This window comes from Acanthochromis polyacanthus, chromosome 17, assembly GCF_021347895.1.
Source record: "Acanthochromis polyacanthus isolate Apoly-LR-REF ecotype Palm Island chromosome 17, KAUST_Apoly_ChrSc, whole genome shotgun sequence".
NCBI lineage: Eukaryota > Metazoa > Chordata > Actinopteri > Pomacentridae > Acanthochromis > Acanthochromis polyacanthus.
Genome location: NC_067129.1, coordinates 34,455,850 through 34,526,731, shown reverse-complemented (window position 1 = coordinate 34,526,731; position 70,882 = coordinate 34,455,850). Strand labels below are relative to the sequence as shown.

Genomic DNA, 70,882 nt, shown 5'->3' with positions numbered 1-70,882 from the left:
GTGTGTGTGTGTGTGTGTGTGTGTGTGTGTGTGTGTGTGTGTGTGTGTGTGTGTGTGTGTGTGTGTGTGTGTGTGTGTGTGTGTGTGTGTGTGTGTGTGTGTGTGTGTGTGTGTGTGTGTGTGTGTGTGTGTGTGTGATTGTCCTGGTGATCATGTGACTCGTGTCCAGGTTGAATCCAGACGGTCTGCTTTTACATTCCTCCGTTTATTTATTGATTATTGTCATTTTGGACAATTTGATTCATTCTAAACTGTTTTGTCATTTTAGACATTTTTTTCAGAATATTTATTATTATTTATTTATTGTCATTGTCACAAGGACAACGAAATTATGCTCGGAGCATCCATACAGCAGAGTTAAGTGCAAAAAAAAAAAGACCTTACAGTAATAAATATCATAAATAGCCCAGTACAAAAAAACCCACAATAATAAATACTAAATACCGTAAATTTTTATCATCTTTTCGACAAATTTTGACAAATTTTGAATAAGTTTCAAGTTAGGTCCGACAGAAATGACTTGAATTGCCTCCATGACAGAGCTGCAACTATTATTGTTGATCATTGTTGATGCAACTGTTGATTATTCTTTTAATCAATTTCCTGATTAATAATTTGCTTGTTTGGTCCCTAAATTGTTAGAAAATTGTGAAAAATTTTCAATCAGTGTGTTTCCCAAAAGAAAACATGGCCTTGTGCTGTCCACAACCTTAAGATTGTCACTTTGCTTTTATAATGGAGTTAATATACCAGTTGCAATCATTGAATTTAGACCAAAAAAATGAGTCTAATCGATTATCAGAATGGTTTAAAATCAACTGTAGCTTCAGAATCCGTGGCTGAAGAAAATGATTAACGACACCATCTTTGGATGTAAGACTCTGTGATGTGAATTGTGACCATCCTGTGACATTCAAAACCCAAAATAATAAGTGATTAAAATAACTGCATTTAATACATTTAATTGTATTTAATCTTGAGGTTTTTCTAAAATCGCATATTTACTTTCTAGAATCCACAAAACAGACACACCTGGGAATTATTATTTATGATTGAAAGGGGAAAATTGTTGATCCAAAAATGTCCTGTTTTGTTCTCAACCCAAACATGTTCAGTTTATTGTCGTAGACGAGAAAAGAAACCAGAAAAAAACATTCACATTTAAGAAGCTGAAATCAGCAAATTTATACTTGGTTCTCTTAAAAATTGAAGTGATTATTTGATTATCATAATAGTTGAAGATTAATTTAACAGTTGATAATTAAATGACAGTTCTGTTAGTAAAAACTGTTGAAGACTAGCAGCTCTGAATGAAATCCATCCAGTAAATCTTACTGAATCACTTTGTTTTTGAGATTTATTTCACATTAAATATTGCTACTTTTAGAAAATGTTAAAGCTAGTTGTTTAAGTCAACATCTTGCAGCTCCAGTATTTATCTTCATGTGTTCTTTCATTTTCACATGAGCAAAAAAATATGATGAAATTTTAAAACATTTTTATTAAATGTAATTACATTCGTTTTGGCTGCTTTTACACTCGGTCTGGATTCAGTCGTGGAAAGTCACCAGGGTTGATCTCGCACTGGTTGTTTTGTATATTTAGTTTACTATGATTTTCACTTGAAACCCACCAAAAAAAAGAACAAAAAGAGAACCATAAAGGTCTCACTAAGTGTCCATGCTGCTTCTTTGTTTTTGTTTTTTATTTTTTTTAAACTGAGAATCACATTCCTGTTGATCACTTCAAATCCTCTGTCAGATTTCAGACTGAAGATGATCCATCACGGTCCGTGTTTGGCAGCTTTTATTTTTTATTCGCTGTTGTTTTATTGTCGTGTGAGGATGCATCTGAAATCATACATCATGCGCCATCGTTCCAGTGGGTGCCAAGATTGCATCTTGGGTAAAAACTCAAACCCAGAAGACAATCAACATGTTTGAAAAGGGAGTTGTTCCCAAATGCAGCAGAAAGGGATTTGCTATAAAAATATACCAGAAAGTAGAAGTTTCTGAGCGCTGCCTGATGGATTATCGTCGTCTGAACTTTACTGTTAAATTAAACAAAAAGCAGTGAATTGACTCCATAAAGAAAGAAGGTGGTTTTATGTTGTTGAGCTCTGCTGCCCCACAGAGGCCAAACGCACTAACTGAGACTTGAATCTGACTTTTTGACGTTTTAACTCGCCTTAGAAACATCACTTTTACATCCAGTTGTGATAAAACTCAAGCAACAGTTGCTGCTCTCGGCTAATACATTTCAACTTCTTCTCTAACATTTTTGTGATTAGTTGCTGCATTTAAATTCAATCTGAGACACAAACGACACTAAAAAAGAAATAGAAATAGCAGCGCTAAATTCCAAACAGCCAGAGTAGTAGTGACTGCTGTCTTTGATTAAGCAACATCACATTATGCATTTCAATTCATTAGTTTAAATGAGCAAAATGTCAGTGGCACTGATTTATACTCGGCCTTAAAGAGCATAAAAGCAAAGTTAAATATCTAAAATATGTTTCACAGTTTGTGTAGTTACTGCAGTCTGCCTCTGTGGGGCACTGTTGTGTTTGTGAGGATAAAATGCAGCATTTTCCTTTTGTGTAATTGTTTTTCCCCCCTGTTCTGTCACATTGTGAAGAACATTCAGATTTAGCTCCCTTAAAGGAGTAGTTCAACAATTTGAGAAATGCAAATATTGAAGTTGGAGTCCAGATGTGGTTAGCTTAGCAATAAACTAGTAAACCACGAGGGCCAGACAGATCTGAGGTGTTCTGTGACATTCACATCACATTTAAACTCCGACTTGGAATTTTAAATCGATGCTATTGTCGATTTGTTAGACATTTTACAGCGTTATTGTACTTTATTTTGATTATTTAAAGGAGAGAAAAATTGAAACATGAGAATAAAGTCAGAAATTTCAAATGGGGAAAGTTGTAATGTGAGAAATAGTCACAATTTTCTTAGTAAACGTAATAAGAGAAAAGGTCACCGTTTTTCAAGGATAAAGAAATACCACAATAAAGTTGTGCCTTGAAAATAAATTCACAACTTTCCAAGGAAAAAAATTTATTATGAAAGTCCAAATTTTCCATTAAAAAAAAGTCATAACATGAGAATAAAGTCACAAGAAATAAGTCTTAGCGTGACAAAAAATTAAAAAATCATCCAGGGAAAGAGTGGTAACACAATAAAGTGACAGTTTTATCTGGAAAATATAACATGAGATTAAAGTTACACCATGACAATGAATTCACATTATTTTTTAGTGAATAGCATCACTAAATCTCCTACTTGGTGAAAATGTTCTCACAGTGGTGTCTCCAAACTATCAGCTCACGGTTCCATCCAAATACAATAAAATATCAGCACTAAAACAAGCTCTTCAGCTCATTTTATAGGCGTTGCTGTTTATTTGGATCTGGTTTCACTCAATAACGACAAAAGATGGCAACGTTTACCTGGTGTGACTACAGAATTAGCATCAGAGCTAACGGCTAAAGCGACTTTTTGTCAAATTGCTGAAGTACTCCTCGAAGGTAAAGTTTGCTATGGGTTAGCATCAGTGCTAACGGCTAAAGCGGCTATTTGTCAGATTGCTGAAGTAGTCCTTTAAAGTCAAGTTTGCAATGAGATTGCTAGTTAGGAAGTCTGACTTTCACCCAAACTTATCAAGTGATTGAACATGAAGAATCTCTTAACAAAAGAGTATTTTATCCAAAAACGGCACACACACACACACACACTGTTCTTCTGAACTACATAATCACATCGTGTCCCCATTAACACACTCGGCCCTCCTGATTTGTTGGTTTGTTTCCGTTGACTGGTCCATAACGCCCAGCATAAGCCTTAACTGAACATATTCTATTATTCTGTAAATCAAGATGTTAAAAAGAAAAAAAAAAAGGAAAAGAAAACACTAACGGAGAAGAAAAGGAAATGTGTACTGTAGCTGTTAAATTTTTAGTCCTTCTGTTCATCATTTTCTGCTGTTTTTTCTTAATATTTCTAATCTGATGTCTGAGCGCGGCGAGGTGTCGTGATGAACGCATCGTGTTTGAGAAAATTTTAAAAAATGCTTGAGGAACGGCGGAGGAGCAGTCATGTACAGAGTTAGCGGAGAGTCTTGGACATCTCTTGTCTTTTAGAAATGTTTTTTATTGTATGTGATTTAAAAAAAAACTGACCACATGGCAATTTGAAAAGCAGTTTGTGAATAAATTAAGTTTACTGAGAATTATTTTACAAAGAAAGGGGAAACTGGTGTCTTGTGTTTATTGTTGCTGCTGCATTTGTGTATTATAGTTTGAAGAATTATAGGTTTTTCTAAGTTATTTTTGCAAATATTTCTAAGTAAAGAAAACATTTGACTATTTTTTAAAATGTATTTACCTTTATTTAATCAGGAAGTCCCGTTGAGATTAGAAATCTCTTTTACAAGGGAGACCTGGGCGAGGTAGCGGCCATACAAGATTAAAAAGTTATATAAAACGGGTACACCCACTGTCAAAAGTTTTAAGACACTTTCTCATTCAAATAAATTAGAAATTGTCCTAAACCTTTTGACAGGGGAGGTATACAATAAACAGTAAAACAACAAAACAGATTGACTGCTATTCAAGGACATCTCAAGAAAAACATTGATGTTCCTCCTTCACTGTATTCTTTATGATACTCTTTAGCTCATTAATGGATGTGAATCTTTACAGTTTTCTGAAGATTATTCCATGACCACAGTGCATGATGGGAGAATGCTGCTTTCTCAAAGTCTTTTAGAACCCAGAGAACATTCAAAAGCAACCACTTAGAGGTGCGCAGATGATAACTGCTAAACCTGAAAGTGAGAAGGGTGCTGAAATATTCTGGGAGTTTGCCTAGCAGAGCTTTATAAATGAACATGTACCAGTTTTGTTGTCTACGAATGCTTAGTGATGTCCAGCCAACCAAATCATAAATAATAGTGGTGAGTGAGAGATTTTGCATCTGAAATGAAATGGAGCGACACGTTACACTGAATCAAGTTTCTCTAAGGTGAAGGAGGCTGCATGTCTGTACAGTAGATCACCATAATAAATCACACATAGAAAGGCAGTTTTCACAAGTTTTTTCTTTGCAGAGAATATGGCATGCTTTATTTTTAAAATGAAGTCCAATCTTCAATTTGAGTTTCTCAACTAAATTAGAGATATGTACATTTATCAATCCATATTCCCAAATACTTATAGGAGGACACCCTGTCAGTCAGTTTACAATCAGATGTAAAAATGGTTAGATTGTGAAAGTTTTGTAAATGATCCTTTGATAAAATCATAAGCTTTGTTTTCTGGGTGTTTAAAATAAATTTTAGATCCTCTAAAGCTCTTTATAATAACTGGAATGCAGTCTGAAGTTCTTTTATCACCTGGGCAGCAGAAGGAGCAGATGTATAGATGATTGTGTCATCTGCATACAGATGCACATTGGCTTGAATGTCTTTACCAAAATGGAACCTTGGGACACACCTTTTGTTAACTCAGGAAGGCCTGATTTGTGGCTCTGATTGGACACACTGAGTTCTACCTGTTAACTCATTTTTTTAACCATTTGTGAGCCTTGGAACCAAAACCAGCATATCTGAGTTTGTCTAGAAGTAGTTCATGATCCACTGAATCAAACACTGTTGAAAAATCAACCAATAAGGCAGCACAATGCTGTTTCCTGTCCAAGGTGCCAATGAGATCATTTGTCTCAGCTTGGCAGCAGCTTCTAAAACCAGACTGGAAATATGTTATCTTGTTGCTGTTTAAAAGTGAGAAAAGTTGGCATAAGAATTTTTTTAAAAAGCATAGTAACATAAAAATTAAAATTTTCATGAGGGAAAAACAGTAACATGAGATTAGGTTGAAAAATTTGTGAGGGAGAAAAAGTCACACCATAAAAATAATGCAGCAGTTTCATAAAGAAACAAAGTCATAACATCAAGAATAATGTAAAACAAAAGGTATGAGAAAAATGTTTAACTCATAAAGGAAACAAGTTGTGACGTGAAAATAATATAACAAATTTCTGAGCAAATAAGTCATAAGGTAAGAGTAATATAACAAAATTATGTGAGAAAAAGTCCTACCTGAAAATAATGTTAATTAGGTAAAAGAAAAAATCACAACCGGACAATAAGTAACATTTTTATTTGAATAAATGTTGTACATGTGAATTAATTTGCATCGCCAACTAACAACTTACTCTTAAATGTTAGTGAAGATATGCAGAACAGTAAGAAAGATGTCAGGTTAGTAGTAAAACAAGTATTAACATAAACATGAACAGTTTCTGAAGTGGGTCATTAAATATACTTGTTATTATTAACAGTTAGTTGTAATTTATTCATGAACCTAAGACAAAGAAATCCAAAAGGTATAAAATAATTTTAAATCCAACATGATGTTAGGAATTGCTGTGATGCTTCCCTCTGTGCTTTTGCGATTTTAAGAAACTATTTCAGAAGTTCAATAATAATAAAAATAATAACTTTATTTCTATAGGACCCTTAAGAACAGCATTCACAAAGCACTTTGACAGTCAAAACATGCAACACAGACAACCAAGCAAGAGATCAGTCAATTAAAATAAATAGTAAAAATGATAATAAATTAAATGAATAATTAGCTAGATTAGCACTCATATCAAACAACGGAACTAGGCAAATTAAAAGTTAAAGAATAAAATTGAAGGTTAAAATTAAAAATCAGAAAACTTAGAGAATTAAAGAATTAGAGAGATGACATCACACCAAAGAAACAGGCAGCTTAAAGTAAAATAAAACGAGAGAACATCTAAAATAAACAGGACATAATACAGAATTAAACACTAAAACTAAATAAAGCAGAACCTCACATAAAAGCAAGTCTATTAAAGTGTGTTATTAGAGGAGATTTAAAAGGGAAAACATTTAGAAATTCTCAGACACTTGAAACATAATGTGAAGAGTTTATTAGAAACAGTTAAAAATCAAAGTGCAGGCTGAGAACATCTCCATCCGTCACGTCCAGTAAAACCACACAACAAAGATCAGTCTGTTTTCAGTTTTTGTCAGCAGGGCTGCTCTCTGAGGGGGAGGTGCAGGTGCCCTCCGGCCCCCCGCTGGAGGAGGAGGTGGTGGTGGTGATGGCCGGGGTGGAGGTGACGCTGATGGGGACGATCCTCTCCTTTCCGTCATTAGCGGGTCTCTCCCTGGGCGCCTGGATCTGCAGCCGGCCACCCACCAGCGAACAGGTGACAGTTTCGGGGTCAACGCCGTCTGGCAGGTCGAACTCCTGCCTGAACTCCTGACACCTGTAGGAGTAGGAGCCCTTCCCGTCGTCCTGCTTCTTCTCCGTCTTGCCGCTCACCCTCAGTTTCCGGCCCACTTGTTTGACCGACAGCTCCTCTGGGGAGAACTCCTTGGTGTCCAGGCTGAGGGCGAAGCTGCTGCCGTCCCTCCCCAGCTCCTGGAAGGTGATGGGCTTGAAGACCGCCGTGGAGGAGGAGGAGGAGGTGTGGTCGATCTCATCGAAGATCTTCTGGTGCAGCCTCTCCATGTACTCCATGTTCTGCCTCATCTCCTGCATGTGGCGGATCATCTCCTGTTCTATCTGGTAGAAGAGCGGCCGGGTCTCGGGCCACAGGCTGCGGACGGGCCAGTGCAGGTCCAGGAAAGGCCTCATGGTGACGGGGGATGACTGGAAGACGCTGGGACACAACATCCTGGTGAAGGAGGTTTCAGAGCAGATCAGTTGCTTCAGTTTGGAGGTTGTCTGTCTGGATGCCTGATGTCCTGTGTCCCGGCTGTTTATATGCTCCGACCACAACCACGCCCACCGCCGCCGCCTCTGCCGGAAAGTTCCAGCAGCATTCCTCTCTGTCTCTGTGTGTGTGTGTCCTCACCTGCTTTATAAAGACCATGACTGAGTCCTGCAGCAGAAATAGAACAAAGCTGAGACGTGTTGGCATGTGGCAGCAGCTGGACACACACACACACTCTTGTATGCCTGTCTTTGTGAGGACTGTACTTACATAATGCACTCAAAGGCCCCAAACCCCTACGGTACAAACCTGGTTTATCAGAACCTCACCCTAAATCTGGAGATCTATCTTATGAAGAGAATGGGTTCTCACAACATCAAAGGAAACACACATTACTGTCTTCATCACTACTCAGGACATCACACTGACATACTCTAGAATCTGATCATCTAACTTATGAGGAAAAAGGGTCCTCATAATAACAATAAGTATACACATAGTCATGCTTCTGCCACTTCTGAGGACATTACATGGACATACCCTAAAATCTGTATGTATCAGGATCCCTATAAAAATAACTGCGATAAAAGCACAGACATGTTTCTGTCACTTCCAACGACATTAAAATCTGGTGATCTAACTTATGAGGAAACAGGGTTCCCTCAATGATAATAATAATAGTAAGCATATAGACAGTCATGCTTCTGTCACTTACACTGACATACCCTAAACTCTGGTGATCTAACGTATAAGGAGGTCAGGATCCATGTTACTATAACTGATATAGATACATAAATAAATATAAATTCTCTTCTAAGGACATTAAAATCTGGTGATCTCACTAATGAGGAAACAGGGTGCCCTCAATGATAATAATATGTATATACACAGAGTCATGCTTCAGTTATTTATGTTGATTCATATTACCTGGAGACTTGAACTGAATCTTTCTTACTAAATATTTACAGTCATGAGGACTTGTTTTCATCCCCAAACGGAAGTCATGGAGTCGTAGCTAGTTGTAGTCTAAGACGATGCTGTTAGAAAACCAAATAGAAATCAGTCGGTTTCATAGAGTTCTTCTCCATTCTTCCCACGGCTCATTGGTACACCCAATAACAAGATGCTACCTCATTTATTTCAATAAAAAATTGCGAATACTTAAAAATTCACTGGACCTGAGCGGGACTCGAACCCTGGCCTCTGTATGACCGTCAAATAAAGGCAAACGCAATTATTAAAACGTGATTAAAAATAATTTTAAATCCCGTTTTGCATCGCTTTTATGAGAGAAACAAACAAAATTGGGCTTTTGACTCCTCGTTGCATTTATTTATTATTCTTAATCGTAGCTGCGAGACTTAAAGAAAAATATCAGACTCAGTAAAACTTGGAGGTAATGTTTACACTGATAGTAAATGATATCAGTTGGATTTTTTAGGAGACACCGGAGCTCCGAGTTTAACCTCTGAGCAGATCGCTGTGAGCTGTTTCAGAAAAACAACTCATCAACGTTTCTATTTTTGCCTCCATTTTTATTTAAAGCAACAACGACTCACTGCTTCGCGGGGGCCAGTCGTGTATAGTTGGAAATCAGTGACAGCCAATAAAGTTGCAGCTTTCCTGACACTGTCCTCAGTACTGGGTCTCATCAGGATTGTGTGATTGGAAAAATGAATGAAATCACAGGGGGAGGATTAAATCAGTTCAAACCTCTTTCTATTCTTTTTTTTGTGTGCATGAACTACAGAGAGATTCTCTGGTATATTCATTATTGTATTTTTCCATTTTTGGTCTTTTTTATTTTTGTTCGTACTACTTACATGTCAGAAATGAAGAACTAAATTGAAAACAAATCAAAGAGAAGGGAATGTTTCTTTAAGTGACTAACTTGGTAATCTTCCTCAAAGTTTCAATGACAATATTCTACTGATTACTGTACATTATACACACATATAAATGAGACCTGCAGATGTAACTGAATGAAATGTGTTCTTTATTCACACAGAACAACAGTTCAACTGTTTCACAAACATGCCAAATCAAATTGAATAAAGAGCAAAAATTTTATATATATACGTATGCACATGATAAGCCAACAGCCCACCCTCTCACTCATTTTCCTTTTTCAGCCTCCCATCTCTGCTTTTCCACTTCAAAGAATGGAGACTCCTGTAACTCTGTGCAGGTCATCTCCTTGTCCATACCCTTATCTTTGTAGAAAGAAAAGGCTTTTGCTGGGCAGTAGATGTGCCTGCTACTCCAGGGAAGCAAGCGTGTATGTGTGGACTGTCCGGGCCCTGCCTTAGCTCCAGTCTGCAGAACCAGCATTTGCGTGTCCCTGTAGGCTGGGAGTCAGTCCTTTTTCTTTTTTGCTGTCCTCTCTCCTCCACCCTGTGTTTTGTTGCCTCCGGTTCACGCTGAAAGAATTCTGTCTGTGCAAAGTCTTTGAAGTCCATTTTTGCATCCGCCAGACATTCAGCACCATATGTTTTAAAAACCGTAGTTGAACAGTAGAAGTACCTGACCGGGCCCTGTTGGTAGAAGAAATGGACGGAAGAACCGTCATATTCATATTCATCAACCAAAATGAAATATATTTCATTTTGGTTGATGGCTATGACTGGTATTTATATTGTAAGTGACAATTTTGTGGTATTTTCTAAGATTCACAAGCGTCATGGTACTTGTGTCTAAACTTATGGCCATAGCTGTACTCTGTGGCCATGCCATACCATGTGCTGTCTTTGTTGTGAACCCAATATTTCTAATAAACAAGTTCACTGAAGTATAATAGGGAGCATCAACGTCACACTACGCATTACCATAGTGCTGTTTTTCGCAATAAACATGTCACACTAACAACAACAGGATACAGTTAATGTCTAAGACAGGCATGTCCAAAGTCCGGCCCAGGGGCCAATCACGGCCCACGGTAGGATTTCATACGGCCCGCAACTTCGGTCTTATAATGTATTATTTATGGCCCGCTAGCACTGTCTAACAGAATAAATAAATTACAAAACTTTAAAATGTTATTCCTCCTTTCACCACATGGTGGCAGCACCACTTTAATGCTATCTGGCTCTGCATCCTTGGTGAACCCCTCTGCTCATTGCTGCAATGCCGACTGCAAAGAAAAGGAGGAAAGTTGATAGCGAGGGCCGCTGCTTTCAGGAAAGATGGGAATTACCAGCCCGATCTCACGAGGATTCGTGAAACTCTCACGTAAAGTTTTGTTTCGGTTTCGTGCGTACCAACACGATTTCGTCAAGCAGGTGGATAAACTGACATGTAAGTCAAATCTAACGATCTGGCGACGTGTTGCTGGAGAGCCGGAGTCTTTATGGTCGGTGTGTAATTGGGAGAATAATTGTCAGCTGCTCAGACTCTGCCGGAGGTGACTGATTACCAGACCAGATTCAGCTGCTCCTCGTCAGCTCTGCTGACAGGAGAGGGAGCAAAAAGCATGAAGAGAGTTAGAATCATTTAACGTAGCAGTGTATGAGGGAAGGATCCTGACAAGAATCCAAAGGCTGCAAACGCGATTCTAAGAATGTCCAAAGGCTGCAAACGCGATTACACAAACAGTATACGCTGATGGACAGCTTAGATTGTCATGAATCCGCCGGTATAAACCACTTTCAGATGTGATTACCACAGCGGGTTTCGTTGTGAGCAACACGAAAAACATTTCGTTGTGAGCGGCACGAAAAACATGACGAAATTGTGTTGGTGCGCACGAAACCGAAACAAAAATTTACGTGACAGTTTCACAAATCCTCGTGAGACCGGGTTGGAATTACAGTACTTCTTCACTGAAGATTGAGGCAATTGCGTTTGTCTTATTTGTCAAGAGACTGTTGCCTTGTTTAAAGACTTTAACATAAAGAGACACTATCAAACTAAACATGCTAACACGTACGACAAGCTAACAGGGAGTGACTGCGCTGAAAAAGTAAAGCAACTCCAAGCTGCTCTGGCATCACAATAGCGATTCTTCATACGGGTCTGTGAGTCAAAGGAAAGTATCACCAAAGCAAGCTACGAAGTGGCCATGTTAATAGCTAAACATGGCAAACCTTTTACTGAAGGTGCATTTATCAAAGACTGTGTCATGAAAATGGTGGAGAACGTTTGCCCCGAGAAGAAGCAAGAATTTATGAATGTTTGTCTGGCACGTAACACTGTGGCACGGAGAGTCGAGGACATATCATCAGCTATTCAGAGACAACTAGGGGAAAGAGGATTGGCTTTTGATTATTTCTCATTAGCCTGCGATGAAAGCACCGATGCATCTGACACTGCACAGCTCTTGATTTTTTTAAGAGGAGTTGATGACAACATGAACGTAACAGAGGAGCTGCTTGATCTCCAAAGCCTTAAAGGCCAAACCAGAGGAACGGATTTTTTCGTTTCTGTTTGTGAAGCTGCTGATGATCTGAAACTGCCATGGAGTAAAGTTTCTGGGATCATTACCGATGGTGCGCCTGCCATGGATGGTGAGCAAAGTGGATTGTCCACACTGATCTGCAATAAAGTCAGCAAAGAAGGAGGTAACGCTATTAAACTTCACTGTATAATTCACCAGCAGGCTCTCTGCGCCAAACACCTCAAATTTGATCATGTTATGGAACCAGTGGTAAAGGCAATCAATTCTATTCGCTCTAAAGCTCTACACCACCGACAGTTTCAGCAGTTCTTGCTTGACATTCAGGCTGAATACGGAGACGTAATATATCACAACAATGTAAGGTGGCTCAGTCGGGGGTTCGCAATGCAGCGATTTTTCTCTCTCAAGGAGGAAATTGGACGTTTTTTGGGTGAAAAGGGGCAACCGATGGAAGAACTGTCCGATCCTGTATGGCCGGCAGATTTGGCTTTTTTGGTTGACATGATGAAGCATCTGAATGCGCTGAATGTTAATCTGCAAGGACAAAATGCAGTGGTGAGCCAGCTGTACGCTCACATCAAGGCCTTTGGAACCAAGCTGCAACTTTTCCAGAGACACTTGTCCGAAACGGAGCCCTGCACCGCGCACTTCCCAGCTTTGAAAGAGGTCATCGACAGTTTCCCACAGGACAAAATTGGTGCGCAAATGTTGAGTTATGCAACAGCTATCGCATCTCTTTCTATGGAATTTAACAAACGCTTTCGGGATTTTGCAGTTATTGAAAAGGACATGTTGCTTTTCTCTTCTCCCTTCTCCGTGGACCCTGATGATGCTCCTCCACAGCTGCAGCTGGAGCTCATTGAGCTGCAGTGTGATGATGAGCGGCGCGGTAAGCACCAGCAGCTTTCTCTTGTTGACTTTTATGGGCAGCTGGATAAAGGCAGGTTTCCAGAAATGCGAACATTTGCCAAGAAAATGCTGAGCTTATTCGGCTCCACATATTTGTGTGAGCAGACATTCTCTGTCATGAACTTAAACAAGAACAGACTGAGGTCAAGACTAAGTGACTCCCACTTACCTGACATTTTACGCATCTCAACCACTTCCCTCAAACCAGACCTGGCCTCTTTACTGAAATCCAAATCGCAGTACCACCCTTCTCATTAGTGTCAGCAAGTTATTGGTTTCTTGAACAATCTGAAATTGAATGTTTTGAACAGTAACATCTGTCACTATTAACAGTGAAAAGCCAAAAGCATACTTATGCACTTGGACTAATGGCACTTTTTTTTAATTTTATTATTACACATCTTGAATAAGATTTGGTTATAACTGTTTATGTTGTGTACCTGTAGATGTGACACAAACTATTACTCTCTGAAAGATCTTGTAAAAGACAAGAGAAAAATTCACTTGTTTTAAACTTTAATAACAGACAATTTTGCATTACATATAACTCCTGTTTAAAATGTTCATGAGGCAAAGATATTTATCAAACTCCTGGAAATTTAAGGTATTCATACAGTTCAATGTTCAATGTTCTCTGACTCTCCAGATATGAATTAAAGGCAGAATTGTGTTTTTAGAGTTGTTTACGTCTGCCTGAGTGGCTTATATTTGGTTACACTGCCATTTGAAAAATAAAGAGAATTGTGACAATGAAAATTGTTTTATAATAGTGTACATTTGCATGTAACTTTTGTGCTTAAAAAAACCATCAGAAGGAACTACTGGCCCCCGGGCATCTTCACTTTATCAAATCTGGCCCTCTTTGCAAAAAGTTTGGACACCCCTGGTCTAAGACACATTTAGCTGTTGAAAAAGAGAATATGTTTAAACTTACCGCTTGCTAAAAGATAGTTCTGACAGCTGTGGATGACTGTTTATCATTTTCCTCCGAGAGTTTAAAAAGGATCCGGAAGATGGAACGTGATTGGTCAAAAGTAAGCCCACAGGCTCGGGACGTGATTGGCCCAACGGAACATGAGGTCGTGCGCTGATTGGCTGGCTTGGGCTTACTTTGCTCTAACAGCAGAGGTAGCGGGATTGATGCCCGCATCTTCCAAGCTTTTTAACTTAATTTCTTTGTCTGTTTTCTGTAAAAACACGCTTTTAAAATACAAACAATGAAGAAACGATTACAGTAAGAAAGCCTTAAAAAGATCATTTCTATTTAAAACCAGCAAATATACATGCAGGGATAATTAAGAATTCTGATCAATTAAAAACTAAGAAATAACTGAATACATGCAGGAATAAGGACATGAATAAACTATTCAATTCTGAAATAAATAGAGAGATACAAATAAATATGTTCATGTTCATACACATAATTGAAATAAATTTAGCTTGTCTATATTTTTTAATCTTGTGAGTTAAATGACATTTTTATGTGCATCAATAAAAAAATGTTAGCCGCAATATTTTTACTTTCGAAATGAATTAATAGAAACATCATGTTCAGGATAAAGCAGCTTTACTGTAACAAATAAACTGTTATAGTTTTTAATTATATTGAGGCTCTGATTACAACAGATACGAGAATTTAACATAAAACTTTATCAAGGTAATTTTTGCATTATTATTTTATTGCTATGGTTCGGCATGAAATTATTTTCAGGAACATGTTTAGAGTGGCACTCAGGAGTTGAAGGAAGGTGTGAGTGTTTACAGCCAAACACAATTTATTGTTAAATATCTGCTAATGAATAAGCAAACCCAACACATGAAATCTAATGTCTGCTTCTAAAGAACCTTTTTACTGCTTGTATCCCAAAATAAAATAAAACAAAAGATTTCCTTTTATTTTTTCTAATTTTTAAAATAATGTTTCTGCTGTTTCAAAGTGACAAAACAAACTGTTTTTTTATTTTTATGGATCGACTATTGGCTCCAACAGAAGTGGCTGTCAGTGCTGCCACAAGGGGGCGCTGCTCACCTGCAAATGCATCATTCCAAAAATAAAGGTGAAAATACTCCACAAGAAAAACATGTGAAGACTCCAAACTTTAATCAACATTTTTTCAAATCCAAAGTTAACGACAAAAACATTACATTTCTCTGTATATGTCTGTTTGGAGGTTTGTTGTTTACTTCACAAACTGCAGGAACTTCAGTCACAACATTCACAGATTTACTTGTTGCACTGTTGGCTTCAGTCTACATTCAGTGAGTTTAAATAGGACAGTCGGACACAAACTGAAGCACTCATGAATAACGGTGTGGTGTTACAGGGAGTGTCTGACGACGTGGACGGCCTCAATGACGGTGTGGCGTCTGCCAGTGGTCGACGGGACGGTCGTGGTCGGGGCCTGGGACACGGCCAGCAGAGCGTGGCGTCCGTCGATGGCATCGTCCTGCTGAAACAGCAGTGCCTCCAGCTGCTCGTTCTCTCGGCGCAAATCGTCTCCGTGTTTCCTCAGGATTTCTCTCTGCAGCACGGCGGCGTTGAGTCGCTGTATCAGCTGCTGCAGATCCAGGAACTCACCGACCTCCTGCAGAACGTCAGACGGACACACAGACGACAACCACCACCGCTTTGAAGTAACTAATCTAAATCGCAAGCTGTGTGCAGAAGATGGACGTTGCCTATGAGGACTGAAAAGTGACGTTTTACACCTGCAGTTTTCCCAACAGCCAGCAGGGGGCGACTCCTTTGGCTGTCTGCTTGTATAAAGGTTTATGAGAAAATGAGTCGACTTCTAACTTGATCTGTTCCCTCAGTAAACTTCTTCCTAGTGAGTTCATGGTCTTAACTGCTCGTTTCACATTTCCTTCAGTACATTATGATGTTTATTTAGTAAATTATCGTCACATTTTGAGGTAAACAAACGATAAAATGGGGCTTTTGTGTTTGGACAATGTGTGACTAAATACATAAAATGGTTTCTTTCATGTGGCAGACTTAAAGCTAAACAGCTACTGTGATTTTGGTTGAAAAGGTACTTTTCTTCTTCACTGGTTCAGTCAGAAACTATTCATTGTTATGTTTTTAGCAGTATATACCTAGAAACTTAGCTGCTAACCTGTCGCGTTGCCATTAAAAGGCTTTTATTGGTCGTTAAGTAGTGTTTAAACACAAACTGTCCCTCCTTTTAAACAACTAAACTCCACCAGCTAAACTCAGCTCATTTAACTTTAAGCAAAATTGAAAATAACCAGAATAATTAGATCCGTCGCTTGGTTTGACGTCCGCTACGTTGACTTTGAAAACTGTTTGCTTAGTTTAAAAGTCCTGACAAAAGATTTGACCGATCATGTTCTGTTTCTCTAAAATAAAAAAATGCCCACAAACTGAACTAACCAATTATTAGCATCTTTTTACTGCATAACCTGACTAAGCTAACAGACTTGTAACTTTGTCAGGCAATCATCTTTTCGTCCAATGGGAGATCAGCACTGTGAAAACACTAGAAGTTTGTCAAAGTGGGACACAAATACACCAGAAAAACGGTTTTATTTGTCCAAAAAACACTAAATTCAGTGATAACTCCTAAAATCTTCCTCAGAATTTTAAAAACACTGTTCTTACAGCTCAGTTCAGCATTTAGTGACATTTTTAAGTGGATGAACAGGATTTGTCTTCATTATTTGGTAACTTTGGAGAGTTTTTTCAGGAGCTCTGTGGTGAAATGCTGGACATGCTTTATAATAGTAAAAATAATAATTTTAGTTGTATAGCACCTTTCAGAAGAACATTCACAAAGTGCTTTGACAGGCATAACAGAGTGATAAAAGAGAAATAAAAGAGAACTTTACTGGAAGGGGAGTCTATAAAAGTGGGTTTTAAGAAGTGATTTTTACTGCACTTCCTGAAATATCTCATACTTCTCTCTAACAACATAAAGTTTGGCAGAGATACTGCAGACAAAATAAGAGTGAAAGCCTGTGAATCTCAGCCTGACACCCCACATTATGACTGATTAACTGCAACTGAAATGCAAGGACTCTTAAAAAGGTGAAGAGCTAATCTAAAATGCGTTGAAATTCCTCCAGCATTCACTCCATGATTTGGATGCAAACACCCTCAAATTAAAGCTGAAAGTCTGAACTTAACCCTTGTGTCGTCCTGCAGGTCAAAGTTGACCCTTCTTAAGGTTTGAAAATGTGGAAAAAATATTTTTTCACAGTGAAACTTCTGATTTTCAACATTTTTGGGAAATCTTTGAACATTTTTTGGTGGAAAAAAGAAACATCAAAAATGTTTCTGAAGAACATTCACATAAAAATCTACCAAAATTCGCTGGATTTTGGTTGATTTTTATGTGAATGTTCTTAAAAATGAGAAGTTTTACTGATGTATAAGTAATCACTTCAGATATTTTTAGGATTTTTTTGGAAAGATTTTAATCATTTTTTGAAAATATTTACAAGAATTTTCTTGCCAAATTTGGGGGATTTTTTAAAATAACACTTTTAAGGAATTATTGGAATTTTCTTCTCGAAGGTTTTGGAAATTTGGGGAATTTTTTTTGGCTGAATTTTTGATTTTTTTCAGGCAAGGAAACAATATTTTTAGTGCCCATAAATGAGGACAACAGGAGGGTTAAAAAGATGGAGAGTTCATCTAAAATGCGTTGTAATTCCTCCGCTGTTCATCTGATTTGGATGCAAATACTCTCAAATTAAAGCTTAAAGTCTGAACTTAAAGTGCATCTTGATTGTTTTACTTCAAACCCATTGTGGTGGAGTACAGCAGCCAAACACTGAAAATGATGTCCATGTCCAAATATTTATGGAGCTGACAGTGAATGGAGGGAGTTAAACTGATCCACCAGAATCACATCCTACCTCTGCTGCTGTGTTTCTCTGCTCCTCCGTTGGACGTGATGAAGGCGAAGACAAAGAGATACTTTCCTGCTTGCAGCACATCTCAGCCACAAGCAGAAGCTTCTCAGCCTGAAACATGGCAGCAGAATGAGAATCAGAACCAGCTGACAGTCGCAGGTCTGCCGGTGGACAGACAGGCGTTTGGTGAAAGGAACAACTCAAAATCCTACCAAGTCTATTTTTCTTATTTTCAGTCAAAATGTCTCATCCCACTTGATTTAAGATAAATTCACTTAACAAGAGACATTTCAGCAAGATGGAGGGACTTGTTTTAGGACAACGCATCTTAAATATCTTGTTAAGTCGAACAATCTTGAAATTATCTTGTTTTGAGTTGAATTTTACAAGAAAACTCAAAATAAGCTTAACCCTCGTGTCGTCCTGCAGGTCAAAATTGGCCTATTTTACAGTTAGAAAATGTGGAGAAAAAAAAAGATTTTCACATTGAAAACTTCCACATTTTCAACATTTTTTGTGAAATTTTTGAACATTTCTTGATCGAAAAAAAAAACAAATGTTAAAAAAGTGTTTCTTTAAAAACATTCAGAAAAAAAAAAAAATCAACCAAAATCCAGTGAATTTCGCTGGATTTTGGTTGATTTTTTATGTGAATGTTCTTACTGAAAACATTAGAAGTTTTACTGATATATATGAAACCATTTCAGATATTTTCAGGATTTTTTTGGAAGATTTTTATGAATTTTTTGAAAATATTTACAATTTTTATTTATATTTTTTATCTTTTTAATTTTTATTTCTTGCCAAGTTTCGGGATTTTTTTTTAAAAAAAAAATCAAACTTTTAAGAGAAACTTTTAAGAAATTTTCTTCCTGAAGGTTTTGCAAATTTTCAGGAAATTTGGGGAATTTCTTTTGCTGATATTTGGATTTGTTTCAGACAACAAAACAATATTTTTTGGTGCCTGTAAATGAGGACAACAGGATGGTTAAGACACCTAAGCTGGACAATCGTAATAAAATACAGCTTAAAATAAGTTTCCCAGCTAATTTTAAGATCTCAGTATTCTAAATTTCAGGAAATCTTACCAAGACATTTTTCACTTGTTCTATTGGCAGATTTTATGCCTGTGCACCAATGAAGAGAGGGCTAAGTGTAAACCATGGCTCCTCTTCATCAGTTTTTGGCCAATAAGATGACAGCACATTTCATCAAACACTGTATGCTGTGACCTTCATCCATTCCTGGGAAAACGCCTACAGATGAACACTTTGTTGACTGTAATCCTTTGGTCAGTATTGGTCCTGGAATTCAAGCTTAATTTCACATCACAGAATAAACAACTTTACCTGAGAGAAGCTGCTTGTCTTCTATCTCAAAAAAACGCTCAACAGTTTCACCTTGGAGAAGGCGGCCTGCAGCTTGCCGGCGGTGTTTCCGTCGTGGATGCTGAACTCGGTGAGCTGCTTCCTGGCTGCCGTGCGAGCTCGGATCAGCGTGTTCCTGAGGTTGGAAAGTTTGTGGTTCACCTCGTTCTTGGCGGCCGCCAGGTCACTCTCCATCAAGCTGCCTTCTGCTTTACCGAGCTTCACCTGCTCCCTCAGGAGGAGAACGTCCTCCTGGTGCAGGAAGAGAACCGAGAGGGAACGTATCAAAGACTGCAACTGAGAACTGTTCTCTGGATTAAATGATCAGTTGTTTTTTTCTATGAAACGCCTGTGGACGATGATAAATTATTATTTTTGTCAACAACCCAAAGTATAACAGGAAATATTCTCACTGAAAATGCTGCAATCAAATAATTTCAAGACTTTTTCTTTAAAAGTTAATCAAAACAAAACATTTATTTTTAAAATGTTGGCGATTGATTTAACCCTTGTGTCGTCTTGCATGTCAAAATTGACCCGTTTTAAAGTTTGAAAATGTGGGGAAAAAAAATATTTTCACAGTGAAACTTCTGATGTCCACATTTTCAACATTTTTGGGAAATCTCTGAACATTTTTTGGTGGAAAAAAAGAAATGTTAGAAATGTTTCTTTAAGAACATTCACCAAAAAAATCAACCAAAATCCAGCAAAATTCGCTGGATTTTGGTTGATTTTTGTGTGAATGTTCTTAAAGAAAATATTAGAAGTTTTACTGATATACAGTGGGTACAGAAAGTATTCAGACCCCTTGAAATTTTTCACTCTCTGTGTCATTGCAGCCATTTGCCAAAATCTAAAAAGTTCATTTTATTTCTCATTAATGTACACTCAGCACCCCATCTTGACAGAAAAAAAGAAATGTAGAAATTTTTGCAAATGTATTAAAAAAAGAAAAACTGAAATATCACATGGTCAGAAGTATTCAGACCCTGTGCTCAGTATTGAGTAGAAGCACTCTTTTCAGCTAGTACAGCCATGAGTCTTCTTGGGAATGACGCAACAAGTTTTTCACACCTGGATTTGGGGATCCTCTGCCATTCTTCCTTGCAGATCCTCTCCAGTTCTGTCAGGTTGGATGGTGAACGTTGGTGGACAGACATTTTGAGGTCTCTCCAGAGATGCTCAATTGGGTTTAGGTCAGGGCTCTGGCTGAGTCAGTCAAGAACGGTCACAGAGTTGTTCTGAAGCCACTCCTTTGTTATTTTAGCTGTGTGCTTAGGGTCATTGTCCTGTTGAAAGGTGAACCTTGGGCCCAGTCTGAGGTCCTGAGCACTCTGGAAGAGGTTTTCCTCCAGGATATCTCTGTACTTGGCCGCATTCATCCTTCCTTCAATTGCAACCAGTCGTCCTGTCCCTGCAGCTGAAAAACACCCCCACAACATGATGCTCCCACCCCCATGTTTCACTGTAGGGATTGTATTGGACAGGTGATGAGCAGTGCCTGGTTTTCTCCACACATACCGCTTAGAATTAACACCAAAAAGTTCAATCTTGGTCTCATCAGACCAGAGAATCTTATTTCTCATAGTCTGGGAGTCCTTCATGTGTTTTTTGCCAAACTCTATGCGGGCTTTCATGTGTCTTGCACTGAGGAGAGGCTTCCGTCGGGCCACTCTGCCATAAAGCCTCGACTGGTGGAGGGCTACAGTGATAGTTGACTTTGTGGAACTTTCTCCTATCTCCTGACTGCATCTCTGGAGCTCAGCCACAGTGATCTTTGGGTTCTTCTTTACCCCTCTCACCAAGGCTCTTCTCCCACCATTGCTCAGTTTGGCTGGACGGCCAGGTCTAGGAAGAGTTGTGGTCGTCCCAAACTTCTTCCATTTGAGGATTATGGAGGCCATTGTGCTCTGAGGAACCTTGAGTGCTGCAGAAATTCTTTTGTAACCTTGGCCAGATCTGTGCCTTGCCACAAATCTGTCTCTGAGCTCCTTGGTCAGTTCCTTCAACCTCATGATTCTCATTTGCTCTGACATGCACTGTGAGCTGTAAGGTCTTATATAGACAGGTGTGTGCCTTTCCTAATCAAGTCCAATCAGTTTAATTAAACACAGCTGGACTCCAATAAAGAAGCAGAACCATCTGGAGGAGGATCAGAAGAAATGGACAGCATGTGAGTTAAATATGAATGTCGCTGCAAAGGGACTGAATACTTATGACCATGTGATATTTCAGTTTTTCTTTAATAAATTTTCAAAAATTTCTACATTTCTGTTTTTTTCTGTCAAGATGGGGTGCTGAGTGTCCATTAATGAGAAATAAAATGAACTTTTTAGATTTTGGCAAATGGCTGCAATGACACAGAGAGTGAAACATTTCAAGGGTCTGAATACTTTCCGTACCCACTGCATATGGAATCACTTTAGATATTTTTAGGTATTTTTGGGAAGATTTTTACTCTTTTTTGATTATATTTACAGGAATTTTCTTGCCAAATTTGTGGGATTATTTTTAAAATAATACTTTTAATTCAAAACTTTAAATTTTTAAGGAATTATTGGAATTTTCTTCCTGAAGGTTTTGCAAATTTTCAGAAATTTGGGGATTTTTTCAGACAAGGAAACAATTTTTATTGGCACCCGTAAAAGAGGACAACAGGAGGGTTAAAATAGTTCCAACAGTTAGATGAACAGTTGCAGCTCCGGCACCGGACGCCTCTGACCATCGCTGCACTGACCTCCAGCTTCTTCTGTATCTCCTCATTGCTCTCGATGTCGTGCTGGTTGTTTGTGAGCATCTGGTCCAGCTTGCTCAACTCCAAGGCCCTCCCCTGCAGAGCTTCGCTGTAGTGCAGGTAGACCTCCTTCAGCTTCTGGTGTTCGTCTGGAGCCGCCGTCTGTCCAACAGAGGAACACACCCAGCTCAAACCAGAGCCACCTTTGGGGCTTCTGTCACGGCGTTAGAGGGTTCGACCTGGGAGCTACCTTCTCATGGTCGGCGCCCACGTAGCGCGACAGGCTTCCTTTGTAGAGCGTGTGGATCTCCTTCATCCAGTCACTGTGCTGCTGATCTGCAGACAGCTTCAGGTCCTGCAGTTTGAGTCGCTGCTGCTCACACTGGCTCAGCATCTGCTTCCTGAAAACACAACATTAGAGATGCTTTAATATCAGGAAGAGTTAATTAGCTCTCGGCTGTTGATCTGAGTTAATTTGAGTGTTTGTTTGTTTTTTATTAAAAGAAGTTCAAATTCTCTGATTACTGCTTTTTGAATGTGAATATTTTCTACTTTCTTCCTTCTATGACCTCAAACTGAATATATATGTGTTGAGGACAAAACAAGACATTTGTCATCTTTGACTGTTAAACACTGATTGATATTTTATTGGCCAAACTGTCAATGAAGCAACAACAACAACGGCAATAATTGTCCGAGAATAAACCGTTATCAAACCAAACTTTACTCTAAAAAGTTCTCATTTAAAGCCAGACAGAGAGCGTATTTAATTCATCCTGATTTTTAGCTCTGATTGGTCGCATTTTCCATCATTTTCTGACATTTTATAGACAAAACTGTCAATCAAACAACAGCAGCAGCATTAATTGCTGCCCTTGAATAAACCCTCATCAAACTAAACTTCATTCTAAAAAGTTCTAATTTAATTCAAACTGATTTTTAGCTCTGATTTGGTCACCTCCAGCAAATTTTAGAATCAGGATGACTTTCTGTCAGATTTGTTATCATGTGACAATTAATCAATTAGTCGTCAGCTATTACAACTATCGACAACTATTTTGATGAGTTTGTGTTTTTTTTAGGTGTGAAACTGTTTAAATTCTTTGATTACAGCTTTTTAAATGTCAATATTTTCTACTTTCTTCCCTCTATGACTGCAAATTGAATATATTTGTGTTGTGGATGAAACAAGACATTTGTCATCTTGGACTTTTCATCATTTTCTGACATTTTATGGCGCAAACTATCAATTAAACAACACCAAGAACAACCCTGGAATGGACCTTCATCAAACCAAACTTCATTCTAAATCCCGTTTTATTTTCTTAACTTATTTGTCTTGTGTGTTTAAAAGGGAGAAAGTCATCTGGAGTTTCACTGTACGCTGTGCATAATGACAACAAAGCTTTCCTATTTTATCCTATGAAGCCTCGGTGGATGCTGGGTGAGGCTGGACTGACCTCTCGGCGCTCAGCGTGGCCTTCAGGTCCTGCATGCAGTCCTCCCACTGCTCCTGCAGGCGCTGCAGCCGTCGGTCCTGCTGCGCCAACAGCTGCTCCACCTGCTGCAGGTGAGAGCGCTGAGCATGCGCCGCCTGACACGCCGCCTCCTGCAGGTCATTCTCCACTCTCTGCAGCAAAAACACAGGCAGCATCATTCCGCCGTGAGGGGAAAACACTTTCTTTAAGGTGATTACACTCGCTGTGGGCGATGCTGAGAACAGGATCCAGCTCTGGTGTTGGGAGGAACTTGTTCCTGCTTGGAAAATGAAGCTTTTTCAATAACCAGTGGACAAATTCAATTTAGTTCAGTTTTACTTCTATAGCACCCATTCACGGCATACACTACAGGCCAAACATTTGGAAGCAGCTTCAAGTTTCTGTTCTCAGTGTCTTTGTTAAAAACCAGTATGAATTTGATGGATTATGGGATGTATTTACTGCATGAGCAGACTTTGCTTTCATTGATGTGGACCATTTTCCTCAGTTTACCTTCAGTTATCCATTGACGTTACCAGGCTATTATTGAATAAATGTTAACAAGAGAAAGGGACTTTTAGAGTTGAGAAGATTTACAAGAGTCACAACTACGGTGCAAAAGTAAAAAAACAAATCCCAGTTTGCATTATTCACTTTAGATCCTTGACTTTTAGAAGTTTGCACACAAAAATCCCAATAAATCTCAGCCGTGTCCAGGATGTCCCTAAAGTCTGGACACAAGAAATCTCATTAACTATAATTGTTTTGCCTCCACAGATTAAATATGGCTTTGTTGAAAGAAGCAAGAGTTCAAGTGGAACTTCTGAGTGGACGTGAAGGATGGACGTATCGAAAGATAGCAGATGACGACAAAGCTATATTTAATCTGTCGGGGCAAAAAAATTCTAGTGAATGAGATTTCCTGTGTGCAGACTTTAGGGACGCCCTGTAAAAGTACCACTGAAGAAACAGATGAGTTAAGTAGCAAAAGCACAGATACAAATACCTGATAATCATAGTAAAACTCTATTCTGAAGTGTGACCCTCTATATAAAAATGCTGTTTATTTCTTTGCAAAGTAAGCCAATGACACTACGATCTTTTTTGTACAAATTTGATCTTGCTTCCAAACTTTTGGCCTGTAGCATCGCTACGACAACACGGTTCCTGTTGTTCTATCTACAGACGGAATACTTAAATTAGCTTAAACTAGCTAAACACTGCAACTAGCCGAGCTGTGTGTTAGCAGCAGAACTCCGAGTTTCACTTCTTTTAAAAAAATGAAGTTTTTACTGTCAGATATTAAATTATAATTGAACATTTTTGAGGTTTAAGAAGTGCAGAAACTGGTCCACTGTCTGAGGCTATCAGAAGATCATCCCTGTGAGACAGAAAATGTGGAAAAAGTTCTCTTTCTTGCAACCATTTACTAAAAGAAACAAGCAGTTCTGCCTTATTAGAATGTGAGTGTGACTGTTTGTCTCTATATGTAGCCCTGTGACAGACTGGTGACCTGTCCAGGTGTCCACTGTCTTCACCCTAAGTCAGCTGGGATAGGCCCCCGTGACCCTAATGAGGATAAAGCGCTGTATAGATAATGGATGGATGGATGGATGTTGTTTAACACACAGCAGGTAGAAATGCTTCTGGACTTCCAGCTGCATCACCTGCTTCCGACCAGCAGAGCGTGGAAGAGGTGAAGCTCTCACCTGGATGACGACGTTCAGCTCGTCCAGCTGCCTCTCCAGCGTCTGCTGCAGCACCGCGGTGTCTTCATGGAGCTCGACGGCTCGAGTCTGACGGAGGATCGTCCTCCAGCTTTCGTTCAGCTTCAGCTGGTTCACCGCCGTGTTCCTCTCCTCCTTCTGCAGCTTGTCCTGATTCAGGCAGAGAAACATCAGGAGAAGATGAAGGAGCTGCTCAGCAAACACGACCAGGAAGTGTTCCTCCCGGTTTCTATTTACTGCTGGCAGATTTGAAAGGATTTTAGTTGTTTTTTTTTAAATCGCCAAAACTACACCAGTTATCAGCCAGAAACTGTAAAGACTGAAAATAAGCTCAGATTGTCAACATTCCCACGGTCCCTGATTGTGTCATATGTGAGCTCTGTCAGGAAAACGAACAAATTCTAAGCTTAAACTCATGATGCTTCATCAAAATCGCTTTTCTTCATGTTGTGTTTGCACAAGATCCTGTAAAAACAGCAACAATGTGAGCTCAAGAAAACGTTATTGACTCGTGAAAAGTTCCGTGTTTCCAGGTTGAACCGCAGGCAGTGTTCCCACAAAACAAACGGGATCATGAAAATGAATGCAGCATGGTTTAAAACCAGCAAACAGAGGAGCAGGCTGGTGGAGGATACATCCAGAATGGTGAAACATCTTTCTAGAGGCGATGTGCAGAGTGGTGAAGGTTTGTAAAGGTTGTATAAAGTGTAGAAATTAGAGACGACATGAAGTGCTGTTTTTCAGTGAAAGTAACTGCTAATTTAAATTTGTCCACTGTACTTCCACAGCTTTTATGTGTTTTGTATGTATAAATTTTATACATTTACAAGGCAGGGAGACAAATGAACCTTCTTACTTTATAGGCCCACTTTATTTTGTGGCATGGTGGTCAGGATTACTACACAGATGTGGAAATGAATGTACATTTTTAAAAAGTTCTACATCTTGACAAGTTATAAAACACTAAATCATTAAGTTCCAGATACCTGCGACTTAATGTTTTGCATCTTAGACAAACCGTGATCTATAGGTTATAATGTGTAAATGATAAACTGAGGCACGATGATGTTAAAATTTCACTTATTTTTCTTGAGAAATTTCAGGTTGTTCATAGTGTTTTGGAAAAAGATAATTCATTAAATGTGAACTTTTTTAGAATGTACTTTTTTGCACTAAAACAAAGAAAAAATGTGGAGTTATTTATGAGTTATTATGCTGTAATTTTACTGGTCCGGCCCATTTGAGATCAAATTGGGCTGAATGTGGCCCCAAACTATGACAAGTTTGACCCCAATGCCTTAGAGGGCCAGGATTTTATATTCTAGTGAAAAATGAGCCACAGTGAGGAAAAATGTGATGAGAACAAATAACCTCCAGGAACTGCTGGTGCTTCAGAGGATTTAAGACTTCCTTTAAAGCTTCTCTAGAAGGTTTAACTGCTCATCATCCTCCTGCTTCTTACTAGAACAGACCAGAAGCTTTAACCATTAACCCCCACAGCGTGACTCAACAAAACTGCTCCTACAGACGACAGAGAAACCACAGTCCTGTCGTGTCCACACTTATCACACAGTGAGGAGCTGCTGCTGTGTGGATCAGGAGGGTTTGAGCTTTATAGAGACTGCAGGTGTAACAAACAACGCAGGATGTCTGATTGTGGTTCTTCATGCTGATGTTTAAAGACCTTCAGAAACAGTGTGAGCGTCTCCTCCTTCTTCTTGGCCATCTCCTCCTCGGCCTGAGCTCTCTGCTGCTGCTGTACCAGCCTCTCCTCCTCCGTCTTACCGCCACCTTTCTTGGTTTTCTTCGGCATGATTCCTCCTCTTCTTTCTCCCACTCTGGTTCACACTGCTGGTGGTTTGACTGACTGCAAAACACATCAGACAGGAATTCAGAGTCAGAGGTTTATGGTTGTGTTTCAGGCTAGAAAATGAAAGTTCATACACCATTGTTTGTTTTAGTAAAAATATCAGATTACAGGAAAATTCAGATTCTGTTGCTGATGGATGCATGAAAACGGCACGAATCCACTCGAGGAGAAGGACAAGAAACTTTGCTTAACCCTCCTGTTGTCCTCAACAAAAATATTGTTTCCTTATCTGAAAAAAAAAATTCAACAAAAAAATTCCCCAAATTTCTGAAAATGTGCAATACCTTCAGGAAGAAAATTCCAGTAATTCCTTAAAAGTTTCCCTTAAAAGTATATATTTTTTTAAAAAATCCCCCATATTTGGCAAGAAAATTCTTGTAAATATTTTCAAAAATGAGTAAAAATCTTCCAAAAAAAATCCTAAAAATATCTAAAGTGATTACATATATATGAGTAAAACTTTCAATATTTTGTTTAAGAACATTCACTAAAAAAAATCAACCAAAATCCAGCGAAATTCACTGGATTTTGGTCGATTTTTGTGAATTTTCTTAAAGAAACATTTTTTTAAAAATTATTTCCACCAAAAAATGTTCAAAGATTTCCCAAAAATGTTAAAAATCTGAACATCAGAAGTTTCACTGTGAATTTTTATTTATTTTTTTCCGCATTTTCAAACTTTAAAACGGGTCAATTTTGACCTGCAGGAAGACACGAGGGTTAAGTTACGACATTAAAACCAAACTTCATCACAACCTATACCAGGTAAAATGAGGCAAGTTTAGTTAGGAAAAGATCCAAAAGCAACAGCAGAATCAGCAGATTGATGGTAGTATTATATCAGCATGAGATTTCCTCAGTATTATCAAGTGAATGCAGATGATAATTATCTGTAAGGGGTCTCCAGTGACATTAAATGTTTAACTTCAGCTTGCTACAAAGTAATTTTACTTCAGCATGATTTTTCATTCAGGACTTTTGCTTGTACTGGTACTTCTGCTTTCCGCATACAACAGAAGTGATTACACCCCTGTGCTACAACAATTAAATGTCAAATTATTCTAGGTTGTCTTAACTCTCAAGCTCTGCATTATTTCTAAGTTGACCAGTACTTCCACTTGTGAACAATCAAACAAACAAATACTATCAAAAGACTATACTGAAAACACAGGCGCCAAAGTAGAATCCTAACACAAAAAAAGTGAGCACAACTGTGATCACCTGTGACTTTCAGTCAGCCTAACTGCATGAACACGGCTACAAAATAAGCTGTTAACCATCTCATTTTAAGACATACGGGTTGTGTCGATCTGCATGTCTGCATCATGGCTCCATATGGTAAAGAAATGCCAGAGGAACCACAAAACGTGATTGCGAGACGACGCAAACATGGAAAAGGATACAAGGAGATCAGTGAAACACAGTCACAGCAGTAATCAGGATCTCACAGAAGGAGCTATAGGACTACTAATCATGGCTGCAGTGGTCGTCCTGCTAAAATGACTCCAGGGACAGTGAACTGTTTTCACAGTCTAGCTGGCACAAGAAACAGCAGCTGCTTCAGATTTGACAAAGAGGTTATCAGTGGAAATCAGACTTTCTGAGAAGTTCAGACACTTCAGAACATCAACCTCTAAGGACGGCATTCATGAAAACAACTTTGCCCTTTAGTACAAAATGGAAAGCTTAACTTTGCTACATGAAAAAGAAAAGAAGCCTGATGGATGCTGGCAGAACGTTCTTTGGTCAGATAATGAATTCGTTCAGCTCAGATGGAGTCCAAGCATGTTTGGTGTGAACCTGATCAGGACTACCACAGTGAATGCATCATCCTGGCAGTGAAGAACAGAGGTGGTAATGCGATGATAATGTGAGGATACGAGGCTGTATGAGTGTAAAAGGCGCTGGGGAGACGACACGAATGTCTGCAGATAAACAACATAAGATTACGTCTGGTCTGCAGATGCCCAAAGGAGATGAATATTCAAATTTGATAACTTTTAAAAGCACAAAATCACCCGAAAAATAAGCAAATATGCGCCCTGACTTTAATCTAATAGAACGTTTTACAGGAATAATTTCTAAAGAATGACAGAACATCTATCCAGAAATGTTTTATCTTCCATGTCGAGGAGATTTGAGATATTATCAAAAATAAAAGTGGACATGTATTGAAAAAATGAAATGAATATAATGAAAGGTGCTCTGACTTTTGTTGCAGTGAGTTCCTACTGTAGGCTTGAATTTTTAATCGGTAGTTTTCTTCCTTTTAAATTTTACAGCACAGCAGATGCTCCAGTGTTCAGCGTAGAAGTAATCAGATTACTTTACAGTGATTCCTTTAATAATAATTTGACATTTAAGTGATATTACACAGGGCTGCACTTACTTCTGTTGTTTCTGTCACTGTCTGGGGTCAATAAATGTTGACTGTGAAAACTTTATTCCACTAATTAAAACACAAACAGCTGCTATTTTCACGTTGAGCCCAAATGTTTCACACATCTTAAACTGGGATGTCCAGCAGCCTTCAAGACACTAAGTGGAGCTAAAAGCTAAAAATAAACAAAAAACAACAACAACAAAAAACGTTGTCATTGATTTTCAGGTTTAATCGTGGATCAGAAGTGAGCCTCACATCATGTCCTGTGTGCAAATAAATCATAATTAATACAGAATAACTACATTTAGCTTCGACAGAAAGGCTCCTGATTTTCTGCGGAATGCTTAAATTAGCTTAAGCTTGCTAAACATACGAGCTAGCTTAACTAGCCTAGCTGTGTGTTAGCAGCACAACCCAGTTTCGCCTCTTTAATAAACAAATAAAGTTTTTACCGTCAGACATTGAATTATAGTAGAACATTATTGAGGTTTAAGTAGAATCCATGTGAAATTGTTGATCTTACCGGACAGAAAACGAGCCAAAATCTGTCAGAAAGCTGTTGCCAAGTGTTTGTGGTAGGTCACCATGGCAACGGTGTCACCGTCATAAAGTGATCGTTGCGCATTTTTATTTTATTTTTGTTATATTTTATCTTATGTTATATATTTCTTTAAAGGAAGCCTCGTGAGGGAAAAAAATAAAGCGATATTACAACACTACCTGAAAAAATTATTTATTTCCTTTAGTCTTCTGCTTGTTGGATTTCCATCGGAGTATTTCGGGAAAATCTAAGCCGGCCGAATTAACCATCAGCAGCTCCTGAGTGCTGTTCAGTTTTAAATTCAGTTAAAGATGTCGCTGAATGGCCATAAGGCTGAAATCAACGTAAAATTGTGATTTTTTCCAGGCAGGTTCTGATTTCCGGCGAGGACACTGATCTCTAATCCCTTTAAACCGTGTTTTCTGTGTGTGTGTGTTTTATGTTATTTATTCTGTTTCTTTGATCTGGACTCTAACTCTGTGATAAAGTTTGATTAACTGATTGATTTTCAAATTTAGGGATCAGTTTTTACACTAATGTTCTTCTAACCAGAGAGACACTCTGTCAAACGTTGTTCCTCAATTGAAATACAGATTTTTTTTTTTTAGCATTATATATTAATTTTAATTAATTTCCTAACACAAATCGATCTTTACATGGCTTAATCCTGTTCTGTCCTTTTAAAAAATATATTTTATATTTATTTTTATTTCATTCTGTTCCTATTTTCTGTCTTGTTTTGTTGCACCTATTATACCAGTTCAGCACTTTGGTCAGCTCTTGTTGGTTTAAAACCTGCATTACAAATAAAGTAATTAAATTTTGGTTTGATTTTTGATTGATTTTACGAAATGTTTTCTCAATAAATGCAGAGAAATAGACACATATATATTTTGTATTACCGTACTTGTTTTTTTGCATTGCATATAGATCTAATTTCAGCCTTGTTTATATTAAATATGGATTATTCTGCTGAACACTTCATCTTTTGCATTTTGTGAAATCATACACCAGTTTATTCCTTTCCTGCACCAAATTATGCTGGAAATATTATCACCTGTGTTGTTACTGACCAAAAAGTCAGTCTACTTCTGTACTTTTACTTAAATGTGATTGGAGCTTTTACTTAAAACTGAATATTTCTACTATTGTACTGCAAATTTCTCAGAGGTTGAATATCTGAGCAGCATCTGCAGAATCACTTTCTTTGGAACACCTGCTCAGTGCAATGCAATTCAAAACAATCAACGGTGCCATTTCTATTCCATGTTTTTTGTGTTGTTTGCAAACCCTACTCTAATCACAGTAACAGAGTTACTAATCCATGCTAATGTGATCATTTTCTCAGCAGTAGAAGCTAGATATTTAGCTAGCTGTTACTGCTGACCAAGAGGACAAACTGACTGATGAAAAACAGTCAGGAATATGAGGTAAATGGACTTGCTCTTATATAGCGCTTTTCTACTCATCAGAGTACTCAAAGCACTTTTACAACAATTGCTCCCATTCACACACACTAATGTGCAGGTTGCTAATCAACCTGCAACATCAGTCAGTATACATTCATACACTATTGGAACAGTCACTGGTGGGCAATTTGGGGTTCAGAATCTTGCCCATGGACATTTCGGCACGACTAGGCAAGAGCAGGAATCAAACCGCCAACCCTTCGATCATTGGACGACCCGCTCTACCACTTGAGCCACAGCCGCCCCTGAGGTAGAACGAGACATTCAATCAAGGCTGACGATGTGATGAAAATATGAAAAATAGAAGAGAGGACATAGCTTGGTCTTTAGAAAACTGTTTGATGATGTTAATTCCAGCGTTTCATGATGATTCACTGTTTTCTTCTTCTTCTACCAGCTAAAAAGGTTATGCTATCAGGGTAGCATGCATAATAATTACTATTTAAATATTATGCTGATTAAAAATGTTCCCACAATTACAAGAGACATCAATGGAAATAATAATACCCAAATAAGGAGATTCAAATTTCATTTTAACTGTTTTATTTGAGATTCAATTTGGTCATCAGGGCAGTGGAACAAGAGAAAAATGTCATTTCAGGGGGAAACATTCTTTTCTCCTAGATTTTTATTTTTATTTTTTATTTTTAGATTTAGTCTCAGGACAAACAAATTTAAATGGTTGTATTTATATAGCACTTTTATCCAAAGTGCTTTACATGATATGTCACATTCACCCATTCACACACTGACAGCAGAAGCTGCCATGCAAGGTGCTAACCACAACCCACCAGGAGCAATTAGGGGTTAGGTGTCTTGCTCAGGGACACCTCGACATGAGCACAATGGGCCAAAGATCAAACCAGCAACCTTCCAGTTACAAGACAGCCACTCTACCCACTGAGCCATGCCACCCCTCAATTTACACAACAACTTCATGCTTTAGTATTTTGTACATGGATTATTTGAAATTTGATGGGTGGGACATAAAATGTTCTCCAAATGTGCATTGGCAGATGTTTTCATATTTTATACACCATTTTTTTGCTGTCCATTAGTGATTAAAAAGACATTTGCTACCAGTTTTAAGACTGATCCATCAGTGGTATGCCACTTTTTATTAACTGTTTGATGGTAAAATATTAATTTAATTCAAGTAAATGCAGCTTGTGCACAGGTGTATGCATCCCTAATGTATGTTAATGTGTGGACAAAATATTAAAACATCTGCCAATACAATGCAACCCACCACCACACCAACAAACAAAAAGCAGCTTTAGCACTTTTGTGGAAAAACAAAAGAAAATTTATTACATAGGAGCAGCATTTCCCAATAAAATGCTCAGTGATTCTGTCGTGATGCTCAGATATTCAGCCTCTGAGAAAGATACACGACAACAGCAGAAATAATCACTGTAATCCAACTTTCTGATCATATCTGTGGATCAAATCCCCTCCAAATGAAAACACTTGTGCTGTTCTGTGGGTCAAAATTGACCCATTTTAAAGTTTGAAAATGTGAAAAAAAAAACTTTCACAGTGAAACTTCTGATGTCCACATTTTCAACATTTTTGGGAAATCTTTGAAAATTTTTTAGTGGAAAAAAAATAAATGTTAGAAATGTTTCTTTAAGAAGATTCAGAAAAAATGTAAACATTTTTTGTTAATGTTCTTATAGAAAATATTAGAAGTTTTACTGATATATATGTAATCACTTTAGATATTTTTAGGATTTTTTTGGAAAATTTTTATTCATTTTTTAAAAAAATATTTCCTAGAATTTTCTTGCCAAATTTGGGGGATTATTTTAAAATAAAACTTTAAAGGGAAACTTTTAAGCCTCCTGTTGTCTTCATTTACAAGTCAAAAAATATTGTTTCATTGTCAGAAAAAAAATCCAAAAATTCAGCAAAAAAATCTCCAAATTTCTGAAAATTTGCAAAACCTTCAGGAAGAATATTACAATAATTCCTTAAAAAAATTCCCTTAAAAGTTTTATTTAACCCCCTCCAAAAAAAAAAATTAGCTAGAAAATTCTTGTAAATATTTCTTAAAAGATGAATAAAAATCTTCCAAAAAAATCCTAAAAATATCTAAAGTGATTGCATATATACACTATATATGTACAACTTCTGGTATTTTCTTTCAGAACATTTATATAAAAATCAGCAAAATTCGCTGGATTTTGGTTGATTTTTTGTGAATGTTCTTAAGAAACATTTTTACCATTTCTTTTTTCCATCAAAACTGTTGAAAATGTGGACAGCAGAAGTTTCACTGTGAAATCCCCCCCCCCACACACACACACACATTTTCAAACTTTAAACCAGGTCAGTTTTGGCCCACAGGAAAACACAAGGATTAAGGAATTATTAGAATTTTCTTCCTGAAGGTTTTGCAAATTTTCAGAAATTTGGGGAATTTTTTTGCTGCGTTTCGGGATTTTTTTCAGACAAGGATTCCATATTTTTTTGGTGCCTGTAAATGAGGACAACAGGAAGGTTAAGTAAGCATGTTGTGGTTTTGACAAATCTTGAATGTTGTGTTTTCCTTTGTTTAAATAAAGACATTTTCACCATCAGCTGCTGCAGAGAAGGTACAATTCTGTGCATCAAAACTGCATTCTGTAGAGATCTATCTCTGAGTGGGCATATTTCTGCTGCACCACATTAACTTGAATTGAAACAAGATTTTTCGTTCAAACTGTCAGTGAAAGGCAGATTAGAGTAGATCGGAGAAGCTCATCAGGCTTCATGTCTTCCTGGTTTCTGATCTGCAGGCCGGGACTCGCTGTGAGGCCAGTCCGACAGGAAAACACCCAAATAAGGCCCGAGGAAGTGATGACGCCGCTGGAAGCTCTCCATGTGACGTAGAGCCAGAGAAAAACGAGCCTGGCTGTGACGTGTCTCCAGGGTTTCCGGCCATGGTGGCTGGATTTGCTCCGTGTCCTCCGTGTGCCGCCTGCAGCCCGACCGGGACACCGGGCACCGAGCCGGGCTGCGGTTCGGACCGAACCGGACTTTTCACGCTCCAAAAATCGCCACACAAAGAGCTCCGTGACGCCCCCCTGCCCGGTACACACGCTCCCCGCTCTGACCAAATATGGGCTTCCTGCCGGCTATATTTGGGAATGTACGTCACGCAGGAGTCTTTATAAAGGCGGGAATCCTCATTGAGGTCCCGTCAGAACTCAAGTTCAAGGTGCGAGTGGCAGCACGTGCACACACCGGCCAGGCAACACACAAACAGCTGTTGTTGTTGTTTACTTTCCGTGATGACACAGCAGCCTCGTTTCAGAAACAAACACCCGCAAACAGCAAACGTTTAACCTCAGAGCCGGGACTCTCAAGCCTCCACAGCATTGGCTTCCTCCGAGCATCACCGGCCCCAGCAGCAGACTCAGCCCGGCCACAGCGCCTCTCCGCGGGCTTCAGGAGCGGACACCGGCTCGGTCCCCGTGCAGGGAGAAGAGCTCCAGGAGCCGCAGAGCTCCACACCCGCCGCCTCCGACTCCTCTTCCCCCGCAGAGATGGCAGCGACCAAAGCGGAGCTGCTCCTCTCCGCCCTGCAGATCTCTGACCCGCTGTCAGGGATCCCGCCGCCGCTCTCCCCGCTGGACGGATACGCCAAGCTGGAGGAGCTTCAGATGCTGCTGCAGAACGCCGCGGCAGGAGGCTCGCTGCTGGCCGCGTCTGCAGTGGAGGGAGGCGGTCTGCTGAGCGGAGAGCCCGGGGAGTATGGAGGTGAGCAGCTGGGTGGTGGAGTGCAGGGGCAACGGTTCATGTGTGAAGTGAGACACAACTTTAATGAGTAGTATAGTGTGGTGTAGTTTAATGTAGTATACTGTAGTTTAATATAGTTTAATGTAGTGGACTGCAGTTTAATATACTGTGCTGTAGTTTAATATAGTATATTGTAGGGACGTTTAAACCATAGACTGAAGTCACAGTCAGACAGTTTCATGAGTTTTTTGCTCAAAAAGGAAACAGCAAAACAAAGAAAAACGTTCAGTAAAGTGAAATCATTTAAAGGACCTGTAGGTGTTTTCATACATAATGATGTTTAAGTTCTGTCTGAAACTGCTTTAAGGGAAGCTTTACTGTTAATTACTCCACACCAAGCTAATTAAACTTACAACCCAAATTCAAGGCAGTAAATCGCAACCAACAATCGTCCCTGCATCTTTTACTGCACACAATAATAATAATATAATAAAAAATAATAATGCCAAACAGCTGAACCTGCTCTTAAGGGTTTTCTGTGAGATTTTGATGAGTCACTGTGTCCTGTTTTCACATGTTCACTGATTTAATTCCTGAACAAATGAGTCTGACTGAGAACAGAGGTGGTGAATATGGAGGCCTCAGAATGACTGAAACAACAGATTCACAAATATTAAATTAAATGCAGCAACAAAAACTTAACTAACTAAAGGCAGAAACATGAAAAGTGGATAAACTTTAAATAAAGCTGTAAATAATTAGGCAGACTGCTTGTTGATGATCTATGGAGTCTAAGCCAATCAGATGAGGGCAAACTTCAGGTGTGTTGTGATTGGTCTCTAACTTTCTTCTTCTTCTTCTCCTCTCAGACTCGCTGTCAGACCTCCCGGACCTTCAGAACCTCCCCCCTCTCACCCTCGTCTCACCCCTCTGGCCTACAGCGGGCGCTTCACCTTCGAGCCTTCAGCGGTTTCGGCCTCCAACTGCAGCAATGGAGGTCTGTGGGCGGAGCCTCTGCTCAGCCTGTTCACCGGGTTGGTCAGCATGGCGGCTCCGCCACCTTCAGGCTGCAACCTCTCTTCCTCTTCATCATCTGTGACATCATCAGTGACATCATTGTCACCTTCCCAGCCGACCCTCAGCTCTGTCCAGATCAGCTGCGGCTCTGCGGACGTTGCCTCCATCTTCTCTGCCACGCCGACCTACACCTGCGCCACCGGCTCCGACGCCCTCCTCCCACCTGCCGACTCCCAGCCGACCCCCCAGGCCTTCCAGCCACAGGGCCCTCCTCCTGCCTACCCTAGCTCCGCCCCCAGACTCGGCCTCCAGCCGTCCTCCCTGGTGGTGCCGATGCTCCCGGACTACCTGCTGCCTCAGCAGGTGCCGGACGGTGAGCTTGGTCTGAACCAGGACCAGAAGCCCCCCCAGCCTCCGCTCACACCGCTGTCCACCATCAAGGCCTTCTCTACACAGATCCAGCCCCATGGCCCCTCCTACCAACTCACCAAGCCCAGCCGGCCCAGGAAGTCCCCTGCAGGCCGGCAGTGCAAGACGCCGCCCCACGAGCGGCCTTACGCCTGTCCAGCCGACGGCTGTGACCGCCGCTTCTCTCGGTCTGATGAACTGACGCGTCACGTGCGCGTGCACACGGGCCAGAAGCCATTCCAGTGCCGCATCTGCATGCGGAGCTTCAGCCGCAGCGACCATCTGACGACGCACATCCGCACGCACACCGGAGAGAAGCCGTTCGCCTGCAGCGAGTGCGGACGCAAGTTTGCTCGCAGCGATGAGCGAAAGAGACACACTAAGATCCACCAGCGACAACGAGACCGGAAGACGGACCGGAGTTCTTCCTCCGCCGCTGTCACCACGCCTCCCACCTCCTCTCCCTGCTCCTCCTACTCCTCCCCTGCCCACAGCTCCTCCTCCCCCGCCTCACTCTTCTCCTCCACCCTCAGTGTGCAGAGCGCCTCACCCTGCTTCACCTCCTCGCTGCCCCAGGCCTACGCCTCCTCGCCGTCCCCCCACCTCCTCTCCTCCTCCTGCTCCTCCCCGATGGGGAGTCCTCAGACGGAGCTGCCCTCCCCTCACAGCTCCAACATCTGCTGACGGACACGAGGTCCACCTGACCCGACCTGTGACCTCAGACTGACATCAAACTGCAGAGTTTTATTTTTGTGTTTTTTTGTGTGAAGAGGTCAGAGGTTGGCGACAAACTGAACTTGAGTCGGCTGTCAGAACAGAATCAGGAGAAAACTGCTGAATCAGAGACTCACTGACTGAGCTCCATGTTAATGTGATGCTGGTGTGAGTGGACGTCTGTACAGAATGTTTACATGTAGAATATGTACATACAAAGAGTTTTACCTACTGAGTAGGTTCTGGGACGTTTACATGCAGGTCAGTGTTTGATTTTATACTGAAACTGTTTCCTCTTAAAACAAAGAGCTTCCAGAATAAAATGTCTAAATCCTGGCGGTGCCTTTATTTCAAACTGAATAACAGAATGAGTCTTTCATTGAACTATTAGCTGATGATATATCAAATGTTGCTTCTCTTCTTACATTATAATCAATCTCAAACCAAATGAAGATTTTCCAGTTTTAACTCTTGAAGCGATTATCAGGAAATCTGAAGCCTGTAGGTTAAATCTGAAGCTGATGAAAACCTGCCAAACATGCAGCTTTATTGCTTTTTACATTATATTTAGAGTAAAAATATGGGAAAACATGGAAAATAATAACATGCAGCAAAAATAGTTTTGTGTGAAAATTAAAGGTCAGAGTTTAAAGGGTTTGCAGATTACAGAGTGACAGTTTTAGTGAACACACTCTGTCTGTACTCTGACATTTATGTCAGCACTAAACCCTCCTACAAGTGTGTGTGTGTCTGCGTCAGACAGCCAATGGGATCAGACTTTGTCACTGCCAGCTCTCTGCAGGAAAAACAACACCCTTCAGTCCAAATATGGTGTTTCCTGTCGCTGCAGCGGACGTCCTGGCGGCCTTATAAGGAGCTGCCTTCCGCCTAGATGCTGTGTGTGTGTGTGTGTGTGTGTGTGTGTGTGTGTGTGTGTGTGTGTGTGTGTGTGTGTGTGTGTTGTGTGTGATGTAACAACTAGACGGACTGGGACGGCAGGTCAGACTGGAGAGTCTGAGTTTGTGTGTCAAAGTATTTGAGGTACAGAATTGAAAAATGTCCTGCATTTAGGAGTATCAGGAGTATTTCTTGAAGTATCAGGAGCATTTGCACGATTATCTATAGGGATATCTGGAGAATTCAGTTGTGCAAGAATCCGGTCCCCCGCTTTGTATGACGATGATGATTATTATTATTATTACTGCTCTATTTTAACATTTATTGTAAAATATAAGTATGATTTTGCACCTTATTTCTTCTTCCAACACATTATTATTCTTAATTTTCAGTAGTGAGCAACTGGATGCCTTAAATTTCCCCAAGGAGATGAATATAGTCTCTGTGCTAAAGTATCAGGAGTACAGAAGCATCAGGAATATCTGCAGCAGTATTAGTAGTATCTGCAGAAGTGCCTGCACGAGTATCATGTGTACCTGTAAGAGTATCTGAAGGAGTATCAGATTTATCTGTAGGAGTATCTGTAGGCGCATCAGGAGTATCTGCAGGAGTATTAGGAGTATCTGTAGGAGTATTAGGAGTATCTGTAGAAGTATTAGTAGTATCTGCAGGAGTATTACATGCATCTGTAGGAGTATCTGTAGTAGTATCATAAGTATTTATAGGAGTGTAATTTGCAAGAGTATTTGGAGTACCTGCCGAAGTATCAGGAGTATCTGTAGGAGCATTAGTATTATCTGCAGGAGTATCAGAAGTATTCATAGGAGCCTCAGGAGTGTTTGCAAGAGTATTCGGAGTACCTGTAGGAGTATCAGGAGTACCTGTAGGAGTATCAGAAGTATTCATAGGCGTATCAGGAGTACCTGTAGAAGTGTTAGTTTCCATCATCAGATTCATGTGGTTGGTGTAAAGTACTCAGACTTGTATTAATACTTGAGTACTTCAGTATACAGGAGTTGTTGCTGAATCTAAAGTATAAAATGGGTCATACGACCAACCAGTCAGTCACTGATCAATCTATCCATCTCCCTGAACTGTTTAACGTTTATCAGGTGACAGTTCTCACCAATAGGAGAGCAGCTCACCTGTGCGGACTGATACAAAGCCGCAGCACTGAGGGGAGAGGCAGATCCCTCCGCAGTTGCCGCTTCTTCTGACCGGGCACCAGTGGAGGAGGTGAGGGCAGAGCTCCATGCACACACCTGGTGGCTCCACAGGTGAGCGTTCACACACGTGCGAGACATTTTAGTCAATTTTCTGTGTAAAAGACATCAAAAGGTTGCAGGTACGCGCACAGACATAGACACCAATTTGAACACGAGCACGAGTGAGCTACTGTGTCGGTTTCTGTGGTGTAGCGGTTATCACATTCGCCTCACACGCGAACGGTCCCCGGGTGGAAACATGTTATCTTTTTTTCACCCCCCAACCCCTGTTAAATGTCTTTTCAAAAAATATCAATGTACCAAAATCACTGTAAACTGGAATCATCCGACATGCATCTTTATTATTACTGACAGCAAATTATTAAAATGGCTCAGAAATATCTCACTGAACCGGCTGTGACCTCATCCAGTTAGTGGCCAAAAATACACTGCTCAAAAAAGTTAAAGGAACACTTTTTAATCTAAGTACTGCATCAAGTCAGTCAAACATGTGGAATACTGATCTGGTCAAGTAAGTAACAGAGGAGGTTTTTAGTCAGTTTCAGCTGCTTTGGTGTTCATGAAATTAACAACAGGTGCACTAGTATGGAGGTATTTCAGGTGCAAAATGTTTGAGCACCTGTAACATCGAATTTGTAGTTGTGTACATTGAATTTGTATGTGTACATTGAATTTGTATGTGTATCAGCAAATCTGATTTCCCACACTCTGAGTTGTGTACTTGTAAAATAATTTTTTGTATGTGTCAATTTTTTTTTCTTCCCACAAATACAACACAAAAATACACATTCACAAATCGTAATTACGGGTGCACAAATCATATTTACAGGTGCACAAATCATATTTACAGGTGTACAAATCCTTCTCTACAAGTCACATATTTCAACACTGACACGCTCACAATAGGTGCAAATGTGAGCGTGTCAGTGTTGAAATATGTGACTTGTAGAGAAGGATTTGTACACCTGTAAATATGATTTGTGCACCTGTAAATGTGATTTGTGCACCTGTAATTACGATTTGTGAATGTGTATTTTTGTGTTGTATTTGTGGGAAGAAAAAAAAAATCGACACATACAAAAATTATTTTACAAGTACACAACTCATAGAGTGTGGGAAACCAGATTTGCTGATACACATACAAATTCAATGTACACAACTACAAATTCGATGTTACAGGTGCTCAAACATTTTGCACCTGAAATACCTCCATACACTAGAGGGGTAACAATGAGACAACCCCCAAAACAGGAATGAGTTTACAGGTGAAGGCCACTTGTGGCGCCGAAGAATGGGAGTCTGAGGCAGAGTATCAAACACAGGTGCTAACCGCTTTACTGACATTCAAAGAATGACTACAGCACTCACAGTACATGTGGAACCGAACCATAAACAGGAAGAGTAACAGCCCCCAACAGTCCGTTTGCAAATCACAACCACACAACACTCAACGTTCCGTGGGTGAATTATGTAAACCTACTACACACTGACATTTTTTCCTTCCTAATGTTTTCTGACTGTTTTTCACTAGTTTTGCATTTGGCTAGGGTCAGAGTTACTTCTGGTAGCATGAGGCGATACCTGGACCCTACAGAGGTCCCACAGACAGTCCAACTCCTCCAGGATGGCACATCAATGCGTGCCATTGCCAGAAGGTTTGCTGTGTCTGCCAGCACATTCTCAACAGCATGGAGGAGATTCCAGGAGACAGGCAGTTAGTCTAAGAGAGCTGGATAGGACAGTAGAAGGTCCTCAACCGATCAGCAGGACAGGTATCTGCTCCTTTGTGCAAGGAGGACCAGGATGAGCACTGCAATAGCTCTACAAAATGACCTCCAGCAGACCACTGATGTGAATGTCTCTGATCAAACAATCAGAAAGAGATGTAATGAGAGTGGTCTGAGGGCCCAGCGTCCTCGAGTGGGCCCTGTGCTTGCTGATCGGCACCGTGGACCTCGGTTGACATTTGCCATAGAACACAGAAATTGGCAAGTCCACCACTGGTGCCCTGTGCTTTTCACAGATGAGAGCAGGTTCACCCTGAGCACATGTGACAGACATGAAAGGGTCTGGAGAAGCCGTGGAGAATGTTCTGCTGCCTGCAACATCCTCCAGCATGACCGGTTTGGCAGTGGGTCAGTAATGGTGTGGGGTGGCATTTCTTTGGAGGGCCGCACAGCCCTCCATGTGCTCGCCAGAGGTAGCCTGACTGCCTCGGTGTCATTAGGTACCGAGATGAGACCCTCAGACCCCTAGTGAGACCATATGCTGTGCGGTTGGCCCTGGGTTCCTCCTAATGCAAGACAATGCTAGACCTCATGTGGCTGGAGTGTGTCAGCAGTTCCTGCAACACGAAGGCATTGATGTTATGGACTGTTCCCCAGACCTGAATCCAACTGAGCAAATCTGGGACATCATGTCTCGCTCCATCCACCAATGCCAAGTTGCACCACAGACTGTCCAGGAGTTGACAGATGCTTTAGTCCAGGTCTGGGAGGAGATCCCTCAGGAGAACATCCACCGCCTCATCAGGATCATGCCCAGGCGTTGTAGGGAGGTCATACAGGCACGCAGAGGCCACACACACTATACTGAGCCCCATTTTGACTTGTTTAAAGGACATTACATCAAAGTTGGATCAGCCTGTAGTGTGTTTTTCCACTTTAATTTTGAGTATAACTCCAAATCCAGACCTCCATGGGTTGATACATTTGATTTTCATTGATCATTTTTGTGTGAGTTTGTTGTCAGCACATTCAACTATGGAAAGAACAAAGTATTTAATGAAATATTTCATTCATTCAGATCTACAATGTGTTACTTTAGTGTTCCCTTTATTTTTTGAGCAGTGTATATTACACCCACAGACCATAGAGAATAAATGGAGAAAGATGAGGAGGTTCAGAAACTGTAAATGTGGATTCTTAGAAAAAAAAAAATAAAACAAAAAAAAAAGGGGTGGGGTGGGGGGGGGGTTGGCACTTCTTCTGCAACTTGATGGCAACACCTTTGACCAATCGCACTTGAAGCACTTTTTGCACTTACTACAGGTTTTTCCTTATGTCTGAATTCTTGCTCGTGTTGTACGTCGCTTTGGACAAAAGCATCTGCTAAATGAAATTGTAGAACCGCGACCCGAGTGAGGGTAAAGCGGTGTATAGAGAAAGGATGGATGGATGGACATCTTCTCCAAACTGACCAGCAGAGGTCCCCATGTGTTACCAAATCATCATTCAGCATTTCTCAATGACTTTGAAGCAATATTTTTTTTTTTTTAGATTTTTCATCTTTTTATAAGAAAAATAAAAGTTAAAGTCAATAATGTCCAATAATAAGTTTGTATATTTGTTTGTGTGACCAACAGAAATAAAAAATGTAACACATTCTATCTCTTTAAGTGGATAAATGTGATTTACATGATTAAGAACTTGATAGTTGTGACTTTAAGGCTTTACATCAGGGCTTTCAAATATACAGACGACTTTGTAAAGTGTAAAAATTACAGAGAATACATTAACTAAAAATTGTAAATTTGTGAAACTACAAATTTAAAATAATTTCTAGATCCTGACAAGTTGTTTTGATCATAAAGTAAAATACTATATTGCTCATTGTTCTTTTGTAATTTTGTGTCTTATTTTTCAATATGTTGTCCTGTTTTTGTTGTTTTTTGTCTTTTTTTGTCTGACTTGTTTGTCTCATGTTTTTGTCGCTTTGTTTCTCTTTTTGTTTTGTTTTTCCTTTTTGTCCTCTTCTTGTCTTTTTTTTTTAATTGTCTTGTCTGTGTACATTTTTTGTTGCTTTTTAGCTTTTTGTTTAAGTTTTTGTCCTTTTTGTTTTGTTTCGTGTCGTTTGTCTAATTTTTGTTGTTTTGTGTCTCATTTTTGTAATATTCTGTCTTGTTTTTTTGTTTTTTTTTGTCTGACTTTTGTCATTTTGATCATAAAGTAAAATACTAAATTATACGCTTCCAGACACCTGTGATTAAATGTTATGTGCCTTTGTAGATACTCTGATCTGTAAGTTGTAATGTGTAAATGATAAACTGGGGCATAATACTGTTAAAATTTCACTTATTTTTCTTAACCCTGTAAACCCAAATATTGAAAAAATGTTAGCAAAACTAAAAATGACGTAAAATTATTTTTATATATCATAATAATAGAATAAAATAAAAAATAATAAAACTATAATAATGAATAATAAACTAATAAAGATAAAATATAAATTACAAAAAATAAAACTGATATTGTATTTTTGCAACAGGGTTAAGAATTTCAGGTTATTCAAAATGTTTTGCAACAAGATAATTCATTAATTTTTAAATTAAAGGCCTTTGTTTTTGCACTGAAACAAAGGAAAAATGTGAAGATGTGGTTACTTATTGGCTATTATGCTCTGATTTTGCTGGCCTGGTGCACTTCACATCATATTGGGCTGATTGTGGCCCCTGAACTAATAAATATATAATATATCTTTTTATAAAATGAGTTTGGCACCCCTGCTTACATCATCACCACCCACCAATCAAGGAAGCTGTTAAGTTGCTTAGCAACAGAACTCACACAAACAGACAGCATGCTCACTTTTAGATGCAGTGTTTCCCTACAGGTCAAGCTAATTAAAACATTGAGGTCCTTTTGATATTTGTTTCTGTTCTCTCGTTCTTCCTGCGATGGCTGAAATCATCATGTGTGACCCGTCTGAGCTCTACAACCTCCTGAACCAGCGCTGCCGTGTGTCCAGGCTGGCAGAGATCAACTACCTCTGTTTGGTAGGTAAGTTAATATAAGTTCCTGCTGGAGTGGATTTGCTTGGTAGCTCTGCATCCATTCAGTTTAACTCTAATCGATTTTTGTACTCAATGTTATTTTCTAGATGCCCGTGAAACCCAAGATTACTACACGAGTCACATCATAACAGCTAAGAATGCCAAAGTGGTACGTACAGAACATCACTGTGTGTTCAATTCGTGTCTGCAGCTTTAGGAACAGACTGATTATTAAAACAGGCAGAGGTTTGACACTGCAGGAATTCCACGTGTCGCACAAGAATTAGTTCCACACACAGTATGTTGTTCACAGCCTGACGGTGGCCACTGAACAGAAAGTCATTTAGGTGAGTGAAGAAGCAGCTACCATGGAGAAACTAGTGCCCCAGAACATCTCAGTTTGTAGATCGCTTTAAGTCTTTTTAGGGAGGATTGGAGGCAGGAAACTGAAATATAATGAGCTGTGTAATGAAGAGATGGTGGCATCTAAAGCACAAACCGACCACTAAGTTCTTCATCGTTGGCGTAGAAACTGTACCCCAGAACCTTAAAAGAACTCAACTCTGACACTAACTGTCTGGACCTGAGTGTCTATAAGCAGTTTTTTTTTCACAATTGTAATTACAGAATCTGGAAATATCTACACTTTATGCACCTTCTTCTTATACGCTACCCTCCAGATATGTTCTGAGCCTGTATGTTTGCATACAGCTGCACCTTCTGTGTACGTACTTCATCTGTCCATTCGCAACATTACTCAAAAACGGACTAACGTATTTCATTGAAATTTTCATGGAAGGTCAAAATGATACAAGGACCAAGTGATTAGATTTTGGCCGTGATGTGGCTGATAGTCTGGATTCACGGATTTGTTAAGGATTTTGCATCATTGCCAGATAGCGCGGCGTCACTGTATCCATGACAACAAGTCAACACTACATCAGCTGCCTGCAGATGATCACATGATTGTGATCCTGCTACAAATCCACCACTGCAGACTTACTCAGGACTTATCTGTCAGAAATCATCCAACGAACAATTGATTAAACTGTGGGGGTGTTTCTGAGTCTCATCAATTCTCACCACCTGCTACATATTTAGGTCACATGATTCTGTATCCGTGCATAACGTACACATGCCTGTGCTCACTGCAAGGTCATTTTGTTTGTGGGTACATCTATATTAAATGGACACATTCTATGGTGCGGTGATCTCTGCCACAAATTGTTTCAAGATTTCATCTGTCAGAAATGATACGACTGAGCAGCCTTGGTGGAGTACTGCTCTCTGAGAGCTTTTGTTGTTATTACTTATGTCTCATGTCAAAAATCTACAAAAACACGTGATTTCTCTAAACTTTTGTTAAATCTTCATCTGGCTAACTCTTTCCAGGACTCACAAACATTCCTGCTGCCAGAGGCCGTGGAGGTGGACAGTATGCATTATGTGGTGGTTTATGACAGCAACACAAGCTGTTTACAAGAACAAGGTAGCTGGATAAAGTGGTAAACAAAGCTTTTTTTCCTGCACAGCTGTTGTAGAATAAAGCTAGAGGTCCTCAGCTCCTCAAACAAATTTTAACCATGAACATCTGCACAGTGATTTTAGGTGATGCTCATCAGATTCACTGATTCCAGGCAGAGCAGTCGACTGCGCTCAGACTCTGGCAAAGGCGAGTCTCCATCCAGTCCACATAGTCAGGGGAGGATTTGAGAAGTTCTCGGTGCTCTACCCTTTTCTAAGGACTGAGAAAATCCTTTACACCATCATGGTAAAATAAAACACACACAAAGTTCACCTAAAGAGTCACACAATCTTATTTACGTCTTTAAAGGTTCATTTCAGTCATCCAGATTGGAAGAAGTCTGGAGGAATCCAGTTCACAGAACCAGACAAAAGACAGTGTTTGTCCAATTCAGTGACTTAGACCAGACTTTCCATGGCTGTTTGGTTCAGCGCAATTTGATACCACCACCCTGATGTTGTTCCTTGTACATTGGATGTAATAGGCAGGTATTTAGAAACTTGATTTCCCTCAACTCCACAAGGAGGCAAAGATATCTGCTAAGTATTAAAGGATACTTTCAACAAAGTCTTCTTCAACTCCAGGGCACTTGGTCCATAGATGTTCAAGCTTCATGGAAATAGGTAGAATTCTGAGCCTCCAGATCCTCTTCAACACTTCAACAGATAGAAGTCAGACGGTGCAGGTCGGGTTAGGAATCTTCATATATAACTGCTTCTGTTGGCTGGACAGATGCATTATCCTGAAACAACAGCAGCCAGCCTGAAGCTCAACTCCTTTGTTCTTTGGTTGCTTCGATTGTTGAGTTTTTGTGGACATTAATGTTAGACTTTATAGTACTGAGTTATGCCCCAAAATGGAAGTTACACCACTTGTTTCTGGTTGAGGTTTTAAATTATTTCTGAATTCTCTCAGGAGCTGGAGAACCTGAAGGTTTATCCAGTGGAGATCATACCAGGACTGCTGTATATGGGTGACCAGAAGCAAAGCGTGGACACCAGCATCCTCAGAGACCTGAAAATCAGCGCCGTCATCAGCATCTCACAGAGCGATACTACAGAGTAAGGACTCGGTATTTGAAATATCTGAGAAAATTCTGAATGTATTCTAAATTTCTTTTGAATTCTTATAGATCTAGATCCATCAAGGGGAACCAGACCATCCTTAACATCCCAGTTGCTGACACTGTGGTGTCTGATTTATATTCAAGTTTTGAAAGGATCTGTAGTTGTATTGGTAAGTTGTGCCCATGCTTTAATCGATATAAGGAGATACAGTGCCTTGTGAAAATATTCGGCCCCCTTGAACTTTTCAACCTTTCGCCACATTTCAGGCTTCAGACATAAAGATATAAAATTTTAATTTTTTTGTCAAGAATCAACAACAATTGGGACACAATCGTGAAGTGGAATTAAATTTATTGGATATTTTATACTTTTTTAACAAATAAAAAACTGAAAAGTGGGGCGTGCAATATTATTCGGCCCCTTTACTTTCAGTGCAGCAAACTCACTCCAGAAGTTCAGTGAGGATCTCTGAATGATCCAATGTTGTCCTAAATGACTGATGATGATAAATAGAATCCACCTGTGTGTAATCAAGTCTCCGTATAAATGCACCTGCTCTGTGATAGTCTCAGGGTTCTGTTTAAAGTGCAGAGAGCATCATGAAGACCAAGGAACACACCAGGGAGGTCTGAGATACTGTTGTGGAGAAGTTTAAAGCCGGATTTGGATACAAAAAGATTTCCCAATCTTTAAACATCTCAAGGAGCACTGTGCAAGCAATCATTGAAATGGAAGGAGTATCAGACCACTGCAGATCTACCAAGACCCGGCCGTCCCTCTAAACTTTCACCTCCAACAAGGAGAAGACTGATCAGAGATGCAGCCAAGAGGCCCATGATCACTCTGGATGAACTGCAGAGATCTACAGCTGAGGTGGGAGAGTCTGTCCATAGGACAACAATCAGTCGTACACTGCACAAATCTGGCCTTTATGGAAGAGTGGCAAGAAGAAAGCCATTTCTCAAAGATAACCATAAAAAGTCTCGTTTAAAGTTTGCCACAAGCCACCTGGGAGAAACACCAAACATGTGGAAGAAGGTGCTCTGGTCAGATGAAACCAAAATGGAACTTTTTGGCCACAATGCAAAACGATATGTTTGACGTAAAAGCAACACAGCTCATCACCCTGAACACACCATCCCCACTGTCAAACATGGTGGTGGCAGCCTCATGGTTTGGGCCTGCTTTTCTTCAGCAGGGACAGGGAAGATGGTTCAAATTGATGGGAAGATGAATGGAGCCAAATACAGGAGCATTCTGGAAGAAAACCTGTTGGAGTCTGCAAAAGACCTGAGACTGGGACGGAGATTTATCTTCCAACAGGACAATGATCCAAAACATAAAGCCAAATCTACAATGGAATGGTTCACAAATAAACGTATCCAGGTGTTAGAATGGCCAAGTCAAAGTCCAGACCTGAATCCAATGGAGAATCTGTGGGCAGAGCTGAAGACTGCTGTTCACAGACGCTCTCCATCCAACCTCACTGAGCTCGAGCTGTTTTGCAAGGAAGAATGGGCAAGAATTTCAGTCTCTCAATGTGCAAAACTGATAGAGACATACCCCAAGCGACTTGCAGCTTTAATTGCAGCAAAAGGTGGCGCTACAAAGTATTAATGCAAGGGGGCTGAATAATATTGCATGCCCCACTTTTCAGGTTTTTATTTGTTAAAAAAGTTTAAAATATCCAATAAATTTCGTTCCACTTCATGATTGTGTCCCACTTGTTGTTGATTCTTGACAAAAAATTAAAATTTTATATCTTTATGTTTGAAGCCTGAAATGTGGCAAAAGGTTGAAAAGTTCAAGGGGGCCGAATACTTTCACAAGGCACTGTAGATTTGTTCTCACATTTACGTATATACACTACCGTTCAAAAGTTTGGGGTCACCGAGGCAGTTCCACGTTTTCCATGAAAACTCACACTTTTATGCATGTGCTAACATAATGTAGCATTACAACACAGGAGTGATGGTTGCTGGAAATGTTCCTCTGTACCCCTATGGAGATATTCCATTAAAAATCAGCCGTTTCCAGCTAGAGTAGTCATGTACCACATTAACAATGTCTAGACTGGATGTCTGATTCATTTAATGTTATATTCATTGAAAAAACAGCTTTTCTTTCAAAAATAAGGACATTTCTAAGTGACCCCAAACTATTCAATGACAGTGTTAGCCAGAAAAAAAGCAAATTTTGCCATTTGCGGTTTTATAGTTGAATAAATTTTGATGGGACATTCTTCAATATGTGAACAGTTATGATCACAAACACAAGCATAAATGTAAAATGCAGTAGGATAGTTCACTTCAGGTTAAACCTCAATATCTTTAATCAATATAATTCAGAAATGTGGAATTTAAATCTCAAATGATTTTGTCAACATAAATTGTTGAAAGTGCAATGATTTTATTCACAGTTGAGATTATACGTACTGTGTAATCCGTCCTTTAGAGGTTTTTACTGATTGTAACAGGGAATGAACTGAGATTTTTCTTTACTAGATTTGCCATAAATGCAGTTCTTTTCGATAGATTGGGTGGTGTAGAGTTGAATCTTTCTATCTCCTGTTTCCAGATTTACACATCAACATTGACTCTCGTGTCCTGATAGTTTCCAGGCAGGGAAGAAGCCGCTGCAGTGCCGTGGCCGTCGCTTTTCTCATGCATCACCTCAAATACTCTCTGGAGGCAAGTGGGCTTCGTTTAGTTTAGTGACAGTTGTGGTCTGTTCAAAGTGTTTTTGATCCAAGTCAGAATAAAAGCTGGAGTTTTTAAGGCCATGACATGCAGCTGCTCAAAAACGTATTTAGAACATGAACAGAACTGTAAAAATGAACATGTTGGAGCTATCTCTTAATGACCAATAGTTTATCGCTGCATCTGGAGTTTTGAATAGCTTCAGCACTAAATTACCCTACAAAACAACAAACTGTCACTTTTTGGATTTCAGTTCATGCAGCCAAACAGGGTTGACAGCGTTCATACAGTAGCTTCAGAGATATTTGAGCCAGACTAGCTGGACACAATTGCTCCCGGTCTTTATGCTAAGCTAAGCTAACTGCTTCTGGACTCCAGCTCCATACTGTAAAGGAATATTGAACAGAGAGAGTTGGATGCAGGAAACTGTTGGTCCCAAAAACCAGCATTACTGAGCATAGATAGATAGATAGATACTGAGGAAAATTCAAGAAACCAGTTGTGGTTTTACTTAGCGGTATCAGTTTTTGAGAGGTCCCAAATGTGCTCACAGCCAACAAAAAATTCTCCCAGAACAAGATAAAAAATAAACAGAAAAAAGTCTGAACACCTTAAAGTTCAAAGTAATGAATCTATTATTTTCAAAGGCAAAAGATCTTCAGGAAAACCTAAGAATGCATTAAAAGAGAATTAAATCACTTATTTGGAGCCTAAGAATGAGCATTTTCCAACCGTTGGTATCGATCCTCTTAATCTTTCTTCAGGAGGCCTGGAAGTACGTTCTCAAATGTAAACCCACCATGAGGCCCAACTCTGGGTTTCTGCAGCAGCTGTCTGACTGGGAGCTTCACATCATGGGAACAAGGCTGACCAACATCTCTGGACTTCAGTTTTAACAAAAAACGGTTATCACAACGGTCTCGATGATGTAATACTACTGCATATAAAAAAAACTGAAAACAAGTCGATTTTAGCTGCCAGGAAATCTCAACTTTTCTAACTCAGAGGCTGCAGCTCTCCAAAGCTGAGGGGATTTAAAACTCAGTGTGTGCTGCCTTTTTAAATCTTCACAGATCCACATCGATCATAATAACATCTAAAGAATGTGCTCTATGTGGCCGTATTAATGCGTTTAATTAGATGAACTTTGGATTAAATCCATGTTGACTCTATAATAATGGAATTATCTGGTACTCATGAGTCACTTAATGTCATCCATCCATCCATTCTCTATACACCGCTTTATCCTCACTAGGGTTGCGGGGGGTGCTGGAGTCTATCCCAGCTGATTCGGGCGAAGGCAGGGGACACCCTGGACAGGGCGCCAGTCTGTCACAGGGCTACATATACAGACAAACAATCACTCTCACATTCACACCTACAATTTAGAGTAATCAATTAACCTCAGCATATTTTTGGACTGGGGGAGGAAGCCGGAGTGCCCGGAGAAAACCCACGCATGCACAGGGAGAACATGCAAACTCCATGCAGAAAGATCTCAGGCCCAGGCCGGGATTTGAACCGGGATGTTCTTGCTGCAAGGCAAAATTGCTAACCACTAGACCACTGTGCAGCCCTAATGTCATCTAAATTTATATTTTCATAAAAGCACAAAAGAAAAGTGAAAATTGTTGACATAACAGCATTAGTATGATTTTGGGAGCGCTTGCTTTGTGCTGATACTTTATCTAGAAATAGGTTACCACTGGACAAAACTAAATATTTTCTTAAAACCATGAAAACTAACCTTTAATTTGCAACTTCATAGAAAGATGCCGTTTCAGGGGTCGATACAAAACAATAGGATAATGAATGAGTCGTGCAAAAAGTCCATAAAAAAGACACACTGTCATTAAATATCCATTCGAAGGGTCATTAAATAGCTCAATTTAATCATTAAACATGGATAAATTAATGGAGTCTCGATGCACAAAATGAACCTAATTAGTTTCATGGTGATTGATAATGGATAATTAATGTATCTGATTATAATTTAATTTGAATAAATTATTTAGATTTCAATAAAATAATGGATTTTAATTGATTTTACAAGGTTTTAAGGGTAAGTGACCCCATACAGTCACCCAAAAACCAGTCCTTGTGTCTTAATCAGAAAGCTTCAGACACTTTTAGGTATTAAGGGGTCATTTTCATGGTGTTTGTAAAGTTTGTACATTTCCTCCTTAAAATCCCCTTAACTATGCAAAAAATCCAATAAAAGACTTTTTCAGTCCCTTAATATCCCCTTTAAATGTCATAAAAAATAGCTTACTAATAAAGGAGTAATTAATGAATTCTACAGTTAAGAAATTCATCTTCATAGTGTGGATATATGCAGTATCAGTCAAAGGTTTGGACACACCTTCTCATTCCGTGGTTTTTATTTTAAATATTTTCTACATAGTAGATTAATACTGAAGGCATCAAAACTATGAAAGAACACATATGGAATTATCTAGTAAACAAATAAGTGTTAAACAAACCAGAAAATGTTTCATATTTTAGATTCTTTGATGACAGCTTTGCATTCTCTTAACATTCTCTCCATGAGGTAGTCTCCTGAAATGGTTTTCCAACAGTCTTGAAGGAGTTCCCTGAGATGCTGAGCACTTGTTGGCCCTTTTGTCTTCACTCTGTGGTCCATCTCATCCCAAACCATCTGGACTGGGTTTAGGTCAGGTGACTGTGGAGGCCAGGTCATCTGAAGCAGCACTCCATCACTCTCCTTCCTGGTCAAATAGCCCTTACACAACCTGGAGGTGTGTCCTTCCTTGTTCAATTTAATTCAGTTTTATTTATATAGCACCAAATACAGTCAAATTATCTCAAGACACTTTACAGAACCCATATGCCTGACCCCCAGAGCAAGCCCGAGGCGACAGTTTACAACATAATTACATATGTGTTCTTTCATAATTTTTGATGGGTACGATAGTTACCAAATGTGAGTGTACAAAGTAAAAATGAATGTCTATATAATACATCAAATCTCTTTTGGTTTCAACAAAAAGTTATCATTAAGTTGTTGATTTAAGCCTCAAAGAGTCATTAGTGGTGTTCTGGTCCATACATGGATCTGCCAGAGGTGTCAACAAATATTGGAGATGACAGTTTCCCCACTTCACTGTGTTGCATAAGAGCTAAAAATACAGGCCACCAGCCAAGAAACCTATGAGAAACTTCAACCCTAAACTTTGCCTCGCAGGGAAACAGCGTCTCGCGGAAGTAGAACGGACCGAATAACGACTGTAACGGAAATGTCTTCCGTTCTTTAATCACTGCAGAGTTCTGGTGTTATCTCACCAAACGCTGCTCCTGAAAGAAGACTTTTAACGTCACTAGTTTTCCCTGAGAGGCTGAACTCAGAGCTTCACTTCCCGAAACACCAGAAGCGGTAGTTTAAAGTCGCGGCTGCCGATTGGCTGAAATGAGGAACGAACCACCAGCGTGAAATCTGATTGGACAACGTGACTGCAAGCTGTCCTTACTGTCAGCACCGATGCACCGAGCGGAAATAAAAATAAAAGCACATAAATTGGAATTATTGGAATTCTATTAGATTGGACTTTTAAAAAGATAGCTGATTTCCTATTGAAAATAAACTCAGCCTAATCACAGCTGCATACATGATAAACAAAGCAGCACTGTTACATATACTATTATGGAAGAGAAAAAGATATACACTAAAAATGTAAAAAAACAAAACAAAACATTTTATATTGAGCTCACACTGAATTTTATTTTGCATCCGTAAGAATAACTTCTTCTCAAAGATATTAAGTCTTAAGTAATGCACTGTGCAGTCAGCTACAACCTGGCTTTAATTTAATTTGACGACAAAATGTTGGAATCCCTCACATTGTCTATGAACAGCGTGTTTTTCTTCAACAATCTTGAAAAAATACAGATTTGATTACCTACATATTTGTTACATACATATACATTTTTACATATTTGAGAAAATAAGTAACAACACAGAATTAAAGTTATAGTAATATATCAAATAGATTAATTTCTCTTAAAAGGATGGACTGGACAAATTTAATTGCATCATTTATTATTATGTTTGAAGTTGGGCTTTCCTTTGCAAGAATCTGGAGCGGTGGCAAGGATCTGCTTCCTACTCAACATTTACCATAAAATGTACAAATATAACAACAAAAGACACACATGAAAGTCTCTAAAACAGGGATTCAGGGTTCCAGGGTTTCCTCTGTAAAAAAAAAAAAAAAAAATACAAAAAAAACCTATCGAACCAATTTTTACAATGTGAATCTGCACAATCTGGACTTCTAAATAGGTGAGTTTTTAGAGGGCAAATTAATGCCACAATTTATTATTATTATTATTATTATTATTATTTAGTTGTTTTCAAGCATTTTCACAGTTTTTACTGATAATTTGTCTTTTTCTTTCACTCTCGATGACATATTTCCTTTATTGTTTGCATTGTTGCACGAAGTTTTTTTCCACTTTATTTATTTATTCAGATATTTGCTGTTATTTTTGCAAATTTTATGGTTGTGCTTTTTTTCTGGCATGCTAGATACCATATTTTCACTTTTAAAGTAAAAATCTTGTACTTTGTAGATATTTGGAGTTATTGGAGTAATTCTTCCAGTCATTTCTGTCTATATGTGTGTGTGTAAATTTTTAAATATGTGATTTTGATGGACAGTGGAGAGTTTTTAGGAGATAAATCAGTACCAAATATTTATTTATTACAGATATTTACAGATATTTTCACAATTTTTACAGTTCTTTTTGGCCTTTCTGCTGCCATATATTTGACAGCTGGTTTTTCATGCTTGTTTGTTTGTTTGTTTGTTTGTTTGTTTTACAAAATTTGTTTTTACACTTTAGAATGTAAACTTCCAAATATGTAGAGATTATTGTTGTTGTTGATGATATTTTGCTCCAGAGCTTCAGACTATTTATTAACTTCAGGCTTTTATTTTGAAGGAGCCGTCGGTGAGTCTCGCCGGTTCGTCGGTGCCGTTTTGACGTTAACGTCCGTACAACTGTTGCCTATTAACCAACTCTGGGAGGTTTCCTGATGTCTCAGTAGAACATGTTGTTCAGTCCGACTGGCTTCTCCGAGTGTCTGCGGGAATGGGAGGACCTGGAGCGGGACTACCAGTACATCCAGGTCGGTCTGGGCCGCTGGACGGGTCGGGAACGGGTCCGGGACGGTCGGGGCGGTTGGACCGGGACCGTCCGGCCTCAGCAGCTCCAACAGCAGCAGCTTCAGATAATAGTTTCGTCAGAGTTGAGAGAAAAAGTAAAACTCAGGGTAAAGTTTAGCCGGATTTAAGCAGACTTAAGCTGCTGTCACCTCGCCGGAACCGATGTGACATTTGTCCCGATACGGCGCTGTTTTGGGGGAGCACCGCGGGTCTGTGGGTGTTGGTTGTTGTTTGGAAACTTAAAGGCAAAAAATCTGAGCTCAGTGTTGAATCTGACAGCAGCAAAATAAATGTTCAGACCATAAACTAGCTTAAGTTTAAAGTAGAAATACTACATTTTACATAAACTACCTTTTTAACAACATTTTATTGCCAGATAAACTTGAAGGTTTCCCAAAAAAAGGGAATTTAAGTAAAATTTAGAGCTACTTTGATTTGCTACTCTACATGTCAGAAAAACATTCTTCTACACATATATATGTAGCTACAGGTTACTTTTAAGAAGGATTTCAATGCAGGATTTTAGCTGCATTTATATAATACTGTGTATTAAATGTTCTGTGTTGTGCCATTCCTCAGCAAATTAATAAAAATATCCCAGTAATTTAACGTTTCAGCTCAAAATACTGCAAATCTACTTCTTTTTACGATAACTGTATAACCTCAGACTGTTTCACTGGAGCTTTAAATGAAGCAGAGATCATTTTACGGTGTAAACGTGCACAGAATGTTATATTTGATAGATATTTGGAGTTATTTTAGCATTTTTTACAGTTATTTCTGGCCTTTCTGCTGCCATATATCATAATCTTTATTCCAGACTCAAAATGGTCCATAAAAATATATGAACAAGATTAGCTTTTACAGTGTGAAACACATTAGTGAGTTTTTAGGGGTTAAATTAGTACCAGATATTTATTTTCGAGATATTTGCAGTTATTTTTTGCAATTTTTACAGTTAATGTATATTTTCTGGCACGATTGCTTCCATGTTTTCAATTTTTTAGTGGAATATTTTACAGTGTAAAGGTGCCCAATTTAAACTTTAAAATGTTGTATTTGACAGATGTTTAGAGTTATTTGAGCAGTTTCTACACTTATTTCTGTCTGCAAGACAACGTGACCAAGGAAAAAAATGAGCCTACGGTCCACAGGAATAAATTAATTGGAACTAATGATTATATTGACCAAGATATTCTGTTTAATATGGGTCATGTTGTAGCTAATATCTGATCCACTTAACCAGGTCAGTATCTGCAAAAATGCTCAACTACAAGTGTCTTAAAATTATACAAAAGCACATAAATGGACTTAGTAACATTCAGTGGAACCCAAGTGACTCTAAGCAAGTACCGTTATAGCTCACGTTATCGATGGTAAAGAACAATCCTCATTCTAAATACAGCTCCCTTGCAGTATGTGGGCACATAAACAACATACAGTGACAGAATTTAATCTACGGAGAGCAGAAGGTTGTTATCGTTTGGAATGTCAATAAGATATTACTTATAATATATAAGATCTTATTTTCACCACCAGGACACCCATCGTTTATACAAACAGAAACTCGAGGAAGTGACCAAACTGCAGGACAGCTGCTCGGGTGCAATCGCACGTCAGAGGAAGAAGCTGAAAGAGCTCACTGTGTCGCTAGAAGAGTAAGTATTGATCGGAGGTTCACTGGGGAGGTGCAGGATGTTCTCAGCTGATGGTAAAATGCTGTTTTCAGTGGTCTTGTAAAAGCTTATAAGTTTCTTCAGCTCATTCAGGATTCAGGAGCCCATACACTGATCAGGCCTAACTTCATCAGTGGATTGGACTAGTATGTCCAGCACTTCCCACAGATAGACATAGACTGACTTTATTAATCCCCAGAGGGAAATTCTATGCTGGATTGGATCGAGTTCTGGGGAACTTGGAGGCCATGTCAACACCTCAAACCATTCCTGAACCATTGTTGCTTTGTGGCTGAAAGAGGCCATCAGGGAATACTGTCTCCATGAAAGGGTCTGCATGGTCTGCAGCAATGTTTAGGCAAGAGGTACGTGTCAAAGTAACATCCTCATGGATGGAAGAACCCAAGGTTTCCCAGCAGAACGCTGCCCAAAGCATCACACTGCTTCTGCCTGCTGTTCTTCCCACAATGCATCCTGGTGCCATGTATTCCCAGGTAAACAACGCACCCAGCAATCCGGTCATTTTGGATGTATTTTTCCTAATTTCTGACCTATTTTAGGAATTCTAGATGAATTTTAGTCATCTGGGACATCTAGAAAAATATGTTTGACAAGATTTATGTCATTTTAGGGCAATTTTGGGTCACTTTGAGAACACTGTAGTCCTGAAAGACACAATTTGAGTGATTTTAGACTTTTTTTTCTGTCATTTTTGGATCAACTTTGGACAAACTTGAGTAATTTTGGACAGATTTCACCTAATTTCAGACACAATTTAGGCAAATTTTAGAAACGTTCCAGTCATTTTGGATTATTTTTGGGTAATTGTTGACAGGATTAATGTCACTGTGGACACATTTTGAGTCTAGTTTTGTGTATCTGCAATGATGTGTGCAGCTAGAAGCAGAACAGTGCACACAAGGAGATGCTGTTTTTGCACATTGTTTTTTGTATTTGCATGTTTTGAACTAATTTTGGGTCATTCTGGACAATTTTTATGCATTTTGGACAAATTGTAGTCATCACCCAATTTTGGACACATTTTAGGACTTTTAGATAAGTTTTAGTCATTTTAGACTAATTTTGGTTATTTTTTTAGATAAGATTTGGAGCATTTTAGGCATATTTTAGTAGTTTTGTTTGCTTGCAACGATGTGCACAGCTGGGAGAAGAATGATGCAAACTAGGAGGAATACCAGCAAGACTTTTGAGACCAGACTGCCTTCTTTCATTGCTCTGTGGTCTAGTTCTGAGATCTATTGTTGGTCTTTCAGCAGTGTACAGGGTTCGGGATGGGCACCCTGATTGGTCCCATAAGCAACAAACTGATGCACTGTGTAATCTGACACCTTTCTATCAGAACCAGCTTTAACTTCTTCAGTAGTCTGTTAGATCAGACCACATGGACCAGCTTTCCTACCTACGTTCATCGGTGAGCCTTGGCCGTCCATCACCCTGTCACCGGTTCACAACTGTTCCTTCCTTGGACCACTTTTCATAGATCCTGACCACTGCAGACCAGGAACACTCCACAACAGCTGCAGTTCTGGTGACGCTCTGACCCAGTCGTCTTGGCAAACTTTTAAATCCTTATGCGTTCCCATTTTTACTGCTTCTGTCATCAAGTTTGAGGACAAAATGTTCAGTTGCTGCCTAATATATCCAACCCACTAACAGGAACCATGATGAAGAGATAATCAGTGTTATTCACTCACCTGTCGGTGGTCAGAATGTTATGCCTGATCGGTCGTATATTGAAACTTAATTAGATATAATACAAAAAAAGACCTAGTGATCTTTAAATATGTTGGTAATTATGCATACAAAGTGTCTGCTGTGTTAAAGACATTACTCAATGTTATTTTCCACGATTAGATGCAAAGAAAATCACCCAACAACAAAATTAAGTCCAGAAGACGTGGACGCCATCACTGGAATGGAGGACTCCATCAAAGAGAGGGTAGATGCTTTCTCTGAGATGGAAGCTTTTCTGCCAAAGAAGAACGGGTAGGATGAAGCTGTTTGCATTTTATAGTGACAGAAATATTCTGACTGTGACTGACTGATGCCTCTTCCTGCTCAGGTTATACCTCACTCTTGTTTTAGGAAACGTCAACGTAACACTCCTCAACAAACTGTCCAAGTGAGTCACACTAATGCAACCTAACAATGTCTTTTAAAAGTGCAGCCGTGTCAAGCTAATAATCTCTTTTTCATTCGCTTCACTGACCAGATTTGCCTACAAAGACGAATATGAGAAGTTCAAGCTGATCCTCACCGTCATCCTCTTCATCTTCTCCTTCACTTGTCGCTTTCTGTTCAGCTACAGGTGAGATTTCCTCAAGCTTGTCTGTAGATTTAAGGTGGAATGAACTGAAAATCAACTGTTTATTGTGACAGAGAAAGACGTCATTCAGGCTTTTTGTTGTTGCTTCAGAGCCCTCGATGCCCTGTTCAACTTCCTGTTGGTGTGGTACTACTGCACACTCACCATCCGGGAGAGTATCCTCATCAACAACGGCTCAAGGTCTGCAACTGCTTCACTGTCTTTAAAACATATACTGGTCATGTGGCTGCTTCCTCAGGGATTTGTAATCTGTGAGGACTCTGTGAACCCTGAACTAAATCTTATTTCCTAAAACAACATGTTGAAATCAGACAGAAAGCCACCGCTGCACTCTGAAACCCATACTTCCTGATGGGTTGTGCTGCGTAACAACAGTTTGGTGCTGCACACTTTGACTAATACGAAGGAAAAATTGACTGTCTGGATTGCATACAGTCATGAAAAAATATTACCCCCCCCCCCCCCCCCCCCACACACACACACACAGAAATCTCCTATTTTTCCATATAAATGTTCTAGATAGCCCACAAAGCACAAAATGCACTTTTTCAGTGAAGACTTATTGAAAACCGATGTTACCTCTGTGAAAAAGTAATTGCCCCCCTAAATCTAATAACTGGTTTGGCGGAAACATCTGCAGTTAAATGTTTGTTCCAGCTTATGATCAGTCTTTTACACCATGGAGGAATTCTGGTCCACTCTTCTCTGCAGAATAGTTTTAATTCAGTCACATTAGATTGTTTTTGATCATGAACTGTCCTTTTAAGGTCTTGTCACAGCTTCCCAAACTTTGACTCGGCCACTTCAGAACCTTCATTTAGCTCTTTTTGAGCCACTCAGAGGTGGACTTGCTTGTGTCTTTGGGTCTTTGTCTTGCTGCATAAACCATTAGCTTTAGGTCATGAACTGATGGTGGATTTTCTGACAGATAGCAGAATTCAAGTCGTCCAGGTCCTCCAACCATCACACTACCACCACCATGTTTCACTGCTGGTATCATGGTCTTCTAGTGGAATGCAGTATTAGCTTTACACCAGATGGAACAGACCCATGTCTTCCAAAAAATTCCTCCTTTGACTCATCAGTCCACAGGATGTTATCCCAAAAGTCTTGGAGCTCATCCAGATATTTTTTGTAAATACCAGATGAACCTTTATGTTCCTTCTGGTCAGTAGTGGTTTGATCCTTCCAACTCTCCCATGGATCCATTTCCTCCCAGAGTCTTCCTTATTGTGGAATCATGTAGACGGACCTTAACTGAGGCCAGTGAGGTCTGCAGATCTTTAGATGTTCCTCTGGATTCTTTTGTGACTCCTGGATTAGATGTCGATGCTCTTGGAGGAATGTTGGTCATTGGTCCACTCCTGAAGGTTCTCCACTGTTCCATGTTCCTCCATTTGTGGATAATGTCTCTCAGTGTGGTTCTCTGGAGTTCCAAAGCCTCAGCAATGACTTTGGAACCCTCCAGACTGATGAATGTCAAAGACTTTGTTCTTCTTCTGTTCTTGAATCTCTTTGAATATGGTCATTTAATAGATTGGTAGGTAAGGGGGCAATTACTTTTTCATTTTTCCTTCAACAAATAAAGTCGTCATCTAAAAACTGCATTTTGTGTTTTCTTGGTTTATCTTTGTCTTACATTAACATTAGTCTGATGATCTGAAACATTTAAGAGTGACAAATATGCACAAATAGATGTCTGTAGGAGGCAAATGCTTTTTCATGGCATTGTAAATTATACGACAGACATTTGCCTTTGTAACACGATCATAGGAGGAAAATTTGATATTGGAAACTAATCTGTGCAGCTCTCGTCATGGCAAACAAATTTATGTAAAACATCCATGTAGACATGCCAGGTGTGTTTGAACCTCTTTACCTGCAGTCAGTGGTTTAACAGTCAGGCAGCAGAGCTTCAGGTTCTAATCTAGTCTCGTCTAGTTAGAGTTACCTAACTGTGGTGTTAGCCATAATTTTAAACTAATAATTTTACTGACACAGTGATGTAATCCAGCTAGAAATTTGCCTGTGTTGCTCTGTCCTCAGATCTGTGCACTGAACCCAAACAGAACCGAACGCAGCACAAACCATCACTGTTTCTTTTACATTTTAGTAGCCTTCTAGTGTTCTACAACTTTTAGTTTGTATCGGCACCTTGCACAGCATCCAAACCCTCCCTGTTGCTGATCTGTCCGGTAGCACCACGTATACGCCTGTTTCTTCAGCGTTCGTCCTCCATGTTGTTTCAGGATCAAAGGTTGGTGGGTTTTTCAGCACTACTTGTCGACCTTCCTGTCTGGAGTCATGCTCACCTGGTGAGTGATGTTGTCTGCTTTTCTTCAGAGGTTTACGCTTTCATCACAGCCGTGTAAAATACAGTATGTTGACTGGTGTTGAAACATTTCCATCAAGATGCCTCATGTTTTGTTTGTTCGCAGGCCTGAAGGTGCTCTGTACCAGATGTTTAGAAACCAGTTCCTGACATACTGTCTATACCAAAGTAAGAGACTTCAGATTGCTTAATGGAATGCAGATAGGCTTGTAAGTGCTCACAGGGTTTAGGAATCAGGCTAATTCCTGGGTAGGTTTTCTGTGGTGCAGTCGAGGAAGAAAATGGGTCACCAATGAAATGGCAATATAAGGGATAACCTCCTTAAACAGGCCATTTTTGACGGTTTGGCCAAAGTGTGTGCAATACTGCTGTCACTGAAACAGGAAAATGCTCTGTCAAGATGCATTTTTACATTGAATTTTTTGTGCAAAGTTAGTTTTGCAATGTTGAATATATATTGTTTTTTAATGTCAGTTTTGATCCTCAGTTTCTTTGGAGATGACATTATGGACCCAAATTACAACTGAAAACAGCATTTTATTGGTTGAATGTCTGAATTATAAAACTCAGAGTGCAACTGTGTGATTCAGTTATTGTTTTTCTTCATGTATTATTTAATTTGAAGGACTTTAAGAGGCCCGAGAAGGTAGACATATCGAATATTTTACTGTAAAAAGCAGCATAAAGCAAAAACTACACAAAATGCTCCAAAATTCTTTCTTATCCACTTAATCAAAGTTGGCTTTATTGTCAATTGTTCAACATGTACATGACATACCAAGGATCAAAATCAAGAAGTCACTCTGTAGAAACACTTAGAAGGTTCTGAGATACAAAATATAATGTAAATTTATAGATATACTGTACAAAATAAGATTTAAACAGGATAAAATTAAGTAAATTAAACACTAAAAAGCAAAAATCAGGTAAACTAAGAACAAAGGAAGCAAAACTGGAACTAAGCAACAACTAGGAAAAGCAGAACTGAGTGAAATGTAAACATGACCATGAGATAAAGTGGCAGATGTAATGCAGAATATTCAAAAGAGTGCAAATAAGGAACAACGGTCCAAGTAGAGCAGATACGCTTGACAGTAGGATAACTGACTGAGCTTTTATGCTGTGACCTCTTGTTTTGTACTGACCCCCATCATGAAGAAATTAGTTTAAACCATATTTGTCTTTGTGTTCTGTAAATATGCCTGAAATAGAACTAGAAGTATATTAAGTACTGGATACTGTATGGAGAGAAAATAAGTTAGGAACTGCTATTTTTGCAACAAATACAAAATGAAAATACTTCACTTCAGAGTTTTGTTCTAATATTAAATGATACACAGTTTGTACAATTCTTGGACTAAAAAAAACACAAAGTTTTTTAGAAAGCTGATACTCTTTGAATGTATATTTATTTATACTGATTTTGACATATTTTCAGTGTAACTTCCTAACATAATGAAATCCTGGTTAAAGTGGACACAGCTACAGAATAAACTGCTGCTAACCGTCATCAAAGTGACGGCTGTATAACTGATGACTTGTTTGTTTCTGTCTCTTTGCCAAGTAGGCTTCGTCCAGTTCCTGCAGTACTACTACCAAAGCGGCTGTTTGTACAGACTCAGAGCGCTCGGAGAAAGACACAACATGGACCTCACAGTGGGTGAGTCCAGTTTAACGAACCGCTGTCTGTTTCCGGCTCGTTAGTTTAAACTTAAACCTGAACGACTCTGAAATTAAACCAGAAACAGATGAACTTAACCTCCACACATGCAGTAGAATTTGATTTCTGACTTTTTCCTCAATAACTAACAAGAAATTACATTACTGAATGATTTATTTGAGGTGACATTCATGTAGTTTTTCCACCAGAGAGCACCAACAAGTTTAATTTTAGCCACAGCAGCAGAACTGTTTTTTTAACTTTAAAATGGATCAGTATGACCCGCAACATAACAGGAGGGTTAACTATCTCTGTTTGAATTCTCAAATCTTGGTATTTCCTTTACATATGAGCCACCTGTTGTCTTAACATCAACTGTGTTCCATTATCTGTCATGCATGTGTTCCTCTTTATTGCATTACTGCAGTCCAGGAGGAATAGAATCTAATGACAGCGACAGATTAAATTAATCTCTCCTCTCCTGACATTTAGAGGGTTTCCAGTCCTGGATGTGGAGAGGTCTGACCTTCCTCCTTCCTTTTTTGTTCTTTGGTCATGTGAGTATTTCTTTGAATATTAACATCTAAAGCTCTTAAATAAAGATTTTTTAAAGCAAATATAAATTAATGTATCACTGTCTATCCCAAAGCATAAAAATTACAAACTTCTGATTGGATTCAACAAGAATTTTAAACATCTGTTTGGAAGTCACAGTTTTAAAATGCAAAGTTCGATTTTTTTAATTCACTGTTCCTTCTCTCACAGTTCTGGCAACTCTACAACAGCATAACACTCTTCAAGATGTTCCAGCTCCCAGAGTGTAAAGAGTGGCAGGTTGGTCCACCAGAGAGCTTCAACGTCTCCTCATCAATAACTTGTGAAAGCTCTCCCTCAAAAATATTTGTTTCTAAATGTCGACGTTTGTATGTGTTGAACAAATCTAAAACCATCCTTAATGTTTTTCCACTGGGTGCTTGACACAGTGAGCTCTTGGTCGTGTTCCTCGAGCTCCTTCTGGTCAGGATTTGGTGATTTTAGTCTGCAACAATGCTTAGATGAGTGTTCAGTTCAATTAAATTTTATTTATGTAGCGCCAATTCACAACATACACTATACTACCAAAAACTTTGGGATGTCTGCCTTTACACGTACATGAACTTTAACCCTTTAAGCTTCAGTGTACCGCCGGCGGTACACCTACTAATTTGCATAGGAATTTCAAGAATGTCCGATGGGTGCAAACGCGATTATACAAACACTATACACCGATGGAAAGCTTAGATTCTCATGAATCCGCCGGTATAAACCACTTTCAGATGCCATTACCACAGCGGGTGAGAAAAACACATTTGTCCGACAAAAACAAATATTCATCCATCCGTTCTCTATACACGGCTTCAAAGCACACAGCGCGACTCACATTTCCGGGTTTATTATTACACACAAAAAAAAGATTCCACAAAAAACGGCCATAATCCAACCTTTTACATCAGATGACACAAGCCAGTAAACTATTTTATCCAAAACATGTCCTGAAGTCGGTATAAAATCCCCGAATCGGTCGTTTTCAAGGAAATGCACCTCCCGATGCGCGTCCAATATTCCCCGTATTTTTCGTAATTTTTTTTATTTAAAAATAGAATATTAGCGATTTTTTTGTACTGAAAACGGCTGGAATTGACTGAAGCTTAAAGGGTTAATGACATCCCATTCTTCATGTGTAGGGTTTAATATGGAGTTGTTCCACCCTTTGCAGCTAGAACAACCTCAGCTGTTCTGGGAAGTCTTTCCACAAGGTTTAAGAGTGTTTACGGGAATTGTTGACCATTCTTCCAGAAGACACTGATGTTGGATAAAAGGTCTGGCTCTCAGTCTCCTCTAATTCATCCCAAAGGCGTTCTATTGGGTTTAGGTCCTGTCAGGTTCCTCCACACCAACCTCCATGTCTTTATTGACCTGCTTCGTGAACTGGAGTCAGTCATGTTGGAACAGGAAGGGACCATCCCCAAACTGCTCCCACAAAGTTGGGAGCATGAAATTGTCCAAATGTTTGAAGCATTAAGAGTTTCTTTCACTGGAACTAAGGGCTCAACACCTGAAAAACAACCCCATCATCAACCCCATAGATGCTCAGTAAGATTTAGATCTGGAGAATTTTCAACAGCGGTGAACATCTTAGCTCTGTCGTGTGCCCCGAGCCACTTCTGAGCAGTTTTTGTGGTGTGTTGAGGTACATTGTCCTGCAGAGGGTGGTAACTGGCATCAAGGCCTGCTGTTGCCATGGGGGTTTTGGGGAGTTTGACCTACAGTGTTTAGGTGGTACATGTCAAACGTCCACATTAATGTCAGGACTCAAGGTTTCCCAGCAGAACGTTGCATTATAACAAGATCATGGATGTTTTTCACTTGGGTTGTCAGTGGTCATAATGTTGTGGCTGATCAGTGTATTTGGTATGGAGGACATTTTACGAATGGACCTATTGCACAACTCCCAAGAGCAACGAATTCTTTCACAAATGTTTTTAGAAACAGTCTGAAGTGATTGGAACACCTGGATTCAGTTATTTGGAGGCATGACCCAATGCTTTTGTCAATATAGCGCATGTCATCTCATAGCACTTTGCATAAGATGGTAAAGACCTTGCGAATTTTAAACAAGGGACAGAAAACCCAACAATCCAAAGTTGATGGTGGGAAGAAACAAAAAACAACCTTCAACGGGGAGAAAACCAAAAACCTCCGACTGGGGGAAGGCATTCATTTGCCTCGACCAGTTGAGGTGAGAGTGGAGATGAGGGGGTAGTGTTGTGTTGGATGTCAAAATATCATCCATGAATTCTAGGAGCCAGTGTTTCCCAGCAGAACTTTGTACTGTACCAAGATGTTATTCTGTGGTGTTAATGTGGCTGATGGTTGTATGTTTACTTCCCTTCCTGTTCTCTAGGTGGCCATGTGCAGCTGCTCGTACATGGTGCTCTTCATGGGAAACTTCTTCACCACGCTGGGGGTCGTTTACCAGAAATACATGAACAACCAGGACAAACCCAAGAACATATGAGACTTTACCTACAAAACTCCAGAAAATGACCCATCCTGTTTATGGAGCGCTGAGGTTCTCTTTTTTTTGTCCAGATTGTCGTCCGTGTGGACCGTTTACATGTTGTGCTTCTTTTGTCCGTGTTCTGTTGATGTTGAGTCCTTTTCATTTCATATCTGTGTGATCTTTATCACTCTGATGGTCAAAACAATCAAGCAGGTGTCTTGTAGGTCTTTACTGAGCTGTTTCTGCGTTACTGATTCAAGGCCTCGTATTTATTCAGGAAGATCTATAGTTTGTTACTCAGGAGCTGCTGTCTATTTAGCCTTGCAGGAAGTGCTCTGCTGAATAAAACACTCCTCTAAACCACTCGTGTGTTTTGGGTTTTACTGCAACACTGCCAGGTGATAAAAAGAGTATTATATAGATATAAAAGTGCTGTGAGACCATCGTACACGTGGAATAACATTACTGACTTCTTTTAAGTCCATTTTAAAGCAGATATCAGTTTGTACATTGACAACTTTTGGTTATTTATGATCATTTGTTTCGTTTCATGCTCCCTGTTAAGAGATTCCATCGAAACATGCTTTCAATACAAGTGAAGGTAGACAAAATCCTCAATCTTAGAAGTTTATGTGACAAATTTACTGCAATACCTCATTTGGCCACAAGGCGGAAGCATTGACTTGATCTAAGCTCAGCTACAGGTGCAGGTCAGGCCATTAGAATATCCTGAAAAAGTTTTTTTTTTTCATAATTTGATTTAAAAACTTTACTATAGTCTATAATCACTACATTTGAAGTGAGAAAATAAAATAGTTTTTATGTTTTAATTTTGATGATTATGGCTTTAAGCTCATGAAAATCAGAAATTTGGTATCAAATGATTAGAACATTTCCTTAAAAAGACCAGAAACTGAACCTTTTTATGATGTTCAAAATACCTACATTCGTGTAATTTCACTGAGTAGATTCAATCCATCTGAACTATAATTTTCTTCTTTGTTTATTTGGAGTCTTGTTTTATGGGGATTGTGAGACTTGTTTCGTCAGATGGGTCACATCCCTTGAGGGTGTTTTCAGTTCGCCAGAGTGATTGATCACTTGTGATCATTGTTCAGACGCCATTAATCATTGAAATCAGTGCTGTAGTCAAGCAATACGAGGGATACACTTAAGTAGGAAGACTGGACTCAAACGTTGGAACTCGATGACCCCATTTTAAAAAACAAATGTTCTTCCTCTTCAAAAGAAATTGCGTCCATAGCAGACGACATCTATATAGATCATTTGTCTTTCTCAGGTAAAACTGTTGCTGTGAGCACATCTTTGTATCTTGATGTGCTGTGACGACAGATTGCATCTTGAAAACTGATAATTTTAATGATTTTAAATACAATACGAGGAAAATGGATGTTTGTTTAGACAAATACGACCACCGAATGTCACACAGACAGCTGTTTATACGATTATGGTGCATGATACAAATCTTAAAATCCAGAGGTTTGTAGATAATCATCATAGTTAATCAAGGCATAATTGTGTACAGAATGTATATACTAAAGCTAAAAAACTGTGTAGATGGTGTTCAAGTAGACAGAAAAATATAAATCAAATTAAAGCTGCAAGCAGCGTTGGTTGGGTTCTCGCATCCTTGCAGGTCAGCGAATCCAAGCATGTCCATCAGGTGTAATGTAGACCTCTGGCCTTATTGATGGCCAACTATTAAAACTCTCCACTAGATGGTGCTATCACTGTGAATGCAAACTGACCTATGGATGTGATCAGGGCTGGAGTCTGATCACACATGTAGAGTTTGAGACAGACTGGAGCAGGTACAGACCAACCGCACAGCATTTACTGTTTCATGGCGGAATGTCAAAATTCAGGGGGCTGCTATTTCCACTCCCTCAGACTTTTACGGAGCATTTTGATAACTTTTGATCATCCATGCCTCGTGTACATCTTGGCTAAATTTCAGCTCTGTCGGGGTTACCCTGTTTGAGTTTATAGCTTTTGAAAATGTCCAAAAATTGTGGTTCAGGGGCTGAATTTTCGTAATATAGCAAGGGGTGCTAATGAGCCATTTTGCCACATACATGTGTATTTCTCTTAAAATATCAGATTTTTTGCTGGTCTCTTTGTGGTCGTTTTTTTGTGTTTCTTTTTGGTGATTTTGGATTTCTCTGGTCATTTTGTGTCTCTGTGGTCATTTTATGTATTTTTGTGGTCATTTTATGTCTTTTTGTGGTCATTTTATGTCTTTGTGATCATTTTGTATCTTTGTGGTCATTTTATGTCTTTGTGTGGTCATTGTGTGTCTCTGTGGTCATTTTATGTCAGTTTGTGATCATTTTGTGTCTCTGTGGTCATTATATGTCTTTTTGTGGTCATTTTGTGTCTCTGTGGTCATTTTATGTCTTTTTGCTGTCATTTTGTGTCTTTTAAGGTCATTTTGAATTTCTCTGATGATTTTTTGTCTCTTTATGGTCATATTGTGTCTTCTTATTGTCACTTTCTGTCCCTTTGTGGTCATTTTGTGTCTTTTTGTGGTAATTTTTTGCCTTTTTTGGTCATTTTGTGTCTATTTGTGATAATTTTGAGTCTCTTTGTGGTCATTTTTTGCCGGTCCTGATGTGTGTGCAAATTTTCACACATTTTCAAGCATTTGTAGGGCCTCAAACTGCATTTCTTTCGTCGGAAGCAGAAAGCATAAGATAAAACCCATGCATTAAAATAGGTACCTAATAAGAACTGTGCAATTTGTAGTGTGCAAATTTCAGGAAAACCCTGAATTATAAAGTGAAACGGATGTTTAGTGGAAGGTGATCTATTTAATCGAGCAGACACGGCGAATAAAACTTGTCATCATCGGAGTGAAACTGTAACTTGCTGGACAAGGAAGCAGAGATTTGAGGAAAGCTGCGTTTCCCGTATGATTAAAATATTCCTCCAGCTGAGCACAAGACACAAAGGGTGGGAGGAAATGTGCACATGAGATCAGAGGGAATAATACCTGAAAAATTTAAAATAGAATCCAGCCTCACTACCAATTTATTACAGCAGAACTTCCTTCTACAAGCTAGAAGAAAGAGAAAATGGAGTGCTGGATGAGTTAGTGCTGCAGGGCCCTTGATGAGAGCGAGGCTGGGCTGAACAAACGGGACGAGGAAGAGGAGGAGGAGGAGGAGGAGGAGGGTTTTCTCCCAGCCTGCACCTCTTTCATCTTTCTCATTAAAGCCCAAACAGTGGGGGCTGTCGAGAATGAGCCCTGGGACACGGGGATAGAGGACGGAGCCTGAGCCTCGCATCAGGAGGTGGAGGGGGAAAGAGGCAGCAGACGGGCCGCCATGTCAAACCCTCACCTTAAACTTAACCTGCCTCCCTGGGTGGGGTGGGGGCAGATAAAGACTTCTTATCGGCCCTTGCCTCCTCTCCCGGCCTGGGAACCGACTCCAGGAGGGGGGAGTCTCTGCTCGAGTGAGTCCGAGATGCAGAAGCTGTCTGTGGGAGGGCGTAGATGGAAGAGGAGGGCAGCACTGATGAGCCTCCATCTGGGACGGTCTGATTAAAAGAGAGGCGAGGACAGGAAGTGGCTCATGATGGAGGAGGCGTTGTGGAGAAGATGTGAGCAGCTTTTCCCTGAATATTAACTAATCTAAGCCTCTTAATAATATAGATTTTTATTAAAAAGAACATAAATAAGTCCATCCCAGAGAATGGAAATGACAAATTTCTGATGTAAATAAATTAAAGACGAAATAATTAGTTTGACAGTCACGATTTTAAAATTCAAAATTAGACTGTTTAAAAAGTTTTGTTGTCAGTTTGTGTCTCTTCATGGTCATTTTGTGTTTCTCTGTGGTCATTTTGTGTCTTTTTAGGGTCATTTTGTGTCTCTTTGTGGTCATTTTGTGTTTCTCTGTGGTCATTTTGTGTTTCTCTGTGGTCGTTTTGTGTCTCTTCATCATCATTTTGTGTTTCTCTGTGGTCGTTTTGTGTCTCTTCATCATCATTTTGTGTTTCTCTGTGGTCGTTTTGTGTCTGTTCATGGTCATTTTGTGTTTCTCTGTGGTCATTTTGTGTCTCTTCATGATCATTTTGTGTTTCTCTGTGGTCGTTTTGTGTCTCTTCATGGTCATTTTGTGTTTCTCTGTGGTCGTTTTGTGTCTGTTCATGGTCATTCTGTGTTTCTCTATGGTCATTTTGTGTCTTTTTAGGGTCATTTTGTGTCTCTTTGTGGTCATTTTTTGTCTCTTCATGGTCATTTTGTGTTTCTCTGTGGTCGTTTTGTGTCTCTTTGTGGTCATTTTTTGTCTCTTCATGGTCATTTTGTGTTTCTCTGTGGTCGTTTTGTGTCTCTTTGTGGTCATTTTTGTCTCTCCATGGTCATTCTGTGTTTCTCTATGGTCATTTTGTGTCTTTTTAGGGTCATTTTGTGTCTCTTTGTGGTCATTTTTTGTCTCTTCATGGTCATTTTGTGTTTCTCTGTGGTCATTTTGTGTCTTTTTAAGGTCATTTTGTGTCTCTTCATGGTCATTTTGTGTTTCTCTGTGGTCATTTTGTGTGTTTTTGTGGTCATTTTCTGTCTTTTGATGGTCATTTTGTGTTTCTCTGTGGTCATTTTGTGTCTTTTTAAGGTCATTTTGTGTCTCTTCATGGTCATTTTGTGTTTCTCTGTGGTCATTTTGTGTGTTTTTGTGGTCATTTTCTGTCTTGTGATGGTCATTTTGTGTCCCTTTGGAATCATTTTGTGTCTTTTTATGATAATTTTGTGTCTTTTGTGGTCATCTGGTGTCTTTTTATTGTCTTTTTGTGTCTCTTTGAGGTCATTTTGTGTGGTTTTGTGGTAATTTTCCATCTCTGTAGTTATTTTATGTCTTTTTGTGGTCATTTTGTGTCTTTTTTGGTCATTTTTCATCTCTGTAGTCACTTTGTGTCTTTTTATGGTCATTTTGTGTATGTTGCGCCCTCAAAAATACTTGTGATTCTGGAGAAAGAGGCTGATCTAAAGTGAACATGTTGAGGTGTTTATAAAAGCTTCCAGTCGCACTGACATGTTCATATTTATGCTGGTGATAT

At 39.4% G+C, this 70,882-nt stretch overlaps 6 protein-coding genes across 8 annotated transcripts in view; 4 read left to right on the top strand and 2 right to left on the bottom strand.

Annotated features, from left to right (window-relative positions):
• Positions 1-4,262, top strand: part of fam53c (family with sequence similarity 53 member C) — a gene marked incomplete at its 5' end in the record, with an annotated part of 14,293 nt that extends 10,031 nt beyond the window's left edge. The window contains one exon of the mRNA XM_051938078.1: positions 1-4,262. This exon is cut by the window's left edge and continues 2,418 nt beyond it.
• A 1,891-nt stretch (positions 4,263-6,153) lies between these two features.
• On the bottom strand, positions 6,154-7,898 carry LOC110949897 (heat shock protein beta-11-like). The gene has a single exon (XM_022192212.2). The coding sequence runs from the start codon at positions 7,721-7,723 to the stop codon at positions 7,061-7,063; it is 663 nt and encodes a 220-aa protein (XP_022047904.1). The 5' UTR covers positions 7,724-7,898; the 3' UTR covers positions 6,154-7,060.
• Positions 7,899-15,149: 7,251 nt separating this feature from the next.
• ccdc65 (coiled-coil domain containing 65) lies at positions 15,150-30,162 on the bottom strand. 2 transcript variants are annotated; one of them, XM_022192240.2, is made up of 9 exons: positions 30,026-30,162; positions 26,934-27,116; positions 25,232-25,399; positions 23,505-23,674; positions 22,295-22,445; positions 22,048-22,206; positions 19,344-19,562; positions 17,947-18,054; positions 15,150-15,650 (listed from the first exon to the last, which is right to left on the bottom strand). In XM_022192240.2, exons 2-9 carry the CDS (start codon positions 27,060-27,062, stop codon positions 15,384-15,386), a joined length of 1,371 nt encoding a protein of 456 aa, XP_022047932.2. In that variant the 5' UTR covers positions 27,063-27,116; positions 30,026-30,162; the 3' UTR covers positions 15,150-15,383. The 2 variants fall into 2 exon arrangements, with proteins under 2 accessions (XP_022047932.2, XP_051794037.1); XM_051938077.1 differs by having other exon boundaries at positions 29,955-30,034.
• A 4,879-nt stretch (positions 30,163-35,041) lies between these two features.
• Positions 35,042-37,710, top strand: LOC110949917 (early growth response protein 1-like). Its single transcript, XM_022192239.2, is given in 3 exon segments — positions 35,042-35,256; positions 36,105-36,157; positions 36,160-37,710. Coding segments are annotated over 3 exon segments (1,452 nt in total). The 5' UTR covers position 35,042; the 3' UTR covers positions 37,345-37,710.
• A 4,767-nt stretch (positions 37,711-42,477) lies between these two features.
• On the top strand, positions 42,478-53,961 carry styxl1 (serine/threonine/tyrosine interacting-like 1). Its single transcript, XM_022192211.2, has 8 exons — positions 42,478-44,275; positions 44,376-44,437; positions 45,661-45,757; positions 45,906-46,039; positions 46,709-46,854; positions 46,926-47,029; positions 49,438-49,550; positions 50,324-53,961. The coding sequence occupies exons 1-8, from the start codon at positions 44,173-44,175 to the stop codon at positions 50,453-50,455; spliced, it is 891 nt and encodes a 296-aa protein (XP_022047903.2). The 5' UTR covers positions 42,478-44,172; the 3' UTR covers positions 50,456-53,961.
• A 542-nt stretch (positions 53,962-54,503) lies between these two features.
• On the top strand, positions 54,504-66,166 carry LOC110949916 (ion channel TACAN-like). 2 transcript variants are annotated; one of them, XM_051938080.1, is made up of 12 exons: positions 54,504-54,708; positions 56,285-56,403; positions 58,297-58,428; positions 58,505-58,564; positions 58,655-58,750; positions 58,859-58,948; positions 61,018-61,083; positions 61,207-61,268; positions 62,668-62,760; positions 63,253-63,317; positions 63,526-63,594; positions 65,705-66,166. In XM_051938080.1, exons 1-12 carry the CDS (start codon positions 54,631-54,633, stop codon positions 65,816-65,818), a joined length of 1,044 nt encoding a protein of 347 aa, XP_051794040.1. In that variant the 5' UTR covers positions 54,504-54,630; the 3' UTR covers positions 65,819-66,166. The 2 variants fall into 2 exon arrangements, with proteins under 2 accessions (XP_051794040.1, XP_051794039.1); XM_051938079.1 differs by having other exon boundaries at positions 62,665-62,760.
• Positions 66,167-70,882: the final 4,716 nt, after the last annotated feature.

Coding starts and splice junctions, on each gene's coding strand:
- styxl1 (XM_022192211.2), top strand. CDS start 44,173: ATGGCTGAAATCATCATGTGTGACCCGTCTGAGCTCTACAACCTCCTG. Junction 44,276..44,375: donor CAACTACCTCTGTTTGGTAG/GTAAGTTAATAT, acceptor GTTATTTTCTAG/ATGCCCGTGAAACCCAAGAT. Junction 46,855..46,925: donor TCACAGAGCGATACTACAGA/GTAAGGACTCGG, acceptor GAATTCTTATAG/ATCTAGATCCATCAAGGGGA.
- LOC110949897 (XM_022192212.2), bottom strand. CDS start 7,723: ATGTTGTGTCCCAGCGTCTTCCAGTCATCCCCCGTCACCATGAGGCCT.
- LOC110949916 (XM_051938079.1), top strand. CDS start 54,631: ATGTTGTTCAGTCCGACTGGCTTCTCCGAGTGTCTGCGGGAATGGGAG. Junction 54,709..56,284: donor GGGACTACCAGTACATCCAG/GTCGGTCTGGGC, acceptor TTTCACCACCAG/GACACCCATCGTTTATACAA. Junction 61,269..62,664: donor GACATACTGTCTATACCAAA/GTAAGAGACTTC, acceptor CTCTTTGCCAAG/TAGGCTTCGTCCAGTTCCTG.
- ccdc65 (XM_022192240.2), bottom strand. CDS start 27,062: ATGCCGAAGAAAACCAAGAAAGGTGGCGGTAAGACGGAGGAGGAGAGG. Junction 25,400..26,933: donor CGCTCACACTGTTTCTGAAG/GTCTTTAAACAT, acceptor TGCCTGAATCAG/GACAAGCTGCAGAAGGAGGA. Junction 18,055..19,343: donor TGCAGGCCGCCTTCTCCAAG/GTGAAACTGTTG, acceptor GCCATGTTTCAG/GCTGAGAAGCTTCTGCTTGT.